General features: G+C 45.9%; 2 protein-coding genes across 2 annotated transcripts; one reads left to right on the forward strand and one right to left on the reverse strand.

The window, feature by feature from the left end:
- Positions 1–7,297: 7,297 nt before the first annotated feature.
- Positions 7,298–36,425, reverse strand: LOC119372071 (eukaryotic translation initiation factor 4E type 3). Its single transcript, XM_037642526.2, has 6 exons — positions 36,276–36,425; positions 34,278–34,353; positions 33,580–33,735; positions 30,793–30,859; positions 27,609–27,767; positions 7,298–7,637 (listed from the first exon to the last, which is right to left on the reverse strand). The coding sequence occupies exons 1-6, from the start codon at positions 36,398–36,400 to the stop codon at positions 7,585–7,587; spliced, it is 636 nt and encodes a 211-aa protein (XP_037498454.1). The 5' UTR covers positions 36,401–36,425; the 3' UTR covers positions 7,298–7,584.
- LOC119372070 (PRKR-interacting protein 1 homolog) lies at positions 12,941–14,256 on the forward strand. The gene has a single exon (XM_037642525.2). It carries the CDS (start codon positions 13,086–13,088, stop codon positions 14,067–14,069), a length of 984 nt encoding a protein of 327 aa, XP_037498453.1. The 5' UTR covers positions 12,941–13,085; the 3' UTR covers positions 14,070–14,256.
- Positions 36,426–60,948: the final 24,523 nt, after the last annotated feature.

Raw genomic sequence — 60,948 nt, forward strand, 5'->3', positions numbered from 1 at the left:
CCGCTTCGTTCGTTCCACTGCCCCCTTCTAGTACACTGTAGCCCAGGCACAGAAAAATAGAGGAGGCGCTGACCAACACCACCTTGAAAAAATAAAAAAGAGAACAATTTGCCAGCAAGAACGCTGGCAAATATGCATTTGATCGAGCACCAAATTTCATATACAATTTGTAATGTTTCTATTCTGTAACCTCCCTTATTCTAAAGTATTATAACATTTTATAAAACCACTAAATTCTTGACCAATCCCCCACAGTGGGTGTGAGCCACATTTGAAGGTGAACAAGAACAAGAACGCTTCAAGAATTATTTCAGAAGCACCATCATCATCATCATCATCACCATGCCTCGATGCTCCTCCGCGCTAAAGTCCCTAGATTTTTCTAGGGACTTTACCCCGCGCTGTCAGGCTCTGCTGCTGCTGTCGTCATCTTCACATGATGTTCTCACAGGCCACAGGCCACCCTACATGCCGTGTGGAAGGGACAAAGGCTCAAAGGGGCGCATGGACGAAAGCCGTCTCAAGGAACTTCGTGCCACCAAAATATACTGGTACGTAACTTGCTCTGTGGAGATACGTCGCGCGTGTATTTTGGTCGCCTATTCGATGGATTGTCTGTCGGCCGTCCGTGTAGACGCTCGTAGCGTTTTCTGGAAGCGAAGTAGGCTTCGCGACGACCACGAGGTTTGCCTCCCAGTGTCACCTTTGCGACGGACGCTGCACGGATTGTCGGCGCTTATAACGAGAATCGCCCGAAGCGTTTGTAATTGTTCGCAAGCACAAAGAAACTGCTTATCAATCAATAAGTAAAATTCCCCGAATGCAGTGACGTGTTCTGTATGATTATGACTGTACTGCTTTTGTAAAGATGTTTTTACTGCAGTTTCGCGCAGTCTTGCAGGCACAGGCGAGAACACTTTTTAGGAGCGAAGCTCCTTAGGCCCGCACCCCGCCGTCCCCGTCGAAGCTCCCTGCAACATATATGTGCGGCGCCGGCGCAAAAAGACAATGAAACGCCGCGCGCGGCGCAAAAAGAAAAGAGAGGCGCGCGCGGCGTTCGGCGCACGTTGCGCAAAAAACAACTCGCGCGGCGCAATAAACAATTTCAAAAACGTACATAGTCGCTTGCATCCCATTTCTAAGGAGCTTCGCTCATCGGTTGACTTAGTACACGGCAACTGCTGATTTTTCCGTGCATAGTGTGAAGCCTACCAGCTTTTTTTCGGTTAACTTATATAGGCACCGTGCAGTCGAGTTTTCCAGTGTGACTGCAGCGCCAGAACGCAAAACCTAGCGGACAAAAAACGCAATAATGAGACGGGGTTGCTCAAAATGGAACGCGATGTGCGCGTCTCCCTCTCTGAATGAGCGGACGGACTGCGGCCGGGATACACGGGGGACGCGTTCGCGCGTCTGTTTTCTGCGTGCCCCTAACGGCCAATGCCAGCGAACTTGGGACGGACCAGTGCGAGCAACGCAGCTCCCTCTGGTCAGTGGACGGTGCCTATAGCGTAGTGCTGGCGTGAATTGCAAAAGAATAGGTACGTAATTTGAGTAAACGGAGGACTGTCACGCACAACTACGTGAAAAAGGTTTCTTTGTAAGCATCACTCAGTCCTTGCAGAAAGGATCCGTAGAACTCTGGAAACCAGCTGCAAACAACTATTTTCTCCCATTTCCACCAGTCGAAATGTTGGCCGGCCCCATTTTCACGTATCATTCGTGATTTCTTCTCTTTTACTTCTCTGTGACCCCTGTGTTTCTTCTGGATATTGGCAAAATCGGTGCACTGACAAGTTTGTTGTTCCCCTGTGTTTCCTGTCGCCGTATTACAGTTGTGTCATTTTCTTTTTCAGGTTAGCGAGGAGCCGCAGGGAGTGTGATCGAGGTGTCCACTAAGTTGAAAAGAGACACCTCAATCCTAAAGCCTTCCCTGACACTCACTGCTCCCTCTACATCAGCCGCTTCGTTCTATGAAAAGCGAGAGATGACTTCCTTAGAACCACTGAGGTCCTGGTCAAAGATCTTCCTAAAGTTGTTCCTTATGCTGGCACTGCCATGCCAGATGGTTCCACTTCTGTCCCTGAGAAGCAAAGATGACTTCCTTGCAAGAGGAACCGAGGCCCTGATCAAGGGTCTCTGGGAGGCTAGCCTGCTCAGCGCATGCCCGGAGGACCACCTTTGGGCTGGCCGAAGACGCCGGCAAGACTCAAGGTCTTGCTGCCGCCTGAGGAAGTGGGGCTCCGGTAGGGCCAAGCTACCTGCCTCCGCCTCCCTTGACCCCAGCAAGGACAAAAATGAAGTTTCGTCTCGCTCTCTCCCAAGGCTACGACACGAGAGTTCGTCTACTACAACACGGCCTCATTTGCTTCCATCGATGATGTGATCATCACTAGTGACGAAGATGGAGCATATGCAGTAATAATTTCGACCAAACCGTACAGTGCGACGAAGCTGTGCCAATGTTTGCAGTCAGCATTGACCCTTGAAGGTCGCTCAAATCAACTTGAGTTTTCATCCCTGAAACCAGCCTGAAAGTGGGCGGTCACAATTGGAGACATGACGTTGAACCATGGCTACATCGTCATTGTGCAATATTTTATATTCCGTGAAAAATTTGTGTGGGAGGACCATAAAGTATGTGACTCGAACTGTGTGCTAACAGCTTTGGATTGTAGTTGAAAATCATTGATTATTTTGAAGTTTAATACGATGGCTTATTTTTAATAAAGCCTCAGCGTTTACCAATAAAGACGCCTTAACAAGGACGAGACAACGGTGCAGCAATGTCGTCTTGCCTTGACAGCAGAGAGGACACTGGCAAAGACTGACATACCAGATAACATGCAAATTTTTTAATGCAGAGAAGTACATGCAATGGCACTGATATAGTAATGTGTTAAAGCTATGTGGATGAAAATGTAAAACGGTATTGAGTTCCTAAGTGCCGAAAGTCTTTTCGGCAAGATGTTGCAATGAGAAAGCTGTCTCACTTTGTGATAAATAAATACATTTTGTGTTTGTGATCAGTATTTTGCTTCCTTTCTTTTTTATTTTTATGTAAGGTGTATATGAAGGGAGAAGGGGAAAAAAAACATTTTCATTTTCTGGATGCTTAAAAAACCATATGAGGTATTTTCCCAGACTGCCCTGCATACACTCCTCGTCGCAAGACAGTTGCACATTTCGTCTCGCCCAAGTGAAAAGTGGTCACGCCGACAAGCTGAACTCCAAAAGGCACTTGAACTGCCTATGCAAGATCACAAAGACCATGAATAAAATAACTTTACAAGCATAAAGGCCCTGTGCTGGAGAAAAAATTTTGTGCTTGATCATTCGTCAGTGTTGTATGTCTCCAACAGCGAGTATGATGACGGAAGCATGCAGCCCAAGGGCAGTGTACAAAAGTGCGTGTTTTGAATTTTCTTTCAATGTGGTTTGAAATATAAAGTTCTTTCTACACCTTGTACTTCTACATGCTCTTCATTTTCTTGGAAGTCGCAGCCAACACAATGATTAAAAACAGCATTAGCTAAATTCATACAGAAAATGGTTTGTTACATGCATAAACAAAGTGCCTCCTTAAGACATAAGGCTATAAACTGTGACCATTTTTCCCAGCCTAGCTGCGTGCATAACTGTAGATGCGACATTTTAGTTTCTACGTGTACCACGAGCGAGCAAATTTAATTTTATTTTGCGCCAAGGCGCTGCTTATATGGAGTTAACGACCATGTGTAGCCAACATCCAGGACTATCTGACCTGCGTGACGTCACTCCGCTGTCCAGAGGTCTTCTCCTTTTTTCTAGGAAGTGTTGGCTGCACACGACATTATAGAATTTGCATATATCGAATCTGAAGGGGATCCCAAAACAGTTCAATATGCTGGTAATTCGATCTACACGATGTGGGTTGTACGGAGTACGCTTCACTGCATGATAGACGGTTGTTTCGAATATTGGTACGCTTCATTGCAGTGCGCAGCTGTGCTGCAGTTGTGGGGTCTGGAAAGAGCCGTGCTCATGGAACACATGGGCACAGTTCAGGCCGTTATGCAAACGAACACGTGGACAATCATTAACAGCTTTTAGATAATGGCGAGCCCGCTCCCCGAATGTTATAAATGGCTGCAGTAACTCGCTAAATAACCCGATAAAATGCCAATACACAAACGTACCACGACGTTCCAATCATTACAAGAGTCCGAGGGCATGAGCTGCGGAATCCTTTGAATGAGATTAAGAATGTTGCACGTGTTTGATGTAGACTAGATATAGATTAGATATGGTTATAGAGATATAATAGATTCAATATCCGACCACTATTCGACGAATCCGGGCACGACTAACAGCCTCGAAATACGGAGTGCGATGGTGATAACTCAACTGCAGTTATGAGCAGTTAATATTGAGCAATTGTTGCAAAAAGCTGTTGGGTAATAATGAAGGGATGTAACTAAGCGGTTAAAAAAGAAACAATTTAAAAAGAAATGTGTATCCATCAATACTGTTTCAAATAATCCAAATTTGCTCACAGCCCATACAATTGAAAAACAATTTCACTAGGTCCCATGAAAAGAAAAAGAGAAACATTTAGCGCTGCTAGAGGCATTGTGGTTACCTAGCTGAGAAGGAATAACAAGACATTTTTTAGAACAGATTCCTTTATTTGTTTCTACCCTGAAAAAAAAAAGGACTTCAAAGGAGGCGCTGTCATTTATTGCCACCTGCGCAAAATTTCCAGCGAACCTTCCCAATGAAGTATTTAGGTCTGTACATAATTTGCAAAAATATACACGCCCACAACTGGAGGGCCAAGAAATACGAGTTACAGTACTGGAGGAACATGCTTGTCTATATATACAAACACAATGTTCAATCAAACACTACACAGAAAACTATATGAACATTGCTTGAATGTCCTGAACATTTTGTACTCTCCGATACACATGGCTAGTGAAACAATCCCTAGTGCATTTTGCACATGCTGCAGATACAAAAAAAAAAGAAAAAAGTCTTCATCTATGGCTACAAGTGGAAGGCTGTCACGCTGCTAAAAAGACTAATATAGAATAAAGGGGTTTTGCAAATGTTATGTAAAAGGCCACTTTCTAGCAGTCATAAACATGCCAATGACTATAGCACGGAGTATGCAAGTGCCATAATCAGCTTGATGCTAACTGCAATTAAGGCAAGTTAAAGATGATAATACCCGTTTATGTGATACATAATGTGGCCTATCACAGTCTTTCTCACAAAACCTAAAGTAAATTTCAGAAAACCATGTTCTAAAAGGAAAGAAACACATTAATAATCAGCTAGCAAAGGATAGTATTAAATGCGCAAGCACAGCCTTACTGCTACAGTCGGTCATACGAGAAAGCACGTAAACCACTTCAGCTCTTGCGACTAAAACCACAAAGTTTTAGTCGCAAGAGCTGAAGTAAACCTCAGCTCTTGCGACTAAAAAGTTAAGTGAACAAAACATTTTTTTTACAGCATTAAAATACGTTCTACAACTTGCAGCCATAGAAGAGATATTCCAGAGTGCGGTAGCAACACTTTAATTATAGGGCACACCCGTATATGAATTAACCTGGAGGTTTTAAAATTTCTGGCCATTGTTCAAGGCCAGTTTGTTTGCAATTTATGTCAAAAATTTAGGGCCTTAAGGACGTGCTCCTAAGGACAATGCCTTAAGGACATGCTCTGCCCTTCGCAGGTGTCTCTCTCGGCAGTGAGTGATATTTTCTTTCAGGGTTTCATTCAAGGCACTACAGGTGGCAAGACAATGCACATTTGGCCTTTTCCTTGCATAGCGTGCCGACGAACGCACATTTTATTACTGCATGCACGTAAAGGCTGGAGCTAGACGAGTGCAGTCACACACATTTTATGCCTTCACCTTTTAGCATTCAGGTCAACTAGCAGCAAGTGCTTATGGGGTGCCATCATTATGGATTAGCACCTCCTACAAGGCTCAAATGTCACTTCGACAACGTAACATCCCAAAAAGCAACAAAGCACACAGACCCATGAAACAAATCAACTGACCACAATGCTATGCATAGAGCGTAAAACACATTTGTCAATCTGCACCATAAAAGGAGAATTTGGCATGATCTCTAACCCAAATTGTCCGGCAATCAGGCGAGCTTTGTGACACGTTAGCTGCTCGACATCTAACTGAAGCTTGTTCTCTTTCCCGTCTCTTTCTATCAACTACTTCGAGGCTAACTCAAAAATAGTAAAGAGCAGAATGGAATTAAGCGTTGTAGGATAAAAACTATGATATTTGCTTTTGGAAGCACCGCAATACTATGCCTAAACTAAAAGAGACTGCCATTCTAAAAAGAATACCTTTACAGTAAGCAGCGTTCACAAGGTCACTGAAGCTGTGCTGTTCCATATGGAAGTATGTGTGGCTGCTAAACCTCCACAAATTGTTTCACCGAGATTATATTCAACAAGCAAAAAAGACAGGCGAGTTGCGAGTCAACACGCATGCGAAGAACGTGTCAGGAAAGGTTTTCAACTAAAAATACACTTTGCAAGTACACTATTGTGCAATGCCTGCATGTAATGTACTTTAAGAGAAAAGCAATGGGACTAACTTGTGTGGCACATCACTGGGTCAGTTGCCAAGGAGTAATTAGCAGTAATTTCTGCTTATTTTCATAATTACGACTCTGCACGCTGCTTCACTACAATGGTATTAAATCAGGCATGAAGAAGAAAATACTCCACTTTCACGAAGTCGTTAAAACACTAAGTTTTAGGTCACACTTAATTACTGATATGATTACCAAGGCTATGTGGGCTATCACGATGCGAATGTTCCATTTCCCAATAAAGTCTCTCAAGAGGCATGAAGGTTGCCCGACAATCACTTTCTGTTTTTCATGTACAAATTCCCTAGCTGCAACATTTAAAATATGTAAAAATTTTAAAAATTTTCAGACCTTGCTATGGTCCTCCTGTAAAACACTGACTTCACTAACAACACTGTGAGAAAGCTAGTGCTTGGGCCTCTAAACGTAGAGCAACATTCCTTGAAAATAAGCACAAAAAGGAATGCTACCGCAGCTTTAAGAAACCAATACTTTTGCGCACATGCAAAGCCACAGCTAGCAAGCCCATTGCAACCAACAGTCACGGTGCCGTGTCTTTTAATCAGGCCCCAGTTCCTTCCAGCATATCAGTGACATGAGCTTCATGTCACCTACACCTAAACCAAAAGTCATTAACCAAAAACATGTCAAGGCTGGCACTAAAGCAAAGAAAAAGAAAGGCATACTGTATAACAAACAAGATGGCACTGTCTTAGCCAATATCTTTGTTCTACGGTCATCAAGGAAGCACTGGTCTTAGTGACAACATATATGAATCATAAAAAAATAGGAAGTCCCATTATTTCACCTATCGACAACCGGTAACAACAGCTAGTAAATCTAATCGATAAAGAACATATGCAGCGGTGCAACAGGGCAAAGCTGGCTGCCATGCTTAGTGTTCCAAACTGGTGGGCCTTACAGGCACCTGGCATCAACAGTGGGCCTTTGTGGACGGTAGTTGCTGTACTGACTAGCGGGACGTCCTTTTGTGACCCCCTTCGTATGCCAACCGGGACTGGTGAGCTGCAAGGTAGACAAAAATAAACACTGCGTTGTCAATCAAAACACAAACAAGTCTAACTGGAAAGCTTTCTTCTCCTTCTGAAATAATTTCTGACTCATTTCTGCTTTCGCATTATGCCTGTGGTTTGCAAAACCTGTAATTAACTGGATAACAGTAGGAATTTTTTATCTGCGATGCGGCATCTAAGGCGACAGCCTTATATGCCTCATCAAACGCGAAAATTGACCATCGGTGTTTCTCGGCGTCGGCGTCAACGCAATTGATGCTAAAGGTCACCACGTGATGCCATCACCATATGATGTCATCATGACATTACAGATAGCCAAAATTTGTGACGTCATCATTGCTTGGTCAAAGGTGGGCTGATCACGGAGGCAGCGCCAAGTGAAGTGAAGCGCACAAAGCTTGCATTGCCTCCGATCCTGAAGGGAGCGCAAAACCACATTAGGTGCTGAAAGCTTTAGGAGGGGGGCAGGGGAGGATCATTACATTGGCTGAGAAGAAAAACAGCTTTCAGTTTACTCAATCAGTTACAGAGTACAGTGTACTGAACATTGATCACACATGTAAAGTAAGAGGGCAGGGTTGGCAAATTAGTTAACAAAGAAGCAGCCAAAGTTACACAATTTTTGATAACAATACATAAAACATTGTTAGAAGAACATTCACGCTTCGAGACCTGTCTGCAAGATTCAGTTTTATAACAACAGTGCATAATAACATTTTTTTTTTTTCAATGACACAAAGCAAGGAATATGTGCAAATACTCACACTTATTGAATACCTAATCATGCAATTACTATTCACTCAATGAAAACATGGCAGATATTCATACACATCAATTTTAATGACAACCAAAGCAATGCCATCTAGAAATAAAATGTTACTTTTGAAGCATTAGTAGATATGTATCTATTTTCCTTTTAAACACAATTACTGAGCGGCTCTATTGCATTATAGCGGTAATTGTGGGATGTGCATTCAGTAATTGAGGGATCATATACGTTAGCGTTTGTGTACCATAGTTTGCCTGTATTCTTTCACTGCAGTACTATATTATGTGTCTAAAGCTGCATGTGTGTTGTTTTCGAGAATAAGCATCGTGAAATGCGACCGCGTTATATTTCAATTTATCATAATTATCGCTATTTTTTGTATAAAGATGTTCACAAATGTTAACATGTTGTGCTTGTGACAGAGTGGACTAGAATGCGTTTTAGGCCGAACACCTTCAATTATCCGTACTATTCCCTCAAGAAGATGGCTTTTGCCTTCGAGTGGTCTTAGGTGAATGCATAAGGGACCCTGTGAGCATTTACTGATTTGTAAAGAGCTGCTGTAGCTTCCTCTTTGTAGGTAAGTCATACAATTAATTTAATGAGCTTGCCACTGCATGTCACTGAATGGAGGCAACGTACAAGCAGCATACAGTACAGGGTAGACTTGAACATATTCACAATATGGAGACACAAAACCATCGGATCGGGATCACAGCTAAATGTTTATTAAAGTTGTGGGAAAGGCATCTATTATATTATAACTAAGCTCAACTTCTCGTAAGTCCTGCTGCATTTACCTCGAAGTGACAGAAGAAACATGCTGAAATGCTGAATTTGGCCACCGAAGTGTGAGTTAAAGGTCCCTTTAAATCTTCCACTATGACATGCCTCATAATCATATCACGGCTTCTAGCATATACAGTTATCAAACTTAATTTTTGTAAACTTAATTGGCAGCCCTACACTACAGCATATCTCATAGTAGCAGTGCTGCTTTGTGGTGTTAAACCCAAAAATTCAAGTAGTTTGATTAATGCTGATATGATGCCAGTGATGCGGAGTTTAGTTGAGAAAAAAATCCAAACTGCTTAGCATAATGTAGCTGGCACTGCATCAATAACTTCCAAAAGTGATTTTCAATGGTGGCCACAGAATTATTGAGCACTAATTTGAGAAGCATATCTTTTAGAACAATCTGCAAACTTGAGGCTTTGTAGCATATTCTGCTTAGCAAGAACCTAAGTGCCACCTTTCTCATATATATGATCTTAGGAGGCAGCATGCCTCATGGAAGCATCTACAACCTCTAAGCTTGTCTTCAATCTTTTCTTTATGCATAAGCAAGGACAATTTAAGTCAATATTCCAATATACAAGTACGAAATAGCAACAAAACTTACACGTTGGGCAAGCCAAAAAGTAAATTTACTGCTAGCCTTTAAATAATCGAGAAATTACAACTGAAATTTTAATGCCGCCCATGCAGTGATGGAAGTGACATTTTGCTTTTTTTGGAGAAGATTCTGGAGCAGAAAAAATAGTACTTGGGAGCAGTTATAAGTGTTTTCGAAGCAGAAAAAATGCTAGTTTGGAGCAGCCATTGGTGTTTTTGGAGCAGGTGGCAAAATATCCCAAACGACTCCTGGGGTTTAAAGCATCATTTAAGCATCTCATAAATATTATTTATTATTAAAAATATTCCACATACAATAATCACTGCAAATTGCAAGAAACAAATAATCAAGCAGAATACTGAATACTAAGTCACTGAATACTAAGTATGAGCTACATATATTTAACATACAAGTACTTGTGGCAGAAATGATATAGAAGTGATAAGGCTGAGCACCAAATTATAAAAATAGCCACAATTACATGTAAATATCGCAATGTTATTTTCATATTTCACCGAAATAGCCAGCACTGAAAATTAAAAAAAAGCTAAATGAGCTATACACTTAAAATGCCAGTTCTTGTGGCATAAATGAGGTCAAAGCTGATAAAGTGGTAAATGCAATCAGTAACACATCAAAGTTGTCACAGCAGAACTTTGCAATCAGTATGATAACGAAGTGATCTCACATACATTTCACAAAAATAGTCTGCTGGTCAGGTACAAAAATACAGCTCAGATATATACAGGGTTTTTTTTTTAAACAATACAGATTTTTTATAAAGATTTTATGACAGTCAGGCTCCTGTCGCTTTCGCACATGAACACCATGTCGAGGCGGAAATACTTTCCCGCAGTGAAAATGACGTTGACGCGACTAATTAACAATATCTTGTTAATTAACTTTTTAATTATTGACCTGAGGGCAGATGTTTATATAACAAAGTTGTAGTGCGTGCCAATTTATGGCTTATCTATATTTTAGAAATCGCAAAAGTTCCACTAGTGCGAGATATTCATCATCAAATTTTCAGGGCGAAATGAAAATTATCGAGAAATCGAAACTGATTGCGCCAGGCGCGCACAAAGCTTGGCGGAACACCGAAATGACACGTGACGGAGAAGTGATAAAGTTTGAATGAAGGTGCGCCAAAGCAGAATCTGGTCAGAAAAACCGGCAAGCATTCTGAAATAAACTAGTAGACAGCTTAATGTTTGTGTGCAATGATGGGTGGTGCCTATCTGTTTCTTTCATTAACTATAAAGAGGCGCGAAAAACTATTTTGCCTGTCTGCAAGAAGCAGTGCCGCAGTGGCCGCCCCTGATTATATGCTTCCCAGTCAAAGAAAAGGTTGATATTGTGGTTTTCTTGTGCACAGTTTGAAAGAAACAGATAAGCACCAAACACTACGTGCAAAAGTAAGGTGATGCGTGGGCACAAGTGAGATGACTTGCAGCTTTTCATGGAAACATACAGCCGCGTCGCGCCATCATTCAAATTTCGTCACTCCCATGTGACGAGTAGTTCCGGTCTGACATAGAAGAACGGTCGCACTTTGTGCACACCGAGCGCGATCAGTTTCGACTTCGACCTTGAAATTTGAATATGAATATCTCGAACTATGTGCAACTTCTGCGATTTCAAAAAAATAGATATGCCATAAATTGGCACGCACTAAGACTTTGTAACATAAACACCTACCCTCAAGGCAATAATTAAAAAGTCAATTAACGAGTTTTTGTTAGTTAGTCGCAACAGTGTCATTTTAACTGCGGCCAAGTATTTCCACCTCGACGTGGAGTTCGTGTCGGAAAACAGCAGGAGAATTACTGCGATAGGATTTTTACAAAAAATCTGTATTGTCTAAAAAAAAGAAACACCCTGTATAGTGCCAGTACTCGTGGCATTGTCAATTTGCTAGCATGCAGCTAGTATACAGCTTGTTTTTGGTTTCGTTTAGGCTCACTGGATGATCAAACGGTTAAAGTTCATTGTTTTCAGTTCCCCAACGCCATTTCAGAGCAGTTAATAACAAATATTACACTTTGGAGCAGCACAGAGCAGCATTTTTCTTTTGGAACAGCTCGGAGCAATCGGAGCAGTACTTCCATCACTGCCAATGGGTAATGTCATTGAACAGGTGACTTTTCTATCCTAAGTAGTGAAGATAACTAAAGTCAGACTTTGTTGTTTGCACTGAGGAAAGAGCACTGCACAATATGCTTGAGCACTGAAATATTTTCACAATACGGTGCAGGAGAATCTTGGCACTTACTGCTATGTTTGCGGTTGCACAACTCTCCCCACATTGACCCTCTTCTTGAACACAGTGCTGTATAACATGTGAATTAATAGAAGAAGAAATCTGTATGCTCGATTACTGCTCACCCCATACAGCAGTTTTTCCTGCAACTTTTTCCAAACAACCATCCGTGTGCTGTGCATACATCATGAATATAAGTCGACATATTTATTTTGCTTTAAAACCGAAATATTTTTAAATAAATAAAATAGAACACAGCAAAATTTAGAAATGGCAGCAACGTGAACTCAAGTTTTGTATCAGGATAAAGCAATCAGTCGGATGGCTGAAGCAGATTCTTTTGTTGTGTACCCAAATACGCATGTCAGTTCAGCTGATTAGGCACAAGATCGCATGCTTTCAATTGTTCCATTTAAAAAAATACTTCAGGTGAAATTTTCCTGCCACTGTGCTCTTTGTGAAAGTATCATTCCCTTCTACATTGAAGCGATAGGGGCATGCTTAAAATCGAGCACAAATTGTAAAAAAACAAACAAAAAAATAGAGCTGAGACGCGAACAAGAGCTTCAACGTGCATATTGCCATTTATCGATCTGTTGGCATCCGCAAAAAAAGAAGCAAACAAGATAAAAAAGCTTAAAAAACCAAACAATGCGAAGTATGAAAGCAAACCAATTTATTCTTTAAAAAGTACAAAGCGAAATTAAACGGTGCTTTAAAAGGCGAGCAGAGCATTCAAAATTGCCGCGAAGGCGAGAAACAGAACCAAAGTGGCAACGCCGACAGAAACGAAACCGAAACCGCGAAAACCAGGACACGCGCGCAGCGCCACCTACTTCCTGTCGCATATTGTTTTTCCGGTAGAATTGTCAGAGCGTATCGAAAAGTCGCGTTGTGCGCGTGCTGACTGTTCCCAACGTTTCTCGGACTCCAGCAGTTCGTTGCGGTCTTCAACCACAGTAGTACACAAAGGAATTAGCGACACCGCCACGAAGACCGTTCGGCGCACACCATGGCCGACGCCGAGGGCGGAGAGCTCGGGGTGCCCACGACGCAGAAGCCGTCAAAGAAAACGCCGCGTCCGACAGCTCCCGTCGTGGTGCCCAAGAACGCCTACGACGTACAGCGGCTCAAGCTAGAGCGACTGATGGAGCACCCCGAGCGTCCCGTCGTCATACCGGAGCCCGCCAAGCCCCGGGCGCCGCACGAAGCTCCGGAGTTCGTGCGCAACGTGATGGGTTCGAGCGCGGGCGCCGGATCGGGCGAGTTTCACGTCTACCGACACCTGCGACGCAAGGAGTACGCTCGCCAGAAGTACATCGACCAGCGGGCACACGAGGACTTGCTCGACGTCGAGTTCCGAGAGCGCGTCGAGCGTAATCGCCGCGAGGCCGAGGAGCGAACGGCCAAGAAAAGGGCGAAGCGGCAGCGTCGGAAGCAGAAGGCGAAGGAGCGCAGGACTTCGGGCAAGACGTCACTCGGCAGGGGTGCGGACGCCGGCACGGGGGACAGTTCGTCGTCCGAAGAAGACGACGAACAGGAGAACGACGACGGCAACCGAGCGTCGGAGGACGCGACAACTTCTGAGCCGACAGAGGAGCCCACAGCTACGGAGGTAATCCCCAGCAGCTCACCAGAAGACCAGGAGGAACAAGATGTGGGGGTAAGCGAAGCGGCAACGACATCGACACTTGCAAGTGCTAAGCCTAACGAGGACTCCACGGTGGAATTCGCTGCTCCGGACAACGACGGCATGATTTCAGCTGGTCACGGTGATACCGGCCACGAACCGCGCAGGGCTCGCATGATAACGGCCGACGCGGTTGACATCTGCACCCAGGCAGCCACGGGCTCCGAACCCGGCGAGCCAGCAGAGGGCGAAAACGCGTCCCATGGCCCCCCGTTTGATCGTCGAGGGAACCGGGCCCACGCCCACGGGATGTGCGGCCATATCGGCCGGCGATCACCAAAAATTCTTATAAAGTCTTCAAAGTGATTGCGTGCGCACGAGATTGTTTTTAACTTTCAGTGCCACAAACTGTTTTGCAGTGATTTGCAGTGGTTTCGTGTGCGTGGATTCTCTCTCTTCGGTTGTGTGCCGAAATGACAGTGCAAGTTTTGTTTGCCCAAGATGTGGCTGCCTGTTACACAGAAAAATAAACGAAACGTTCTTTTGATATAAAGTTCGTGCTACTGTGGTTGTAGTTGGTGCTGCGATCAACCAACAACTCCCATAATGTCCGGCTGCACATTTGGCATGCACTAACCGAGCATCAAGAACTCGTAACAGATTACGTTAATAGTTTGCGTGTTTGGTGGGAAGCCTGTTGGTGGGAAGCCTGTTCATGCAATGGCAGAAGTGGCTCGTTTTACAGATGTTCTATTTGACATCTGCACATCCTAACATAGGTCTGTGGAAATGCATGAAGTCTGACACAGCCGTGCAACGTCTTGCATTGTACTACACATAGCAATGGCTGAGTGGGGTGCTGAGCTTTTCATTTTTGACCCATACAAATACACAGGACTGACACCTTAACAATTTAATTTCTCGTCATGTGGTGCAGTTATGAGTTCCAGCTTTTATGGGAACATTCTTCCTGCACCTTAGAAAAGCTTGCAGAACATATCTTCAGGCATTTCAAACCAAATATATTTTTCAAACACATGCATAGAGGCACATCGAAGTACACACCCAATACAGTAGGCCCATTGAACTGCCGATTGAGTGGCATCTCGCATATTTTGACAACGACTGATTATGCAGGGCATCCTGTCAATGGTTGCTTCGTATATCAGGGGCAGTCAAAAAGTTCCCAGAATGGTCGCTGAGCTTGCTAATGCTATATTCTATGATGCTTACCTAACCACCTTCAAAGTGTAACCCTTGCACACACGCACATACTTGCTCCATTGCTGCTGCAATTGTTCGAAGCAGCGATACAAGGCTAATCTGAGAATCTGTCCGAGCTTAGCTGTCACATTTACAATTGATGTCCTCCACAGTTGTAAAACGTGCCCCTTGAGGCCCACTTTCAGAGTAGGGAAGAGCCAACAGTCATTTGGAGTGAGATTTGGTTAGTACGGCGGTTGAGGGATGACCGGAATGTTATTTTCGACGAGGAATTTGCACGCAAGTAATGTGTGGCTTGGCGAGTTACTGGGATGCAGACACCACTTGCCTTGCCACTTGCCCTGTCACATCCTTCGAACCGCATCGTGCATTGTCTGCAAAACTTGCACGTAGACCAATGCACACTGAAACCTGTCCAGAGCTGCATTGCGCACGTGCAAACATGCCCAGTTCCCTACCCAATCATGAGCACACCATTTTATCGCTCATTCGGCCTCGGCAAAGTCTTTCTGGGAACATTCTGACTGCCCCTCGTATATCATAGTGATTCTTAGAAAATATCAATGTTAGGACAGCTGCTTTGGTAAAAGTAGGTGGTAATATGAAGTGCAACATACGGTGGAGTCAAATTGCACGAAACAAAAATTATGCCAATTTTCTGTTATAAAGAAATAAACATATCTCAAATGAGAACATCCAAATTATATTAAGTGGGGCTGCCTTATCAGTTGGTTCCAATTGCAGAAGCAACTAGTTTGCAAAGAAATCCAACAGCTCCCAGTAACATGCCAAAACCAGTTCCAACTGGTCGCAAAAAATCACTTCTACGGAACCCTGCAAGGTGGCTGAAGGGTTCAGAAATGGAAATTGACAACCACCCATTTGCAGCACAAAGCCACAACGAAATCCATATGGATTTCCTCCCTTAAAGGGACACTAAAGGCAAATAACAATTTATGTCATAGTGAAAGCCCAATGTATGACAACTTCTAAAATGGCAATATTATCAACAGCAGTGCCCTACTTACCGGGAAATTAAGCTAAATGTATCACATGATGAGCACCACGGGTGGGACATTTTCGAAGTGATCCCGATGACGTATGGAAGTCGGCCTACAATAAATCACTAGTAATCAAACTAGCAGCAGTAAAAAAAGAACTTTCCGAGCATCAAAAGACGTAATAAAATGCTGTTTGTTCGTTTCCGCTTGATTCATGGAAAAAAGAACCACCGTGGCATTGCCATATGGGGAACGGCGCGCGTGGTTCAAAGGTTCCGTTTTCGCCGAACTGAGCCTCGCCCGGCGCCCTGCTTCGCTCACGTGGTCGCGTCTCAGTGGTAGTTTCGGTACAGGGACCTTAAGTTTCGAGATCGCGTACTGCCGCGTGTGTTTTGCGCGCTCGTGAAACTCGCTCTGACCGAAAGTTCGACAAAATGCCGCATGCATGTGATATTGCCGGATGCCCGAATGGTGCACAACGCCAGTGCTGCAGCAAGGAAACCGGTGTGTCTTTTCACTGGGTGCCGCGGAATGAACCCTTACGCTCGATGTGGCTTAGTGTCATGCCATTGCGCCAGTGTGCTGAGCAGTAAAAACCTCTGCGTGTGTGCTCGCTGCGGGACTGCGGCAAGCTTCGATGGCTTCGATGGCCGTTGTTGCTACTGTGGGTCCCGCTACTTCCGTTCTGCTGCTACTAGTGTCGGCGGCCGCGCAGTAAAAGCGGGCAACGTTGGGCATGGCAGCAGTGACGTATGAAAGTCGCATTTTCAGGCGGGAGATTTGAAGCGCGCTAACGCGATGCGGACCACTAAAAACGTGATTTTATTTCAAAATAAGCACTTCCTTGGCATAAAAGTAGCACTACGAGGTTCCTGGACCGCTATTTCAACAATCAACGTCGACTTAATATTTGCCTTTAGTGTCCCTTTAAAGTATTTCTTTACACTTTCTCTATGTTTCTGGCATTTCATCACTTGCAAAGCTTGGCACTAGACACAGAAGAACTGTGCACTGATTGTGATACCAACGTTATTAATCTTGTTTTACGAGACATTGAAACTGGTGTTGGCTCTTCAGTGTTTCCATACTACCGATACAGATGTAGACATTCTTGCGGATGATGAACACTACACAAATCAACTAAAAGGCAAAGAGTACACGAGCAAGTCACGTGTAACAAACTAGTGAGGGGAATATAGTGCATCAGACATTTGGCATGCACAGTGAGAAGCTTCAACATGCAGAAAAAAAAGAAAAAACTGCACTGAATGCGTAGTCACCGACATCCATACGCTCTTGCTGGCTGATTCTTTATCAAAGCAGAATTCTTTATACAGCTGAGTGATGCAGCATGCTACTGAGACATGCAAAAAAGACAAAAATTCAAGGGAAACACAGCTATGAACAGAACAAGCCCAAACTAAGAACTGTTTGTTTGACATATTGTCACGACTAAAAGCCGGCAGACCGACAGAGGACAACGAAGTGAGGAGCACGAGCAGCAACCACGGTCGCTCTCTGAGGAAGACGACGTTGAAGTGGCTGCTCTTTTGATCTGTCAATACAGACCTTGTTTTCCTTGTCGCACCGTGGGTCGCACTTCAGCTGTGGCGAAACTGTTTGCGAGAGGACTATCATCATTTTGCTTGCGCAACGACGTCCTGTATAAAGTGAACTTTACGCCGAACGGAAACGACTACTTACTCGTCATTCCAACATCTCTAAGGAGCGAAGTATTACAGGCATGCCATGACGAACCAACATCCTCCGGCCACTTGGGTTACACGCGAACGCTGTGTAGAGTGAGGCAGAAGTACTACTGGCCAAGACTGACGGCGACCGTTCAACAGTACGTTCGCACATGCCTTGATTGCCAACGCAGGAAAGTACCGCCCGTCAAACCAGCAGGCCTGCTCCATCCTATTGACGTCCCTGGTACTCCATTCGCTCAAGTCGGAATGGATCTCCTAGGCCCATGGCCAACCTCGTCGGCGGGTCGTAGATGGATTATAGTAGCCACAGACTACCTTACTCGCAACGCCGAAACCAAGGCTCTGGAGAGGGGCACTGCAAGTGAAGCAGCTCGATTTTTTGTAGAGAATGTGGTTCTGAGGCATGGCGCTCCATCAGTGGTAATAACTGACAGGGGAACTGCATTCACAGCCGAGCTATTAGAGATAGTTTTAAGACAGTGGCACATCTCACCGGCGAACAACGGTGTATCATCCGCAAACGAATGGTCTGACGGAGCGCCTCAACAAGACACTTGCAGATATGCTTTGCATGTACGTCGATGTGGAGCATAAAAACTGGGACGAGATCTTGCCGTATGTCACGTTCGCATATAAACACGGCTCACCAAGAAACAACACGAATGACACCGTTCCGCCTTCTCCACGGTCGTGAGGTGACAACTATGCTAGATGCTATGCTGCCACATGAGTGCGAAGGAGCCGAAACAGATGCCGATTACATCACCCAGCTTGCTGAAGAATCCCGACAACTTGCGCGCATACGTATTTGTCGCCAGCAGGACTACGATTCAACGCGATATAATCTTCGTCACCGACCAGTCTCATACACGCCGGGAGAGAAAGTTTGGGTCTGGACTCCAATTCGACGTCGTGGCCTATCAGAAAAGCTGTTAAGACGGTACTTCGGGCCGTATAAAGTTCTCCGACGTCCCACTGACGTCAACTATGAGGATGTTCCCGATACTGCTCATGGCTCAAGGCGTAAAAGGCATGCACTAGAAGTCGTACACGTGGTTCGGATGAAGCCCTATTTGTCCGAATGAAATCATATGCTGCCAGTGCGTACAGACCCCTGTGGTTATGAAGCATCGGGACGATGCTTTCTTGGAAGGGAGGCTGATGTCACGACTAAAAGCCGGCAGACCGACAGAGGACAACGAAGTGAGGAGCACGAGCAGCAACCACGGTCGCTCTCTGAGGAAGACGACGTTGAAGTGGCTGCTCTTTTGATCTGTCAATACAGACCTTGTTTTCCTTGTCGCACCGTGGTCCTGTGTCCTGTTCTTTCCGCATTGCGACAATATTGACGAAAGGAAGTGTACGCAACAAAGACAAATATGAACAAAATAAAAATAGGAATAAACAAGTTAAAAAGAAAAGACAAGCTCGTTAATTCGACCCCCGTTTATTCGGATGTGTTCCCTGTTTCCGCCCAGCATATGTATTGTTTAATGGCATCAAACTCTCGTTGATTCGGTCACATCTGGCCACAACCAGGTTAATTCGGACGATCTGTGGAGGGCGCCGAGCGCGAAGCGCCGCAAATGTGCGACGCAGAAGAGCGAAAACTGCGTTCGCAGACAACCGAAACGAGGCGGCGCTGTCTGCATCGCTATATTCAGTTAGTGACCACAATTTTGTCCGCATGCGAATCCGGTACTCAGCAGCTTCGTCTTAACTTCATGCAATGCGTGCGCAATGTCACAAAACACAGACATGGCTGAAGCTGTTGAAGATGAAGAGCTTTCAGCCGCGGTCCTGCTGGCATAAAACTCGTTTGCTACATTGCGATGGATGAACTATCTGTTGCCGGCCATTTTACCTGTAAAAGAACTATCGTCACATGCGTGGGGTGGTGGGGATGGTGTGGCACGGAATAAATAGGGAGGGGTGCAGAGCATGTTTTGGGCTGATTAAGCACGGCAGTCTGGCGCCGTTGTCGCATTGAGAATGAAGTCGCAAGGTGAGTAAAATTACGGCTTTTATGCTGCTCTTATGCAAAATAAGTACGCTATTTACGTGTCCATCAAGAAAATGAAAGTTTATTGATGTAACAGACCTTTCTTTATTGTTTTCTCAATACCTTCGATAATTTGGCATTCGGTCAATTCGGACACTTTCTCCTGTCCCGTGAAATCCGAATTATCGAGCTTTTACTATAACACATCAGGAAGAGAAACTGGAACATGTTTTGACCCTTTGTGTATTCTATTGAAGTCTACTATCAATCTGTTTGATGGCAGACAATGCCAGTAACACATCTTCGAACCCCTTTGTGTGTTACTTGCACACATGCTATTTCTTTTATCCCATTCATCTTTTTCTTCTTTGCATATATTTCCTGTCATGAATATGTCAAATAAACAGTTGTTAGTTCACGCTTGTTCTGTTCGTACCCATGTTCTCCTTACACCTGCTTCTTTTCTCGCATGTCTCAGTAAAGCACTGCATCCCTCAGCTACAATGCACAACCAGCTAACCCCCACTATGGCGGCTAGAAGGAGAGGCGTCAGCATCGGCGCGCCAGAGAGGGAGCGAGAATTCATCCAGATGCGGCGGCGCTGCTGTCGGCTCCGAGATGCCCGCGCGCGCATAGCTGCCGCTTTTCGTTGCAACCATTTCACGCTACCAAGCGGATTATAACAAAGGCTAGCTGGCACATTTGTGGCGGCTCGCTGCAAAGCGTGTATTGGCACTGAATACTAATGTTTTCAATTTACTTCCTTGTATATCAGCTACGTTTGCCACTCGCACCCCGAAGCGCTGGAAGATAGGGAATCAAATGAATGACTTGCCTCGAGCTTCACACCAAAACAACGTCCGTGCACTTTTCACTTTGATGCCACAGTGTTCTCCGTGACGTCTCTATGCAGGTAAAGGTATCAGCAACCATACTTGAACACGTTATTTTTATTAGGGGTGTGCGAATAGTGAAATTTCATATCGAATCGAATAGTGGCAAAAATATCGAATAGTAAGTATATTTACATGAAACTTGTACCGCCAGTTACAGCAAGACAAAGGAAAAATCAGGGACGCTACGGGTTGGTGGCAGCTTTATTACGCGCTTGTTCGGAAGAGTATTTTTCTTCTGCTTTTCTGGGTGCACAGGCATGTTGATAGAAGAGCCGTCACTCTAGTTAGCTGGGGCGCTCTCAACGGCTAAAAAAAGGAGGTTCGGTAGCTAGATTTTTTCCGTATGGTCACGGAATACGGCACCTTCAATTGTGTTCCATCTGTGGTCGCGCAATACTGCTTTATCTCGATGCGTACTCGGGGCCCAACAATCTTCCGGCGCTCGTTCACAGCAGTGTTCCAACTACGTGCCGGAGCGATGGGAATTCTTGAACGAGTGGTGCGATGCGGCAGTGACGACTGCACAGCGGGAACAAATTTTCATATATGAATCCAATCACCGAGGGTTTCGCGGGCCGAAGTCGGAATGTATTACGTCGCCTGCGGCATTCGCAACCGAACTAGGAAAGGAAAGTCCATGCTTTCGTTTCAGAGGCGAAGTTGTGAAGAGCTTGACAGTTTGCTCATGTTTCTTTTTTTTTTACGTGTGCAAATTACATGATCGCCTTTGAAATAAACATGCACTTGCTTTTGTACCAGGATATCGGTGAAAGTTTTAACGAAAGTTAGCGTTAGTTTTATCCGCTCCACCCTAGCCAAGTTGCACCTTTGTCACGTTTTAGATATTCGTCCTGTTGAATTATTCGAAACTTCGAATACTAGCTATTCGAAAGTCGAATCGAATTATTCGGTTAGGTATTATTCGACTCGAATTCGAAACTCGATCTAATATTCGCACACCCCTAAATTTTCACTTGTGAACAAGGCTCCCGTGTGGGAGCCGAAACGTCTTTGCTGTGTGTTTTAACTTTCATTTTGGTCGGCGCAGTGCCTCGAGGTTTTTACCTTCACCACCCCTAACTTTTATGACTTGCGCATCGAAAACCAAGGTCTATTTGTACAAGCAAGACATCTATTTTGACACACTCTTACAATGTATCCAGCTACAAAGCAGTGTCTTTGCTGTTCACTCATCACTGTGGCATGGTCACATCGGTACGTACCGATACCGAACAACTCCAAATCGGCACACTGCAGACGTTGCGAGAACACGTGCAAGCGACGAAACGTGCGGTGCCAGCGGTCGGCGGGTGTTCTTGACAGATCTCGGTACTGACGTGCGCGCCGCCCCGCGGCGGCATGAAATACCAGCACGCCTCCTTTCGAGGCGCGGCCGAGACAATGCTGACACCTCTCCTTCTAGCCACCATACCCCCACCCTGGCTCTCTTTTATATAAATAGAATTAAAAAATTAATCAATATGTATGTGCTGCCATGAGAAACGAAACAGACACACAGAACATGGCGATGACTTTCTTCGGTACAGTTCAAAGAAGAATGGCGAGTTCTTGAGACATGTTGTACGTCCTTGTTGAGTTAGGTGGGTTACAAAGCAGGAGAAAATACTGCACACAAAGCTATAACTGTTCACCTTCTTCGTCTCCACACAGTGCCATAGTTTCAATTGCTGCATTTGCACAATCAACGGCTTACGTTGTAGGTTGACAAACTCTTTCTCCTTCACCGCTGGCTGTTTAAGTGCTTTTAGATAGTTGCAGTTGCATGCGATGTTAAAGAATATTGAAAAATTTTCTCATCGCCAATATTGGGCTCCTTACACCTCTCCTTAGCTTTAGATGACACTCTCTTTGAACTAGCTCAGTGTACCTTACTGCTGTTTCGTTCTTTTTTCAACGTAGTCTATGCTGTAACGAAGCTTGCAAATAATGAAAGTCATGCATACATTGCTGTCGCTAAGCTAAACGCTCATCTGTGATATCCCCTTCAGCGGTGGCGTGTACAATTGCGCACATCAAGTGTAAAGGCTTGTCAGGCTGCGTTACCTGAACAGGCCTGAAATGCAATGTGCACATTTGTAAATGGTTCCTGGATGGACAACTAGCACTCATTTGACGCTGCGTGTTGCTGCAGAGGGTCACATTGCTGATGACACTATGGGTTCGACAAGCTGTTCAACATGCTCCGTTTCTAGAGTCACGCCAAAATTATATATTTTGCTTGCTCACACGTTGTTTTTATTCGCTCACTTCAAGCCTGAGAGCTGATTATTTTTATAAAAGTGAAAACATGACTGACTTCAGCATAAATAGATCTTTAATTACACACTAATCGAAACTCATTGCTGAAAAACACACAAATCAACATATTAGTACAGCCTTCTCTTGCAATAAAATATTAGGTGCCTTGGAACAAAGTTGTGTAGATTTGGCACCTTTACAGACAGTCCTTCATAATTCGCAGCTGAAGGGAACACATCCCGCATAGTAGGCAGAAATAAATCGCTAAATAAGACGAGACTATCACACTGAACTGCAGCAAAAGACAGGTTTCAAGGTCTCACCAGATGTCGGGGGGATCGCTATACTACAGTAGAATCTCGATGATACGATTACGGTTGATCCGAATTTCGCGATGATACTAATTTCAAGAATGTTTTGGACGGACTATGTTATATAGAATACGTTATGATTTGGGATTACACGAACATTTTCTTAAGCCGTCGCCGATGATACGAATGCGCGACTGACGGGCGCACGCGAGCGAGGTGACGCAGTTGGTCTCGGAGGGGAAGATAAGCCACCGTGGCTAACGCGCGGCTGCTGTCCCTTTTCATACCCGCTTCCCTTCACCTCTGCCGGCCGGACGAGCGGCAGCAGCCACTGGCCCTCCTCTCCACACCCGCCTCCCGAAACCTGGCAAGCCAAGGGAAGTCACGTGTCTGACAAGTCATGTCACCCATTTTTTTTTTTTTTTCGTTGCTATGCCGCGCTTTCGCGCAGGGCGACCCCATCTGCAAGCCGAATCACCATCGCTATCACAGGCTGATGCGCAGCAGTTGTCTCAGGTCTGTTCGCCGCTGCCCTGTGCGTTACATGCTACGAGAACGCTGCATATAAACGTGACGGACGCAAGTTGAGTTCGCACAGGAAGACCGAAGCTTCGCTGTTCGACATGTCGCGGAAACTGTGGGAGTGCTATATCACCTCTGTAAAGGCAGCTGCCGTAACTGGGGCGCGGCCGCTGTGTTTGGAACGCACGTGCTTGGCGTAAGCCGAGGTGTTCGTCCAAGGTCAGTGATGCGCTGCCTGGAACCCGAGTTTAGCGCGGTGGCGCCGGCATCGCCGCCGCGAATTTAGGCCGGCGCATAGAAACAGGAGTGAGTCTTTTTCGGGTGTGGCTGCGCGCGCGGATGGGCGTCTCGTCGCGGTGGGTCCGGGGGACGGTACCGCGGCTCGCTGCCCTCGGGCCCTCGTGGTGAGTCGTGCATCTGCGGCGCCGCCACCGCATTTGTATTGTATTATGTTGCCTTATTTTATGTCTTATCTATGTCTTATGTTATATTGTATTGCATGTCTTATACTGTCTTGAGTGTGTCATATGTTTCCCAGTATTCATTGTTACGTGTTACGTGTTTACTAATTCGGCCGGGGAGCTCACCATATATGTAAAGAAGTGTTTAATAAACCTCCACGTGTTTGTTGCCCGACCGTGTGAACTGTCTCCGTGTGTTCCGAGGGCGGCGGCGTTTATTGCCTCAGACCCCACAAAACGGAAGGCCCTTTCGTTTAAGGAGAAAATTGATATCCCGAAGAAGGTCGATGAGAACCCGAAGAAGAAACGTGTTGACTTAGCAAAGGAGTTAGGCATAGCACCGCCGACACTCTGCACCATTGTTGGGCAGCGAGACGCTGTGTTGAAGAATGCCCAGCACTTCGGCGGAAACGTCAAACAGGCGAAGACGGCTGCACACGTGAAGCTGGAAGAGGTCCTGCTGACGTGGTTTCGCGAAGTGACAGCCGCCGGCGTCAACGTCGACGGCAAGGTGCTACGCGAAAAGGCCGACAGCATAACGTTTTCCCTTGGGATTGAAAACTTCCAAGCTTCCGAGGGATGGCTCCATCGTTTCAAAGAAAGACACGGACTTGTCTACAGAGTTGTTTGCGGTGAAGCGAAAAAAGTGGATCAATCAGCCGTCAGCGACTGGCTGAACACGCTGCCGGCACTGATTTCTGACTACGCATCGTGCGACGTATTTAATGCTGACGACGCGGGCCTCTTTTTTAATTTGCAACCGGAGAGGAGCTTGTGCGTGAAGGGCCAGGCTTGCCAGGGTGGCCAAAAAAGTAAGGAAAGAGTCACCGTGCTTTTTTGCGTGAATGCCAACGGCTCAGAGAAAATGCAGCTGACCGTCATAGGCAAGTTGAAACAGCCGCGGTGCTTTCGATCGGCGGGACGTTTACCTTGTTTGTACAAAGGAAACAAAAAAGCATGAATGACCGCGGATTTTTTCCGCGAGTTCCTCACGTACCTGGATAGGAAAATGGCAGCAAAAAACCGAAAGATTTTGCTTTTCGTAGACCAGTGTTCGGCCCATCCAAAAGAGACTACCTTTAACAACGTCACCGTAATATTTCTTCATGCAAACACTACGAGCCATCTCCAGCCACTGGACGCGGGAATAATTCGGAATCTGAAACACCATTTCAAAGGACTGTTAGTGAGGCGTCTCCTCGCAAAAATTGATCACAAGGATGACAATTTGCGGATCAGTCTGCTCGATGCCTTGCACTTCTTGGCCATGTCTTGGGACAATGTGACCTCAGACACAATCGCGAACTGTTTTCGCAAATGCGGATTTATCACGGGACCGGACATGGTTCCTACGGGAGTTAATCAAGAGCCCAATGAGGACTTGGTGATTGAAGGCTGGGAGAGTCTGAAAACTGAAGCTTCTGCTCAAGACTTCATCACCACGGACGACAACGTTGCGACCTGTGGGTTAAGGTCTATGAGGACCTGGTCGACAAAGTGAATGAAGTGGAGTCTGACAGTGATGGTGAAGACGTCGACGTGTGTGACCAACTACCACCGTCGACGTCGGAATCTCTTCATGCTCTCAACATTCTACTCTGCACAAGTGCCGGCAGCGTGAGTGACGAAACCGCTACACGGTTTTATTCCTTTCAAGCAGGTCTTCTCGGCGACACTGAGGGCAGGAAAGTGCAAACGAACATTACAGACTTTTTTGGCCGCAAGTAGTTGTGCCCAATAAAGTATGTGTTCATTTTCTTGTTCTGCTTAGCTTGTTATGGCTTATATGAATTCGGGATGATACGAATATTTCGTGCGCTCCCGACGAATTCGTATCATCGAGATTCTAGTGTATTCGGGTAACAATGCTTACCATGCACCTATGTTTCGATAGACAATTAAGCTTCAGATACTTTGATAGACAAGGAAAACTTTATTGTACGATAGCTTTGGTTCGAGTCGCCGACACTCGCACAGACTGCGTTCGGCATTGGTGAGTGGGTGACGACGTCCAGCGCTTCCAGGATGCAGCAGACTTGCCGTACCAGAAGTAGCCACAGAGAATGGCGCGTGTCTTCTCATGGTACATCCTAGCTCGCCTGAGTGTAAGGCGTGAGGGAGGGAATGCCAACATTCATTATTATGAATGCCGGCATTCGTGACAGCGTGAGACGAGGAGAAGGTGCAGCAATGTTGCCAGCAGGCGAGTAGCACATTAGGACGCTGCCCACCAACCTGACAAATGGGGTGGTCTGGTCTACGCTTGACATGATAAACGAATGACTGCTTTATATGGAAGAGCGAGGGTCGTGATTGTTGGACGAGAGGTCAAAGAAGAGAACTGAAACAGCCAGAACAGACAACTACAGACCCCAATGTCTGCCATGGTGAAATATTAACAAGTTCAATACTACGCCAGCTATGATCATGTTATCCAGAGTTCTTCAATCGTACGAGTTTCGAAACTCCCCATAGGCTCCATGTATCAAAATCCGGACATGCCACTTGAAGAAAATCACGGAGGTCTGCTGATTGTGGCGCCATCTGAAGGTGAGAAAACAAGCTAATAAAGGGCATTTTTGTGTGTTACGAAGCTCAAGCCCACAAGGAATGCCGCATTGATGATGCGAGCAGCATTTTTACACTTGTGGGTTACATTTTGCAGATGATACTGCATTTATAAAACTCATCAACCTTTCTTGCAAGCGCCTTCTCCTAATTCTTGCGGCAGTAAATCGCGCAATAACGGCAGACTGTAGCGAACATCGCTATGTGGTATGTTTTCTGCCATCGCCCCCAGGTGGCACATTGGTTAGTGATCCTTCGCAGATTCGTTTGTGGACATGCCCAGGTTTTGGAATGGAGTTTCGTAACTCTGGCGTTATCCCACTGGTAAGCTGGATGTTGTCAGCAAGCAGAGAGTGATTTCAGCTGTTTAAAGCGACACTGGAGAGAAAAATGACTTTCCTCGCATTAATAACTTACTCTTTCAAGACACAAAGACACCACGCTTGCTACAGGAAGGCGCTTGGTAAGCGAGAAAACGCACAATAGAAAATGCGGGAGGCGACGCCACCTTCAAATTCCCGCACCAACTCTCGTGACGTCATAGATTTTGACAGTTTCTACTAGGGCCTACGTAGTTCCTAATCAGTAAAAATGAAGTACATCATCCTCTGAGGGAGTCATATCGGCTTAACATACTAAGTTTCAGAAAATTTCATTGAGCCAATGTTGCCAAAATATGACAAGTACACCTTTAAATCCGTGACGTCATGCGCGGAGATTTCGGCACGAAATTTAAAAGTGGAATTTCGACCTTTATTTTCCCATCTATTAATAAACCTATAATGGCGAAATTAGCGTCACTAGAGTTTTCAAAGTCCAGTTCACCAACATAAACCGATTCATGTTTCACTTTAGCGTCCATTTAAATGATAAGCACCAGTGCGTCGTACCCATGTGTTGTCTGCATCCTATCCTGTCTTATGTGCTCTAACTAAGAAACTATACTCACGTTTGTAGAATTCGGCAACTGGGGTGATGCCTGGCGGCAAGAGGGCGTGAACGCGGGACAGCACTGTAGCCCCCTCGCTGAGATGCGCGTCGGCGTTCCACAGCTGCACTATGTCGTCTTTCTCCCTCACGCACACAGACACACCGCATATGTCATCTCCTGCACAGACAAACCAGAGGACAGAAGACTTATGTTGACAAGACTACCAATCTTTTTCATGGCATATATCATCATTGACAGCCCGAGTTTGCTCCTGCTTTCCGATACATCTCATTCGTTTGTTTGTTTGTTTATGTTGGGTTTTATGGCGCAAAAGCGACTAAGGCTATGCTGCGCCAGACACACGGTGATAAGAGAGGAAAAAAGCTATAGTGAAACTACACTATGATCTATGTGCTTGGAGATGACAAATGGGATATGATGAATGGTGTAGCGTGGCTGTAGAGAGGCCTAAAATTACTCGCTGCATAAGCGCGTAAAAAAAATATATACTCTAAAATTATGGGCGCGATGCGTGGGATTGTCAATGTATATGAACGGTGCACGAGGTTATCATGGTAAAACTGTAGCGGCGTTTACGTAGACTACTGCTCTGCCCGTGTCCTTATATCCAAGGGCCGGGAGGCCAGTGCCTGATTTAAAAATACCTGCCGCAGCAAGGGTCTCTCTGGCGAGGCCGTGCTGCAGGTTGCATAAGTTAGACTGCTATTATGGTGAAGGTGGCACAGTCTATCATAATTACAGTTTGTTTATTAATTCTGCTTCCTCTAAGAAGGTGATCACATTAGCCAAGGGTATTAAAGGCTCATCATCAAGGAGTAGCATCGGGTGAAATGGAATGTTTAACTTATAAAACGTATGAAAATGTTTTTGTCTGAGCGTTTCCAGATGTGGGCAAGCTATTAAAGCGTGTATTACTGTTAGTTCCTCGTGACATTTACTGCATGTTGGTGGTTCTTCGTCTCTCAGCAGATAGTTGTGTGTGACGTGTGTGTGGCCTATTCGTAGTCAGCACAGGATTACTTCAATAAAACGTTCTTGGTGAAAACACGTCTTCCATTCACCAATGACAGGTTTAATTAGATGAAGCTTGTTGTTATGTTGTGATTTCCATTGATGCTGCCAATGTGAGGTGATGGCGCGGCGAACTGCATGAATCCCATCCCTAACGGGTATGTTGATCTTTGAGTGATGCATGTGTTTTGCCGTTGCAGCTAATTGGTCCGCTCTTTCATTACCTGGAATACCAACGTGGCTCGGGACCCAACAGATGCGTATGGTGTGGTCTTCAGGCAGGTGAGAAAGGATATTTAGAATATCACCTGTAAATGGCTCATACTGAGACTGAGGATTTAGGGCTCTTAGAGCACTTAAGGAGTCTGTAAAAATGACTGCTTTTTTATGTTTTGAGCTAGTAATATTTCTTACTGCCATCAACAAGGCATAGCATTCAGCGGTGTAGACAGAGACGAACTGCGGCAGTCTGGCTACTTGCTCGTGTATTCCTCCTACAACGCTGCTTCCAACATACGCAGACGTCTTAGAACCATCCGTATAAAATTCTTTGTAAGTTTGGTACGTTTCTTGTAGCGTGCGGAATTCCTGCAGTATATGTTCACGTGGGGTGTATTGTTTTTTTATACACGAATAACACGTTTATACACGTTTATACACGTTATACACGTTTTTTATACACTACACGAATAAGCCAAACGCCATTAGACCATTAATACTGAGATTTGAGGACAAATTTCACGCCCTAAATGCCCCTAATGAAGCACTCTCCGTTGCCAGAAGACCAGCTAGACTGACTCCCTGGAATGACTTCTCCAAACACCTTGACTTTTCACTAACACATACATCTCATTCATCCCACAAGTAAAAAAAAAAATTTCACCCTCACTTGTCACACACCATAAGAGAGACTTTCCAATTAATGTGTTGTTTTCAAGAATTCTAACACAGTTTTTCAATGTGTTAGCTTCAGACGATTTACAAAATATTTCTGTATATTCTGAGAAAATTTAAGCGTAATCAGTCAGATAACTCTCTAGACAAGGTACCTCAAGATTCTAAAAATTTCAAATGAGTGATTTTGAGAAAAAACACAATGTCATGCTAAAAAAACACATGCGGAAAGTGCTGACAACAAGACCGAACTACTATGCTTCAATGCATTACAAAACATTTCTGGCTAGAAAATTTGCAATTGCAGCTCATAAAAATGGCAGAAATTGAATATATTTAACTGATCTAGCCATACTCATAATACAACATACAAACAGAAGAAATGATGGAAAACAACATGTAGAGAAACACTCGTGTCCATCATTTTTACATATCAGGAGGCACGATTGTTGGCGCCACTTATAAATGGCTTCGAGTTTTCCAGTGCCCACCAGTGCATGGTTTTGCTCTGCATAATGTGTATTAATTTTTAGTATTGCAATAAAAAAAATTGGCTTTCTGGTCGATTTACCCTACCACAAACCCTTAAAGGGACACTAAAGGCAAATAACATTTGATGTCAGAGGGAAAGGTCAATTCTTGAGAACGTTTAAATGTCAATATCATACGCAGCAGCGCTTGAGTAATCGAAAAGTTAAGGAAAATATAGGACACGATTCGTGCCACCAGTAGGGCATTTTGGAACACAAGCCTGATGACACAGTAGGGCTTCAGTACAATTAATCACAAGTACTCAAACTGCCAATGACAAAAAAAAAAACATTTTATTGCATTACAAGTGAACATTTCAATGCAATACAAGACGGAACAAAACGGAACTTGTGCATTTCCGTCCGATTCATGCAGAAAAGAACTTGACATTCCCCTGGAGAACAACGCAATTTCCGTTTTTGCCGAGGTGTGCTCCGCTAAATTCTCTGCAACGGTCGGCTGTAGGGCAGCAAAGAGCACGCATGTCGCATGCAATGTCTGAAGGCTGCTCACAGAGCTGGGCGGTTTGAATTGCGCTAACGGTATGACCACTAAAACATGATTTTCTTTCGAAATAAGCATTCCCTTGGCACAAAAACAAGCACTACGAGGTTCCTCAAATGCTATTTCAACAATTACGTCAACTTAATATTTGCCTTTAGTGTCCCTCAAAGTCTTCAACTAAATCACTGACACAAAGCGGGGGGGGGGGGGGGGTGAGAAAAGACAACAAAACGGTCCTCACCTGGCCGCACATCTTCTGCAAACTGTTCTCCGATGGCAGCCAATATAAGCTCCTTCCACACTGCTGGCTGCAACAAGAGGCGTCATTCGTGCATTTAGTCACATGACCGTTCATTTAGGCACTGATTTGCAAACGATGCAGCAGACATCTCCTTTTTTAAAAAACGGGTATACCATACATTCTTCATTCAAGTTCAATGAGCCAAACGCTCACCCTTCAAATTATGCCTATAAATCTCTTTTGTACCTTGCTACTATTACTGTTCTAGATTTTAACTAAAAAACGGTCAATTTATTTCGTGAAGGACACAGTTGCCAACACATTTCACTTTCTCTGCCAAAGTAAACTCATGCGTGCTTGCACTATACCCCTTAAAGTACGACAAACCACGGAAACCAAAACGAGCTCGTGCATTACGAAAAAATCACCACCCGAGCACTCCGTACAGATGGTGATCGAAAGAAGCTGAAATGTGCGGCCCCGGTGTTTTATCACTGGGTTAATCCCGATGGTTCATTAAAGTGTGTCTCAATTGCTAGTTACATCTGTCCAGAAATCCTAATTGCTTTTTGCCGCCCGTGCGTTGCTTTTTTCATTTTTAGCTGACCAATGGTGAATAGTGGGATTTGCCCAATTTCTGTGGCACGTACGTTTTTGCCCGCGGATTACTTTTTTCATTTTTAGTGGACCATTTGTGAGAAGTGGTGCTTGCCCAATTTCTTCAGCGCATGCGCAATTTGCATACACAGAACGAATTAATTTTGCTTTTGCCTAATCACACACAGCTTCACGGTAAAATGAACAGCACATTTGGTGAGCCAAGTTTTGTTTCTGGCCATTAATTGCAACAAACAGGTGCAAACAAACCCAGCCCATACTGCCATGCGGGTTTCATTCAGTTTCGTTCATTCACTTTTGCTGCGTAAAATTGTTACATTTTTGCTGTAGTGTCAGAATGCTCGTGCGATACCTTGTAGCTCGAGAGACACAAAAGGAAACAATGAATCAGTTCAGGCTGATAAATTACTGTTTCGAAACTCAACATTAATTAAATTCACCATCATAGGTTTATAAATCGAAGATAACACGATGGACAAAGCACCGGTCTTTTTAAACTTCACGCTGAAATTTCTGTCCATGAATGTTGGTGTGAAGTCACAGATTTCAGTGTTTTTTTGTTTTTTTCACATTTTGGCCCCCCCACATTGGGTCGACAAAATTTCCTGAAACTTGGTAGCTTAAGCCTCTAGCCCTTTAGGAGAATAATGCACCTCATTTTTTGTGGATTAAAAGCTATGTAGGCCCTAGTAGGTGCCTTCAAAATCTACACTCCCACATCTAGTCGGTGTGGGAACTTGGCGATGGGCATCGCCTCCAGAATTTCTTTACCGCATGTTTTCTTGCTTACCTAGCATCTTCTCGAGATGAGACTGGTGCTTTTGGTATTATTAAAGGGTGCTTTACTAAAACAAGAAAAATATTTTTTCCTCTAGTGTCCCTTAAATGTTGTCATTCGTTTCACAAAGAAGGCACAATCTGAAGATTTGGCAGTGCATGTAAAAAAGCATTCAAATGCTAACCAGCAATTTGTGATTCAATATTCAGCAATAGCACTTCACGTTACGCATTCTTGCATATGCTGAAAGATTTGTTATTTACGACAAAGCTTTTGGCACATGTGCAAGAATGGAATGGACGGAAAAACTTAAGCTGGAGGAAATAACATGTTACTGGGGAGCTATTCTCGATGTGCCCACCTAGTGGAATGTTCATTTCTACCGCCGCTGATTGCCTAGAGCTCAGCGAGCAGCGCACTCCGTTTCTGGTTCTTTTTCCGCAATGTCATTTTGACGTCGCGGAGCTTTTGCAACTCTCGGCACAAATGAGAGGGACGGAATGCGCTTCAACGCAACCAACACATCCTCCAGAGGTCCACTTTTGGCCGTGCAAATCTCTGAGGCCATGTATGAACTCTGATCATGTGACTGTGTTAGCCCTCGAATTATTAATGCAGCCGCCCACTTAACGCACCTGTGAAGGTCGGTACGCATTGCCTGCATTGCTCTCAAGCATCCGAGAAACGTTTATAGCAAGGAAAGACTTGTCAAGTTTGTTTAAGTGTTCTGTTACTGCACATTTCGTCCACTTTTTATAAATTCTTACGCTGAGATTGTGCTGAGTGGGTTCAGTGCGTCGACGTGTTGAATGACGTCGCGGCTCACCGCTTTCTCGAGTAACTGAATGCGCTCACCGAAATGGACATGTCCATTAGACACATCGAGAATAGCTCCCCTGGTGAAAGTATTCTATGCAAACTAATGCAAGCTCCACAAATGCTGCATTAGAAGGTTTTGTAAGATTATGCAGCCTACAACCTCACATAACCTGACACTGTACGTAAAAGTAGCACGGTCCCTTATGCATTTACCTAAGACGAGTCGATGGTGAAAGCCATCTCCTTTTACTTCTTAGCCGACTGCATTAATCCCAACCCACCTCCTGAAAGCTTTCTACACCGCACGCGGTTTTGCAGTGCCTCCGGGGTCAGCCCACCTCTGACCAAGCGACAATGTCATATGACGACGTCACAAATTTTGGCATCACATGATGATGATAATTTGCATTAGTCTTGTTGATGCCAACGCTCACTTTCTGCATTTGATGAGGCATTTAAGGCTTTCGTCTGAATAAGGCACAGAGATTTCTAAAGAATATCTTACTCCTCTCAGTAAGAGATGAATTGAGTGCGACCAAAATGCCAAGGTAGCGAGAGAAAGCACCGCTTACCGTGTGCTTCTTGTGGCACCGGATGCGCCAGGTGCCTCCACGCTGGTTTTCGGGGTCTTCCCAGAGAGGCCGTCGCTGTCCCCTCATTAGGTGGTAGGTGTGCCGCAAGCCGAGCTCACACACATCTGGTATGTGGTGCAACACTGCCCAGAAACCCTGCACGGAAGTCACACCACGCTGAAAATCGGGAACGGGTACAGCTGGTTGAAAGTTGGCCACCCACCTAACCCATTCCTGACGTCCCACTGCTTTATATAGCAAAGGTACGGCTATTAAGTCACCTGCCATGGCAACTTCCTGGCTATGAGATGTGTTGCCAAGCTCACAGACAACTCGGCATCTGTAATATTTCGTTGCTGACAATGTCATGGTTTGAAAACCTGAACTATTTGACTCATATCAATCTTAGAAGCACACTGACCTCTCAATCAAATGGCATATAATATTCAGCCTCCTCTTTGATTTAGCCATTTTATGCGCAAAAGTGGATGTGTGTGTATTCCCGGCCAATCCTCCAGAATAGGCATGCACCACTGTGGCACAAGAGGGACAGCATTCTTAGATGTAGCCTGATATTATGCATCATACTTTGCTGTGTATGCACCAGTCATTGTTCCCTTGACAAGCTTTATACTTTGCCTTCATCGCCACGCAGCTAAAGACGCAAAGCAAAATCATATGCGAGTTTTTTAGCCTACCTGCACAGTGTTGACAGTGTAGATTTTCTTAAGGCTGGCCGTGTATTCCGCAGCCGAGATGCCTCGACCTTCCGTCCTGTAAGACAAGCCAGGAATGCCCATTCAATTTCCAGTTCTATATAACAGGGAGATCATTCTGAGATGGCAAATGACAGATCCTACAGATTTTGCACGACACTTAGTTTTCCTTATGATGCTGCGTTAGTGTGCAAGCTATGTCAGACTTTGCAGGATTCATAGCGATTTCAAAAACAACAGAATCATGGTTAAAAAATATACGCGATTAAGGTACCACAGTGCAGAGCTCACGGGTTCGATCCCAGTCACTAAATTTAACAGGTAAATTCTGGGGTTTTACAAGCCACAGCCATGATAAGGTTACGAGGCACTCTTTAGTCGCTGGCTCCAGATTGACCCTTTGCGAAAAGGAGTGTACATTAGTAAACGCGACTCGCTTTTGCCATTTCTGTGCACTAGTGGCAACAAAGAGACAACGAACACTGAGCTAATGGTAAATTATCCATTCTTGTTACCTGAAGTTCTGATATATTACTTCTGGAGGAAATATTTTACTATACAAGATCACTCTGGTGAAGGCAGCACCATGTTTAAAGGGGCCCTGCAACACTTTTCTAAGTAACCATTGAATGGCTTTATTAAAAAAGTTTATCGCCTCACGAATCAACTGTCACAAAAATTTTTAGAATCCGTCAAGTACGATTGGAGTTACAGAGATTTGTCGCACGCTGGAAGCTAAGCAGGGAGGAATGGCACGGGGGAAAGAAGTTACGTTACGAGCGCGTCGTGACCTTGCGCGCTTTTCTCTTCGAATGCGCGGCTTACTTTCAGTGAGATAATTAGAACAATTTGGTAAGCTTCCATTCAAGAAAACATTGTGCAACTGATTTACAATATTGCGATCTTGAAGCCCAAGACTGTGCATGGTAATGTAATTTTATTCATGTAGGTATTGTAATTTTTTGCACTTATACATATACTTTCATTGGACATCGATATTTTTAACTAAGTTGGCAGGCTGCAATATTTGTTCTCAAAGGTTAAAAAAAGAAATCTAGATGTTGGTCCGCGAATTCGAAATATTTTTCTGTGGCAACAACGTGAGGTTTCCGTTACCATACATACAAACCCACCGTGACAATTTTACTCGAGGGATCACTATATTCGATTCGTGGGCAAACTAAATAAAAATTAAAAGAAAACCTTAAAATGCACTCCTGGGGCTAAACGAAACACTCGTCTAAAAGTCGCCCTGGAAATGTTACACCGCTCTCACACGGTCACTTTCGATCGCGAGCGGGCCCGATCCGGATTGAATTACTCGATCCCGATTGGCTCCTTTACGCAGGCTGCAGGTGGGCGCCATTCACTGTAGAGAAATTCGATACCGACCGAGCGTATCGCGATGAGCAGTGCAGCGTGTGACACAGGTATTACGAGACAACCAAGGCGAAACAAACGCCGAAACAATGCAACCGTGCAGCAATGCGCAATACAGTACAAAGCGCACACCACCACTGCTAAACGGTTGATAACTGACAAGGAAAGAAACGCGAACAATACGTTGTAAAAACCACGAGCGCGCTGACAACGCATTTTTGCGCTTGTTTAGCGCGAGCGCATGCCATCGCTTCGAAGAAGAAAAAAAAGAAAGAAAAGAGAAAACGGTTCGACAGCATTCACGCACTCTTGAGTTTAGCAGAAAAGTCAAGGTGACGCCCTCGTCAAAATAGGCTCGATAGAGGCTTGTTTTTTTTCTCATGTCCAATCCTCAGACAGCGCTAGAAATTATTGCTTCACACACCGCTCGAATCGGCCGCTGCCCTGGGCGGCGCTTAGGATCGCGTCATTGCTGCCCAAGGCATTGTTGCTGCGTTGTAAACACAAACCTCCCTTCCTAAACTGCTTGCTCACGCGCAAAGCACTCCGGCGTGCGCTAGCGCTCGTAGTTCGCCGACGAGAAAAGAAAAAATATCTCACTTGTCGAGCCAGAAGGTCCACTCGGTTTGTAGCGGGACGCCTTCTTCACCGTTGGCAGGCATTGTTGGTTTTACGTCGCAGCGGTCATCGACGGAGCGCCGAGTGTCTACCTCTGCATCTGCCATTTTGCGCAGAGCCGCCAAAGCAAACGCACGTGACGTGAAAAACAAGCAAACTAGCCCTCGCCTTCTCTCTCTCTCAAGTGGTAGTTTCGGTTTCGTTGCTATTTGACGCGAAGTGCTCCGTCACGCCTCCGCGGATGGGGACACGGTCGACTAACGACTTTAGAATTGAAATTGACTGTAATCAGCTGGAACGCATTCATGCATAAGAGGGCCGATATTTGCATTCCTTACTAATAAAAGCCCACGACGACGACGTAGGCCACAAAATGCCGTGGTCGCTTGAGATGAAGGCAACTTTCGGCTGTTCGCACCGTTTAAATTCTGTAAGACGCGTAGCGATTAGTACGGCGATCTACGACACCCTCAATCAACGCCCCTCAATATTGTTTCAAACCGCACGAAAACACCAGCAGTAACCTTATCCGCCTTACCTAAAGCACGAAAACGTTATCACATAATCAACAGCTGATCAACAGCACGTGATCAATGACGACACTTGAAAAGCCAGTAAAAAAGTCGATGTCGGTCCAATCCAGTACAGCAAACAAAGCGGCGGGCGGCGGTTGCGTCAAACGAACTGTCAAGGGTGCCAAACTGCTTGCTCGATTACGTATCTTCGGTGGAGAAATGTGCCTCGTGTGGCTAAAAAACAGATTTGCCCATCCACGGAGAACTGGCAGTCAAGAGTATCTGCCGCTGACAGCAGCTTTGTGTTTCAAATGCGTGCATACGCATGTGCATACGTGCAGGCACTTCGCACGTGCGCAGCAGCCATTAGAGTGTCTTGACTGACGAAGGTAACGAAGGTGAGGGTTACTTCTTTGTTTTTAATTTCCTCTTTCGTGACATCGCAGCGTCCATCCTTGTGCTCAAGGAGATAGACAAAGGCAGGCTAGGCATTATCGCGAAATCAGCAAACGAGGAGACTAATAGGAGTGTAGCAAGTGCCTACACGCGTGACCTCCGGGGTCGGGCAAAACTTCGCAACGAACATAAGGTTCACCTTTGCGGCGGCATCGACCCGTTCGACTTCAGCAGCGATGAAGCTGTGTGTGAAGTGTTATGCTCGCATCGAGCTCACGGACATTAAGGACTACCTTGTTAACGGCATAAGCTTTGCAACAAGGGACGAGCTTAAATAAGCCTATACATTGGTGGACGCCCACAATGACGTGACTAGCGGATGGGTCCAACTGCCACGACTTCAAGACGTCGGAGACGGCCGCTGCGTCGTCGTCGGAAACGTGAGTGGTGCTCATGCTTCACATTCCTTTGCTCAGTGCTCGGACGAACTAATTTTTGTCGCCGCGGTAGTGTCTCTTCATAAATTCTCTTTGTGCGGAAGGGCTTCACTATTTGCAATCACCTGTCGGGTTCACAAAGTTTATTGGCTTTTTAAATAAGTTTCCACTGAGTGACGGTTCCTCACCCTTTATCGACCTTGTCGTACATTGAACTGTTCATTCTTTTTAACAGTCCACTGGTGACATCAAAAGAGAAACAAGCCGACTCGTAAGTCATGCGCTTCGTATGCAGGATGCCGGCAAGGGTCGCTGCACCCAACTTGTTCCGTTGCGTGGTCTTCAGAACAGTGACGCTTGAAAAATATTCGTTCCACGGCGGCACTGGATTGTGGCAAACTAAGTAACGAAAACACAAATGTTGATAAATGTGAAAATGCTGGAGTGTCGTCTACGTGTCGCATTTTCAGGGACGCCCTCCGAAATGTTTCCACATCCACATCTGCAGACTGTTCATGTTCAAGGCTTCTCAATTCACGCCATTCAGAGTGGAGCGCTTGCAGGTCTTCTTATCTTTCACATTATAAGGGTCAAGCTCTTCAAGGAGCTTGATTGCTTCGTCCTGGAAAGAGAATCTGGAAAGGATCTGGTGGGCACTTTCGATAGAAAAGTTAAAACACCTCAAGTGGAAGCCTTCGAGATGTTGTGCTGACACGTTATTCTCTCTGAGAAGTGAGCACGTTTTCGCTCCCAGATACACTTCTAGCTTCAGGAAATAGCTGGGATTTCTGAACTCTATATCTTCAATTGGTGTGGATCTTAAAATACGAATTCTTGAGGTAGCAGTCATAAATAGTCAGGAGAGAATTACCAACCGTCTTCCTCAGGTTATGGACTTGGGGGAATTCAGACTGCATTTTCTGGTTAAGCTTGGTAAAAATAGGAAGAACAAATTCTAAGAACTCTAATTACATTTTATTCTGAGTAAAGGATCTTGAAGACGCTGCAGTATTGTCTGTGGTGACAATAGGCGAGATGTGTTGAGCTCTTCTGCAAAAAAACGCTTCAACGGCTCGTATAGTTCCAGCACTCTTTCAACAACGGAGTAGAGAGACAACCACCTTGTCTGGCTTGCCTGTAGCACCTTGTGAGGTTTACTGTCCAGGAAGGTTTGGAAAGCTTTCAGTTTTTCTTGTCACTTGGGGCTTGAGTGGAAATAGTTGTATATATCATAACTTCTCGCACGCATATGATGCGCAAAGGTGAAAGGAGTGGCAGATGCGCTTCATCACAAAGAAATTAGGAATGTCTTTTAGCAGGTGCGTCATTAGAGAGTTTCTTGATCCCATCATCACGTTGGCCCCATCAGCTGTGAATCCTATCATGTTCTCTATGTACGGCACGTTCCAGTCGCCGAAAGCCTTGACTATATGATCATACATAGCCTGTGCAGTTGCGTCGTGAATCTGAATTAGATCAGAGAATGTGTTACTACACGCTCACCTTCAAAAACTCTCGTCAGCAAGCAGAGATGCTTACAACAGCTGCTGTAAAGCTTGTGAACTCATCTCCCACACTGAACGTGGCTTTTGCTACACTGGACACACCAGGAGGCTGTTCTAGCGGAGCTGACATAGCCGGCGCGCATGCCAAAGAGTCTTTCCGGCATGGTGTGGGGTCGTCTAGGGAAGCCATCGGCGGTCGGTCGAAACCGTCTTCACTTACTGCATATGCTGCTCAGCAATACAGCACAGTGGCAATGCAAAACTTTGATCCCAGACATATTTTTTAGCACAAACAGGAAGAAAAAGAACGAACTGGCTGAGAAGAGAAGACAGTGCACAGGGCAAGCACTAAACATCAACTGGTTTTATTTAGAAAAAACCACGGAAAAGACAGATCACCTATAGCGCATGCGTGCAGTCGTAGCATAGCTAATCAAACATCGACATGAATAATCTGAACTCGTTGCCGTACAAATGTATAGACGTATCACTAATACACTCTGTGCCCTTGCTCCTAATATGGAAAGCTTCCAGCAACTCCCTTCCCAAGGTATCACCACCCCTACCCAGATTCTTGATCTCGCTTAGCCGCGGTGCACACGTGCAGGCTGCGCAATGAACCGGTAAATGCGCATTACTACCATTTTTCAAGGACAGCTCATGTTCCCGCGCACGATCGTTGATGCACCTTCCGGTCTGACCTATGTAGGTCTTCCCACATGATAGTGGTATGGCATACACCACGCCTATTGCGCACCTCACAGTACGGCCTGGCATGGTTCTTTTACAGCGAAAGCTGTTATGAGATCATTTCTCCGGCCGTTTTTGGTGCCGTAGTTGTCCGCCGCCGCCGCTGGTGTCCGTAACCAGTATCGCTCGAAATAAGAAAAAAAAACTAAATAAGAAAAAAATTCCAGGATGGAACGAGGTTCGAACCTGGGCCCTCTGCGTGGGAGCCCAGTATTTAACCTCTGAGCCATGCCGGTGCTTGAAACTGCTTTGCAAAAAGGTCCTATACAGGCTTCATGTCGGGAACGAACCACATTAGCATATGCAATATAGCGTGGTAAAAGAGTAGAATAAGCACCAAGCGTCGCACAACGCGAATTCTGTAACCAGGCGTCACACAATGCGAATTGCGCAACGAGTAGGTTGTTGAATGCTTCCAACCCATTATAAAGAGCTCTGCCATAATTCTTCATCGTCATCACGCACAGCATCAACAAAGTGCGCATAATGCCTTACATGCGTTTAGCAGGTACCACGGCTGTCTGTAGAATGACGAAAAATGGCACAGTGCCTACTGCCCTACTTCTCAAAAATTACAATGATTTATAGCGTAGTGGGTTCCTCGCAAGTGCACTTCTGTTGGTTGCCAAGGAAGCTGATAAGGCTCCCATGATTCATTTCCTCAGGGTCTCAATAAAGTCAATTCTCTCTCTCTCTCGCTCCACGTTTCTCCGGTTAACGTATGTTATAAAGCGTGGTGGGACAGTTACATAACGACCGGGCGTCACACAATATGCATTACGTAACTAGTGGGTTGTTTAAAGCTTCCAACCCATTACAAAGGGGGCAACCATAATTATTCATCGTCATCAGCCGCCGCACCAACAAACTGCACATAATCGCTTACATATGGTACCTCGTTTCTCCGCAGAACAACGAATAATGTCGTGCTGGGTGCTTCCCAACTTCCCAAAAATTACGCTTCGTGGCGTAGTGGGCACGTTGCTAATGTACCTGTATTAGTAGCCACAGGAGAGTTTATAACGGGCTCTAGAAATGCCACTCTTCCAGCTTTCGCTGTGACTGTGCTGCGCTTTCCGCGCAGGCCTGGCGTTTTTTTTTGCATCCATGCTTGTCTGATGTTTGTGATGTTTGATTAGCTATGCTACGACCGTGCGCATGCGCTTTAGGTGATCTGTCTTTTCCGTGGCTTTTTCTAAATAAAACCAGTTGATGTTTAGCGCTTGCCCTGTGCACTGTCTTCTCTTCTCAGCCAGTTCGTTCTTTTTCTTCCTGTTTGCGCTAAAAATATGATGTCTGGGATACAACACCAACTAGCCCGAGAGGAAGTTTTATTGAAGCACCACGTGCGCTATGCAATCAACAGGATACCAGCAGCATGCTAACTGCCTGCTTTCATGTCTGCTGCTGCTCTTGGTGCGACAGAATGGTCACATGACTGCAGCCAACCAATGGAGATGAAATGCTGGCAGCATCCTGTGCAGCCTACTCTGCCGGCACCATAGACAGTACCTTTTTTTTAAATATATAAAATTGAAGTGATGTACCTTGAGCAAGAAAAAAAAAAGGGTGGTAGCTCAGTTGTTAGGGCACTTGCTTTCGTATCGTGAAGTTTGTTCCCCAGTGCCGCACAAGAAATTTCTTCAGATTTTATTTATTACCATTAGTGTTATGTGACGGACAGACACTTTCTCATTCAGTACCCATAGATGCTTATGCACTTTGTTACAAGCTGCCACTCTAGCGTCGCCAGCGTTAAGTAGGCGACTGGAATGACAGCAGGTTAGGTCGTTCCGTATGAAAGCAGAGACAGTGAAGAGGTCGGAGAGGTGTGTTGGAAACAAAACGTTACTCTAGTGATATTGCAGCACAAGGAATCTAGTGCAACACTTAATACCAGCTAACAAAACGCATACGAAATCAATAAATCAGCTTACAAAAACTACACAAAACTAACAAGCAGTAGAACTACTGATGAGAAAGTTCGAAGACATAAATAGATGGAGGCATACGTGTGATGACCGGCAGCGTTGAGTCCACGACGATCGGATGCGAGAAGTCGGAGTTCTGGCACAACGTCGATGTCGGCGGTGTTGCAACGCTGGTGTTTCCGGGAGGCTAGTGTTGAATGCGGTCTCGGGCAGGTTGAGCTAACTCGAGGGGAAGTCCTGATGTCTACGTTGCAGACGTTAATTTCGCGTCACAACTAGAAGAACGGCTAAGTTTAGGTGGCCAGCCAATACAGAGCCACACTAAAAACTTCTAGAAGGGATGCTTCTTGATCTGCTTCTACACCATGTTGGTCAGTAACTAGGCTGCTTAGCAGGGCAAAATCCTGCACTTAAATCACCCTTCGTGTTCCCTCATTCACTTCCTGGGGGAAAAGAGACCTCTACATGGGCCCAATCATGCGCGTTTCATTGTTACCGACTCTGCCCTAAAATATATTGAACAATAGGCAGATCGTGTGATGCTCCACGTTATCACTTCCCGCTCCAATCCCGTCGTAAGCGTGCATCAGTTCTGCGACTGCTCGTAGCAGCACAACGAACTCGTCTGCCAAAGCCGCCATGTAGCAGACGACAAAGAGCGAATGCGAGTGCGCTAGCGTGACGATGATTGTGATACTGTGGCGGCAGCCTCGGGCTGCCCGAAGCTAGCTTGCCCGAGAGACTTGCTCCTCGTGACAGTGACACGTGATTGTCGCCATTTCCCGACCGAAAGGAGTCCTCGGGCTGCCGTCGGGCTGCCCGAACAGGGAAAATCGAAGAGGCTCAGTGGCGCCTGAAACCAGATAAATGCAAAAATTGATTTGCCGACGCAAAGCATGTGTAACCGTGCATGCATACGTACCACTCTTTCATTGCTACCCCTTAGAAGACGAGGACAGAACTGTATACAAACACAAGCGGAAACTTTCAACTGGATTTATTGGGTCGACAAATGATGCTTTTATGCATATGTGTATGTGGCACCTCTTGAGTCACTTCTTGATATACACATCTAATCACGGACACACCACCACACATACCCGTCTGGTCACTATAACATCAAAGTATTTTATACATCTACAAAAACCACTCTTTCTTCAGCATTGTTGCGTACGAATTTAGTTCTAATGCCGAGTGCGCTGATTGCTCCGCATCTGCCGCTTTCCCCCTCGGTTCATACAGGTAAGGCTGCATGCCAAGCGAGTTTTGCGCGATCTTGTCACCAGATGACAATTTGATGATCGTGTTTGCAAGCCGTTACCTGGCCTTCATTCTGCAGGAGCTGTAATGGTAAGTCTTGGGGGCAAACTGATTAATAAGGCAATGAAAATTCTCACCGCTGTACGTCTGCTTGCCTGCGGAAAGCTGCCCTACATCCTTTAGAAGTGAAGGCGCATGCACAATTTCTTGGAGCTTTCGATGGCCACCGGAACCTGTTAAAAATTTAGAAAAAAAAAAAGGCAGTTGCTTCTGATTATATTTTTTGAAAAATAAGGTCGCATATCACGACCTTCCTCCAGCCACAGCCTTTTCTCATCAGTCAAGTCATCGTGGGCACATCTAGGAAAAATAGGTGTTCGATGCTCGTGAATATTAACATGGTTTGTGAGAGACAACCATTTACGCGAAATTTGTTCCCCATGATTATCACTCGATGCTGCACCCCAGTACAAATGGTTCACAGCAGCTTGTGTCCATTTCGCAAGAATTTTGAACACACGACATTTACAAGTGGTCAGAAGCTTCTTCTTTATTCCTGAGATGCAATGCAATGAAATTTGGAGGCTTTCTAGAAATGACGAACAGATGCTGGTAAACTGTGAAGTTGTGGTGTGCTTGCCTTTTGCAACATGCCAGCAGTCAAAAAACAAAAAGGGTGTTTCTCTTTCAAATAAGCTCATATGGAGCTATGACGATTGGTCACAATGCTGCTGATGCACTTGTACATGTTGTGGGATCTGTGATCGTGTGTTCTTATTATCGCCGGCTCTCAGAGCACATGGAAGACAGCAGACGCGGTCGGTTCAACGAACACATTCAAGTTTATTACACACTGCTTTTACATTCGGCGAGCTCGTCGGCCGAATCTTATTACAATCTAGTCACTCGCTAAAACAATTACACGCGGACAATGAATACTTGGATAACATAACACACACTCAACAACGTAACACATGAAATACACCATAACATACGACAAGCAATAACCGCGAATGCGGCGTCGCGAGGACGCACGACTCGCCACTACGAGGGGCCCCGAGGGGAACGAGCCGCGGTATCGTCCCCCTGCGGGACCCACCGCGGGAGCCGCCGTCCACGCCAGCCGCCAAATCCCAAGAGAGATTCCTTTTTCCCGCCCGGCGGCCGCGGCGACCTCGCCCGCTTCTCTCCGGTGGCGCGGCTGTCGCTCACGCTGCAAACCCCAACGCTCGCTAGCCCAGCGCCACTGCCTCCGACGGCCCGTCCGCGAGGCGCGCGTGCGCCATGAGGTGCAGACAACTTTACAGGGGCTGACAGCACCCCCACAATGTCCAGCAGGAACTGTATGCCTCTCTTCAATCCTTCCAGCTCCATTCGGACACTGTTGCCAACTTCATTTATCTGCACAGCTTAAATATGTATAAGTGGAATGTACATGAAATGACGTTACTCAACTTAAAAAATGGCATTTCCTGCATATGTTTTGTGTTGGGACTGGGGTTGCACGGCCGGTCCGAACACGAGTGGGCATTGTGCCCGGAGAAGTCAGGAGGACAAGTTGATGGAGGAAAATACTTTATGTCTAAGTATTTACGTCGTTCGATCTCAATGAACAGACACCTGCGCTCTTCGGTGCGCCGGATTGAATAACATAGTTTGGGTCCACCCCCTCTTTCTCCTCTCAATGCGGTGTCCAGGATTCCACCAATCATGCAGCACTGGCAGGTGTATATTGAAAAGCGCACCTGCATCTTAAAAGTCAATGTCCAGTTGACATCGTAGGGCTTCGAGGTTGAAGACTGACACCTTGGATGACCCTTTTTGGGGAATTGGCAGCTTGTTGAGCCCACTCTGTCGCACCTGGACAGGATAAAGCCAGACTGGTGAGAAGATCTGTGCAGTGTCAGAGAGGTGACACCGCAGGTGCAGGGAGCGCTGTTGTTTGTCCCCTCCCATTCCGGGATGTTGTTCTCAGTCGCTGAAAAGCGTGGGAGAACGGCGGCTGGCATGGGTGGTTGAGGTCGGCAAGGCAACTGTTGTAAATTCTGTTCGTTACACTTTGTCGAGGGAAAACTCTTCAGAAAGTCACACGAGAAAGCTTTAGTAAAAAGGAAACAACTCACTATATTTACAGAGTCAATACAAAAACGTCTTCTTTGCTCAGTCTTTTGGTCGCATCTGTCCCCGTTTCCAGCCGCTGGCCTCCGTCAGAGTTGGGGAGAGGGTTTCCTCCTCGCATGCGGTTTTCGTCTTTCGGACCCCACTTCCCTCCAGGGCTTCTTCAGATGTTTCTGGTGAGAACGGGCCTGCTCCTTTTTTTTTTACTTTTGTATTTTCTACAGCAACAGTGTGCAAGATGACATCGCGGCTGGCATCAATCATGGTGTACGTCAAGTATTTAGCACTGAATCCTGGAGAGTCGCACCTCCCATCTCCTGCCAGGCTGTGAGTATTTCAGATGCCTCAAGCAAGTGCCCCTGTTGATTTGTCCAAAGCCATTATGAAACAAAAATTTTAAGTACATCAGCTTTACACTTCTCGGAAAAGCGTGAAAGCTGGTCCCAGCTGTGGCATACGTGTTCAAGCATCCTACAGCTGCGCATTTTGTCGACGTCGCGCCTAGACCTTTCGCAGAAGGGCTTCATGCAGAAAAGAAAGAGATTCAGCGGCAGGGAGTTGTGCTTACAAGCAGCAACAGGCTGGGATTTACCTAATTTCTGGTTGGTGTCCGATTTGCCTGGACACGCCGCTAGATCTCCATGTCGACTGATAGCTGGCAATTAGGAGCACCGGTTATAAATTAAATATGTGACTGCAAGATTTTTCACTCTCATTATTGTAACTTGCCAAATAAATACGTATTTCTGGCCGATTCAACAGGCAATGCACCAATCACATGAGATTGAGTCAGATTTCTCCATGCCACTCTGGCATGCCTTGCACTGCCCCTGGTGAGTATGCCTTTTCATGCTTATTGTGCTACACACAGCGAGCCATCCATCATCTGAGAAGTAGCTTCGGACAGTATTGATGTCTACATTCCGATGCAAAACTGCGCAGTAGAACCAGCTCTGGATTTACTTCTACTTCATGTTCCTCAAGCGTTTTACTGTTTAATGCACTAGCTGCAGCTGCCGATTCCACCAACCAAGTCAGGACGGCGCTCTTGTCTGAAATTGGGAGGGATCTGAAAGGACCGTGGCCAGAATTTCACTTTCGTTTTTTAGGTAGTTCTCTCACAGTTGAGGTGTGACCTTTTAGGTACCTACATTTCTGCATATGTTTGGCCACCTTGATGTCTCTCGCATCAACAATTCGCAACTTTCAGAGGGTGGCAACACCATGCGGCAGCAGTCATAACTGTAGTTCAGGGGATGCCCATGCAGGCTCTGCATGCCCGTGTTCAGTGGATGTCACTCGGGCAGCTCGCTGGTGCTTTGTTTTTAGTCGGAGATTTTTACGGCGAAGAAGGGGCTTCGGTGACAGCGGCGTGAGGGAAGCGAGCAACGAAAGTGCATGGCCCAGATGCAACACGCAGTCGGGATTGGTCAGGGATGGGCGGAGACGTTGTTCCCGCTCATGCCAGCCTGTTTAAGAGAGAGGAAAGGTCGAGGTACAAGCCAAGACACATTCACTCGGCGCAGCAGACCACACACCCCTGCCACCTGCTTTTATACTCTTTTGGAGCCCACGGAGTGTATCGAGAATTTCCTAGGGTAACCTTCTGGTAGGGACAAAAAAAAAATATGTGCTAACAGGTGGGACGAAGGAAGGTAACACTACACAAGCGCCGACTCTCAACTGGCGATTTATTGGAATATGCAGATTATTTAAACATACAAGGTATACATAATGAGCATGTGCAGAGGAGCTGGTGGGGGAATGTAACAATACAAACAGAAAAATTGACCCTGAGGAAACTGCACAGGTGCCACAGAAAAAGGCAAGTCAAACATGCTACTGATTAGGATTAACTCTTTTTCATGCAAAGATAGAGAGGTTTGACTGGCGCATGAAGCCAGACCCTTCTTATTGATGTTTTTTGTTGTTCACCAATGGGCACAATTTGTCTAACTTATTCTTCACTGAAAAGAGTACCTGAACACCACAGTGCGATATCATATTTTTTAGTTTAGTCCATGCGCCATTTTGTGCTTGTAAGGCGTGCCCTCTCTGTCAGGCAGATGCGCAACCATTCTTTATGTCTCGTCTTAAAACTTAGGTGGTGTTAGCTGCACCACTTTTTGTAAACATTCCTAGGTGGCACTGGCTGTGCTACAGCTGCAACAAGTGTCCAGCAAGCATTAGCATCTGTCCTCCCATCAATATCTTCTATGTTCCCATTGAAATCCTCCACAGACATCGCCTCATAGTGCTGTTTGAGTTTCTGAATGTCCTGGCGCAAGCCTGTGCATATGAAATACATATCTTGGGCTCCCGTCCACGGATAGACTAGTGCCATTGCCACGTCATATCCAGTCGCTCTTCCTGTCACCCACATGTGGGCTTGACAGTCCGATCGTACCCATGTCCACTGCTACTTTTCACCACACATCACTCCATTGCCTCACTATCTATGAAGATGTCAACTGGGGATGGCAGGGGGGGGGGGTGTTGTTGTAAGTCACGATAACACGAATATCTTTCCAAGCGCCTAGGGAAGAAATATTACTGTTTTTATTAACTTTTTTCAAGTGAAATGACAGCTAGGATGAGTTTTCTGCATGCACAAGTCTCATAACTAGTTTGGAGATGAAGCACGCGCGATGAACGACATAAAGTGGCGAAATGTCCCTTTTTGCGGCACTTTTTGCAGTACAGTTTTGACACGGGACATTCTTTTCTGGAGTGAGTTTCTTGTTTACCACACCAGTTGCACGAACGCCAAGTCTGGGATTGCCCAACTGGTTTGCGCTTGCTTTCGACGCGTTGTGGTTGGCTGGCTGTATGTAGACGATCGATGGCAGCTGTTCCTTCTGTGGAGCCGGCAGCATGACTATGCGGTTGCTGCTTGAGGACTTCTTCGAACTGCTTTGCGCGAAGTACTGCTTTCTCCAGTGTGAGGTCTTGTTCAAGCTGAAGTTTCGTCGACATCTTCTGCTCACGCATGCCGACGACAATCCTGTCATGGATTAATTCGTCCTTTAAGTCACCGTAGTCGTACCGCTCAGCTAAAGTGTGCAGATTTGTGATGAAGTCTGTCATTGGCTCACCTTCGTCTTGTATGCGGCGATTGAAGAGCGCTCTCTCATAGATAATGTTTTTCTTGACGACGAAGTGACTGTCGAAAACTTCGATGACTTTGGCATACTTCTTCGCGTTGGCGGCTGTCAGACAAAGTGCCGTGAGGACGTCTTCAGCTTTGTCACCCATGATGTAGATCAATGAGTTGATTTTAGCAGTGTCTGATTGGTGATGAATGCCACTGGTCGTTCGGAAACGCTCCCACCTTCGCTTCCAGGCACTCCATTTCTCGGCGATGAAGCTGAAGGCTTCAGGGGGTTGGAGTTGGATGCGCTCATGGCTTTGAGTTCCTGATTCAGTCATGGCTGGAGGTTTTGATGAGCACTCACTTGGCGACGTGAGGTATCGTAGCTCAAACTTCTGACACCATGTTCTATAGTCATGCACTGTAGAGTTGAATTATAAAACTGGTTTATTATAAACTCTAACGCTACATGACTGGGCGACGCCCTATATGCGTCGTACCGCGATGCGAGTCGAGCGTCCAGTGCCCCCGGGTAGATCACGCGCCTCTTGGATACTTGAAACCCGTGCCACCTGAGACCTAAGCCGCGTCGCTCTTTCCACATACCACCCGGCGCATAGCAACCGTAGGGCATCTTCGAGGCCGTTCGCTGTTTCGGTCGAGCATCAGAGATGGCGCTTGTAAGCACGGCGAAGCCATGATGACTCCCGACATTACAACCCATCCCACACTGAGTGACCCAAATCCTATTTCCCTGCATCCATGCACAGAAGACATTTCTTTTGCTTCTCCTTGTATTCCTTGTTGTAGTGCTCTCCTCCGCACTCTGTACATCTTACATCTTTAGAGAAACATTTCTCTTTATGTCCTTGTCTTGTGCAAAATGTGCATTTAGGGAGGTACACATTCTCCAGGACACGAGATCTCGACCATCCTATGTATAATACCTCTTTGAACTATCTCATTGGCTAAGCTCATGTTGGAGATTCGTGGCGTATTCGGATGGGTGATTTTGAGCGCTTTGAAAAGTGCCCGCATGTTCCATTGGTAGAATTAGAGCACTCGAACTACCTTTGGTTGGTTCTTTCGGAGCGTTCCCAACCGCTCTGACTTCGAAGTGAGAGCGTGTCGCAATCTGGCCGGGAGGGCGGGTCACATGACTCGTAGACGCCGCGTTACCAACAGGTGACAGGGTGACAAGCACGCATTTCGAAAGGGGACAGCATCGAACGTGCAGTACTTCGTGCACATGTGCTGGATTGTGTTCGTGGCGCTTCCGAGCGTTTTTGATGGCGAGTTCACATCTACCAAGCCATAACTGCACCATGTAAAAATAAAGCCGGCTACTGAAGGCAGAGGAAATGTAAATGTTGTTGTTACAGCAGCTCACAGACTAACGCATTGAAGCTAGTAGCTCGAACAACGTCAGCTCGTATGGTTGACCCCATTTGTCGATGTAACGCACGAATGTTTGCCCTGCGACTTCTCGCGTTGACTGCACGGTGGAGCTAGAGGCGTACTGCTCTGAGATCGCTGATGCATTCAGTTGGTACGCTTCCTCTTGTGCTCCGATTGCGTGTTGCCTCCGCATCTGCTGACTCTGAGCCAGAGGATTCGAGCAGCCAACTGAATACGCCATCAGAGAGTGATGTTTGAACTGTCTGATCTGCCAACCAGTTTTATCTCTTCTACTGAACCGTCTATTTCATTCTGCTCAAGAAGAATCTTGGGGATGTCAGCTGAAGTCCACGCTTTTATCAACTGAAATGAGCCTGAGCTCTGGTTCTGGCCCATTAACTAGTTTTCTTTCATAGTGCTTTGTTTCCTCGTGCTTGTGCAGTTTTTTTTATGGCAGTGGTAGAGGTTGCCGCAATTCCTCCTCTGATTTGCTTGAGCCCAATGTCTTTGAGCCCAAGGGCATCTGGATTGAAGTTCTTGCTATAGTTTTGCTTTTACAGGCGAAAATTTTTGGGGGGGCTGCAGCCCGCCTGTGCCCCTGCTTGCAGCACTCCTGCTTGGTTGCTTGTTCAGATGCATATATGGCAAGTGATACCATGACAAACACCAGTCACACAAGACAGAGTCATGTGCACCAAGAGCTATTTTACATGTGTTACATTCCCACTGTTGCAACTTTTGGTTATGCTTCAGCACACTTTTCACTGGCAACCAACCAAGCATCTTCTGAAAAATAGCTGCGCGCAGCGTTGACATCAACATTCTCATCTAAAATGCCACAATGCATATTCTTGGGCCTCTGTTCGTTGTCCTCCTCTTCAAATTTCTTCGCTTGAATGGCAGCTTTTGCAGCCCTATCACCCAGTAGGCAAACCAAAATTCTTTTTTTTTTTTGTTCAGAGAGAGATTTAATGGGACCTCGCTCCTTGGTTCCAAGTTTTCGTCATTTAGGTAGACCAATTACAATTATATCGTACTTTTGTACACAGGCTGACCACCTGTCACACTGCACAGGCTTTGGTCATACAGGCTTATGCATCTATATCTACTATACCTATCAATAATGGTCTTCAGCTTCCCGTTGATGTTCTCTGTGCGATTGTTCGTTGAGTTCACGAAACTGCCGCAGGACCACTTAATTCCCATAATCCATTCGTCATGGATGGCATCTCAGTTCGTGCTGAAATAATTCAACACAACTGGAGGTGATATGATTTCTTCAGCGTCTCGTATAAACGGTCGTACTCATCCTCACTTTGAGCGTACACCATACCCGAAGAATGTCGAGAACTGTCTCCTGAACAGGTTTTGATATGCTAATGTTTCTGTGTGCTGACCTCACACCAAAACGCTTGAAGTGTATGAAATGCACATATATGCAGAGCAGATTGCGGGAACAACTCGCTCACAACCTGGCATTCTGCAAGGTCTTTGTCAGCGTTGGCTGACACGAATTGCTCTGCGAAAGCATCTTGGAGGAAGGGAAAAACATCGTGACAGAACAGTTTGCAGCACGTGTCCCTGCACGACCCCCCGCTTCACTCGTGCATTTATGTGCAGTCAGTTGATAACGCTGGCAGCCATGGTCTGCATGACTGGGTCCTCATCAAACTGCTCAAGAAATGTTACTGCTCCACCAAGTAGCAGCTACCCACATATGCAATGCAATTTGTAGATAATATCTCTTGGCCACACGCGAGCAGTACTGGAGCTTACGAGTGGAGAATCTTCTGTGGTACCCTTTTGTATGCATTGCAACAAACGTCTTTGCAACATACTGTGATTAAATCTCAAAATTTTCGGTCTCCTGCGTGATGCTACATAATACCTGTTTGCAATTGTAAACGAACCAAACTCAGGCGTGTTGCACCGATTTTGTGCCTCCTTCACAACGTACTGTGATTAAGGCTCTTTCTGGTCCACTATGGTGTGCCTCAAAATCATATTGTGGGTTTGGCAACTAAAACCCTAAATATTATTGACAACAAATTATATAATACATCATTTTGCCTGTACATGTGCCTATAAGATAACCTGTGTTCATACTCCTTCAAGAAATTTGTCCGGAAATTGACATTGTACTTGTATGTAAGCAGTGCCTAAAATGACCCAAAGTGGTTGCACAATTTAGCCAACAACAGCTTTCCATTCAGTTCTAGGCACACACATGGACAAAGGAGTTTTGAGAGTGAATGGACCTTTTCAAAGCCAGAATCAACTGCTACCTTCGGGTGGTCAACCCCTTCAAAGCTTGTCGATATGGCACACATGAGAGATAATGAAAATTTCGAATGTACCGTCCACCTTAGAAACTTTCACTATGTTTTCTACCCTTGTGTATTCACCTCCCACCTTTACTGCACTTGAGTCTCGTTTGAGGGTGGACTTGTATTTCTCAATGTGGATTGTGCAGCCATCTGCTGAGGCACGACTATACTCCTCAGGTTTGACTACTCCAGAAATATTTTTCATTACGTAGTCTGACAGGTCCCGGCAAGGCGCCTGCGGTCTTCCAAGTAATTTCAGTCTTGGATGTTTGCTCCTCTTTGTCTGGGTGCATAGCTCTTTGCTTCTTGTGATGCCATTGACTGAAGCAAGTGAAAGTTGCTCAACAAAAGGATGTGCGAGAGGATCTGAAATGGGATGCCATTAGATGATGACACTAGGTTTACTAGGCGCCTCATGTTGGTCTCAAACTCGAAGCATGAAACTGCCCACTAAGCTACCTGAATCTAAATCGACAAGAGACGTCAGCAGTGTGTGTGTTCACGACAAGTGCCGACGTAAAATAGTTCGACTGCACCATGCCTCCATTTCCCATCCCTCCGCACCAGCAACGGCCTTCAGGCCATCCCAACGTCGCTGGAGAAGTACTCTAAGCTCTTTACGAAGTGAAGTCAGTGCCGCAGGCAATGCCAGGGCTGCAGTACTTCGGCCGAGACAGCAAGAGAATCGCGTCAGAGACAATTTTTATCTCTGTGTACTCCTCTCATGCCCGGCGTTTGCCCCACGACCTGAAACACTCCGCGACACCGGCCTTCACCTCGTCCCATTTGTTCCCATCTAATTCTGCGCTATCCTGTATCGAACGGGAAATTAGTCGAGCTACATTGAGGACGGCTTCCTGATCTTTTAAGAGGCGTGAATTTAAGTGCCATGGTCGTTTGTCCTGCACTATGAAGCTAGAGCCGGCGCACCTTAAAATAAGGAGGCGATGGTCGCTTAAAGCGGAAGAACACAAGATGAATGCATACTGGGAGCTAGTGACGGCGAGACATAGAAGCGGTCGATCCTGTTTCTTGCACTCTTCCCAGTCCAAGTCATGCCCAACTGGCCCGGGCGAAGGGTGCTCCAAGCATCGACCAGTCCGAGCTCGTCAACAAGCTCGCTGAGTATTTTCTCGCCACGCCCGTCTGCCCATTTTGGAGTCCCTCTATATGATTGGTGGTTTCTAGGATCGAGCACGCGATTGAAATCCCCCACCAAAACAACCCGAGAGGGGCCGACCAGGTGGTTATCCAATGCGGCTTACACTGATTTGGAGCGTAAATATTCACAATTTGAATGCCAGAATCAAGATTCATACGAAAAATAATAAACTCTCCAGCAACTTATCGTCCAAAGTTGCTAAAGTTAAACTTTAAAAACTATAAACTGACTCGACGTTTCGGGACCGCTTCGGTCCTTTCTCAGGGGTGACTGTCCATCGTCCTTCTTCCCCCCATTCTTGTTGCTGCGGTGTTTTTTTCCACTGGTTCCATAGACCGTGCACATACACACTCGGTAAGGTTCCAGTTGAGTGGTTAACATTTCCCGGTATTGTTTGGATATGCCAGGATTCTTGCAACTGTCTTTTTGTGGGGCGGCCTTCCGTGTCGATGACCCTGGCATCGTCAAAATTGATGCGATGGTCCATCTTTTCGCTGTGTTCTGCGAGGGCGTTTCGTGCAGCGTTGAAGTTACACACGTCGTTTCGATGTTGCCGTATCCTTTCGGGGAGGTTTTTTGCCTCACCGATGTAAGTGGCGTCACAGTCCGTGCATGGAACCTCGTAGACCAACCCGGGGCATCTTTCTTTCGGCAACCGGTCCTTTGGCCGTGGCAGGAGTCGCCCGATTGTTGACACGGGCTTGTGTGCTACCTGGATGCCCTCCCTGTCCAGGGTGCTGGGGAGGGCACTAGCCCGCTCTAGTGAACTAGATGGGGGTAGTGGGATGAAGGCGGTCTGCACGATGAGGCCGTTTGCATGGAAACCACCAGGTGGCGCTGCACTCCCATTCACCTTAAGTGCACCACAGTGGGCACTTGTTCGTCGTGCATTCAAATGAAGATTGCGGTAAGACATAAGTTGATGCTTCGAGTCCTAAGTGCCTAATTGTACACAGTGTCAACAAAAAACGCCAGGCCTGCGCGGAAAGCGCAGCACAGTCACAGCGAAAGCTGGAAGAGCGGCATTTCTAGAGCGCTGTTATAAACTCTCTTATGGCTACTAATACAAGTAAACTAGCAATGTACCCACTACGCCACAAATAAAAATTTTTGTGAAGTTTGGAAGCGCCCACCTCGACATTATTCGTCATTTTCTGGAGAAGCGAGGCACCATCTGTAAGGCGTTATGTGCACTTTGTTAAAGCGACGGTTGATGACGATGAAGAATTATGCCTGAACCCTTTGTAATGGGTTGGAAGCTTTAAACGACCCCCTAGTTACGTAATTCGCATTGTGTGACGCCCTGGTCCTTATTTAACTCTGCCACCGCGCTTTATAACACACGCTAACGCTGACAAAGAGAGAGAGAGAGGGAGAAGAATAACTTTATTGAGACCCTGAGGAAATAGACCATGGGAGCCTTATGGGCTTCCTTGGCAACCAATAGAAGTGCACTTGCGAGGAACCCACTACGCTATAAATCATAATTTTTGTGAACTAGGGAAGCAGCCACTATGCAATTTTTCGTCATTCTGCAGAGAACCGTGGTACCCGCTAAACACCTGCGAGTCATTATGTGCACTTTGCTGTTGCTGTGGCTGACGGCGACCAATTATGGCAGAGCCCTTTGTAATGGGTTGGAAGCATTCAACAGCCCACTTGTTGCGCAATTCGCATTGTATGACGTCTGGTTACAGAATTCGGTTTTGTGTGACGCCTGGCTGTTATTTTACTCTAACACACTACATTACATATGTTGATGTGGTTTCTTCCCGACATGAAGCCTGTGTAGGGCCTCTTTGCAAAGCAGTTTCAAGCACCAGCATGGCTCTGCAGTAGAACACTGGGCCTCCTACGCAGAGGATCCAGGTTCGAACCTCGTTCCGTCCTGGAAGTTTTTTCTTATTCCTTTTTTTTTTTCTTATTTCGAGCGATACTGGTTACGGACACCAGCGGCGGCGGACAACTACGGCACCAAAAACGGCCCTTGTTGTGATCTCATACCAGCTTTTGCTGTAAAAGGAGAATAAATAGTTTTGCCCTGAAAGCGTCAAGCCACGGGATTTTATGTAGAAACCCGCCTGCGAAAAAGTTTTTGGAACTGCGTTTGACTGCTCTGTTGTTCCTGCATAATGTATTACCACCAATTAGCCCAATTATTTCTTCTAGTGCACTTGGCTACTCAGAATGAATGGGTTTGCTACTACATCGAAATGCAACAGCTGAGGCCATGCATGCAAAAGAAAAAAGAAGAGAGATAAACAACTAAAAGATTGCACGAAACGATTTCATTCAGCACAAAGGCACTCTTTGAAAAAGAGATGTGAAACCAGGCACCTAGGTTGTCCTGCTGAGCTTGATATGTTTCGCTCTCTCTCGGTTTGCACTTATCGCACTGTGGACCTCGCGTTAGTGTCGGTTGCCTCCTTTTGGCTCACAGGTGAATGTGTTTTGGGTGTCGAGTTCATCTGTGTTGTTTGCGTACGGAGTGTTGTTGAGTGGGTTAGTGTGGCTGTAGTGGAGGCAGGGACGGTGGAGGGGCCTTCTGAGGATTGTTTAGTTATGTTGCGTTTTCTTTTCAAGAAATGCTGAATGTGCTGCGCGACAATTTCTACTCAAAGTGGTTTAGGTGGAGTCCGTCCCAGGCCAAGCGTTCGTGCGGCGACTTGTGTATTTCAGCGTGGTGTATGGCGTCTACATTCTTATGAAAGTGTGGCAAGTTAAGAATTAGTGTGTTGAGCTTCTTCCTTTCCTCGGTGGGCCTCATGAGCGTGGTTGTTTGATGGATGAATGGGCGGTGTTTGTTTTGCAGTCTAGGGGCTACAGTCATGACGGTTATTTGTGTGTTCGGGCGAGCTGCCTGAATTTGAAGTATAATATCGTTTGTTGACTCAACTACTTCTGGGGCATTTTGAGTGTGGCAGTCGTTGGTTCCTACATTGATGATGAAGTGTGTGGTGTTCGTTGGAGTGTCACATACTAGTGTGAGAATGTCTGTTGTCAGTGCACCCCTCAAGTATCTGATGTACCGAGCTTGTGGACCTGACGGGAAGTGTTCTTGGAGATAACTTCTATTGGCTGTCGCTTAGAATCGCTACATGTGCCAAGGATAACAAGGGGCACTTACCCTGTTTCATTGTCGGCAGGCATGGAACTCCAAAGTCAAAATGGCAGCCGTCAGATGGAAAGACAGAGTGCGGATCGGTTGAACGAACAGGACGAAGTGCCTCAGACAGGCTAGTCGACTTTTCGATAGGAGGACCTATTGTTGTCAAAGGCACTTTGTCATCCATGGCCTGTTAATTTTAATGGGGTTAGTGTTGACGTCTACTCCGGTGTAATCGCCGTCTGGAACGAAAAAAGTACTCTAAAGCAGATGAGACGCTGAAGCATTCTGTAAATATATTCTCTGGAGCTTCTATGAATGAGCACAAATCTTGTGACGAATACAAATGTCCACCCCAGTCACACTGTTCAGTGTACTCCGAGGGCAGCGGATGCGCTTTCGCTTCTGTTCGCCTGACAAGGAGGATATGCTCACATGTATGACATTTAAGTTTTAGGACACTCTTTCTTGCTACGTAATACATTAGTCGCGAGTCACTCCTCTCTATTACTAATGATGAGTGGCTAGCACGGGGAGCTTCTACACTGGCTAGAGACTCTTCGGCTTCTTCTAACCTCCCTTGGTAGAGAAGCGCATCAACACTGTTTGAAGTTTTGTCCTCCACAATGATAAGCCTGTTGATTATATCATTCGCACCGTCCACACTCCCACATTGTAGAACAACGAACAGTTCACTGTTATAAGGGACTGATCTGGTGAGGGGTGGGCATTACAGCCACTGGACTGGTGGATAATGCCAAATATGTGCTTTGCAGGGTCATTGCTAAGGCGAGATGTCATAGAGTACATGAGCCCTGCATTCTCTGCCAAGTGCTTTAGGAGAGATAATGTACTACCAATAGTTACTCTCAGCCCCGTCGCCGTGGAATCACTTAGAAATATACCTTTGTTAACAGTGCCAGCTTCCCATTTGTTTAAATAAACCATTCCTCTAAAACTGCAGAAATGGTCGAAACAGGCCTCAGAGCTTCTGCAGGAAAACGTGACGTCATTGCTTTTATCAACTTGTTAATCTCCTTGCCAATAGGAAAAACCAATTATAGGAAAAAAAAGAACCTTTGAAGTTGGACGAGTTAAATTCATTCATGATAATCTCGTCACAAGTTCAACTTTCTCGAATTTTTCTGTGATGGCTATTTTGCCGCATTTTGTTCCAGCTTGTTCCTTGTAGAAACACATGACCCTCAGGACATTCGTTCCAGGAAGTTGAAAGGTGTATACACTGTTTTCACGTAGAAGAGGAGGAGGGTAAGGTTTTTATCGCTCGCTCTCTCTCCACTGGATATCTGGCCGTCCGGCCATTGTCGCTGGTGTGTTGACGCTGATGCCGACGGTCACTTTTCACACTTCATGAAGCATCTGAGGCATTCGCCTTAATAATAAGTTCTCATATGCTCCTACCTTGTCTTGAACGCTGCTGTAGCTGCTGCAGGCGGCCACATTTTCGTTGGCGCAATGTTCAGCTGAAGAGCTGCATGGCTGGTGGCCATATGAATGGCTGAATCAGGTTTCTGGAAAACAGCAAATGTGAAAAATAAGGAAGGCAAATTTTTTAACTGTGTCCCCTTAAAAAAAGTTGCACTTCAGAACTTCGATATATCACAACTTGATTATGAGGAACACGATTACCGTAAAATCCCTAGCAAGTGCCCCCATGCCCTTTTTGGAAGATTTGAAATGTGCCCCAGTGACCGAGCCTCTTTTTTTTCCTTTTCGGTGCTGTGGATATCAGTCTTATATCTTTATTTTGCTCATGTTTTCATGCTCCGATACTTGTCGCGCTCGCGCAAGTAGCATGCTGCACATCTCCCTCGTTTCTTTCGCTGCTCCAAATGAAAAAAACGCGCCACAATCGCGCACTTCACTCATGACAGTTATTAAGCTCAAAAACCCTTCTTCACTTCGTTATCTTTTGTGGATGAGCTGACGTCTCACGTCACCGCACAAATTCGTTTGATTGGAGAAACATGAGGAACAACAAGAATTTTACTACTTATAAACTTATATGAATGAAGGAAAATTGGGCACAAAATTCTACACAAAATTAAATGGTCAGAAGAATGCCTCACGGCATGAGTGCCCTTGATCGGGAAAAGTGCGCTTCTTTTTCAGAAACAAAATAGCACCAGCCTTGTGCTCCATTTTAGACCTCCACCCCGTAATGTCAATAAGCAAGGGCACACGCGAACATCCGTGCCACACTTATGTGATCAGGTTGCTGGGGTCTTCGGTCGGTGTAGTAGTCCTCAATGCCGTTCAGGAACTGAGTGAGCAAGCTTAAGTGCAACAGATGCATTGGAATTTCCAGCGCTTCACCGGAAATAAGCTTGACACACCTCAAAATGACATGCACACACAAGTCTGACAATACAGCCACTGCCACTCTGTCTTTAGAATGAGGAAGAGTCATGGTGAAATGCGCAATTCATTCAAATCTTTTGTCTATCGTTAATACCCGGCAAGCAGACACAGCAGTTCGGTTACATGCTAACTTTGTCAAGTAGCCTGCACAGTTTGTCATTTCATTTTACAAAAAGAGTAACACACAGGTCTCGCACAACTACAGCCATCTTAAACTAATACAGAATAAATAACAAAGCCTTCAATGTTTACATTATGTGTACAAATATAATCTATGGATACTTTTCTAAAATCTCGCTTATCTGTGTTGTCTGAGCAGCATACTTGCATGTTGTTTGGATTATTGTAATGGTGAATGACCCATTTTGGATAATTTTTTAATATGGTATTCAACTTTTCTAAAATGATTTCGCCATGACCTTGCTCATTGCAAATAGGAATAGGATTTTTTTTGTAATTGTTGCTATTCTTTGCAGTTAACCCCTTGGCTGTTTTCTGTTCATATTGTAGCGGGGTTGCAGCTATGACTATGGTGAGGTGTGCGAAGAAGAGGGAGACGACGTGTCGGTGTGCTGGAAGTAACAACCGCCATCTTGACTGCTGGACCATCCAACACTGTAAATAAGTTATAAATATATTCGCAACATTTTGGTGGTGGTGCTGGCTACTACGCAAGACGGAACTCCGCAGCGGACGTATCCTGGACAGCCGCAATATGTCAACAGAAAGCAACTCTGCTGCTGCCGCTTCGACCGCGCCTCCGGTACAGCCGGTACAGCCGGTCGTATTGACTCAACCCCGCGATCCCGGTAACTTCTGCGGCACCGACCACGTTGACGTCGATGACTGGATCGCGAAGTACGAGCGGTTTGCAGCGGTCTACCGGTGGGACCCTACAATGATGCTTGCCAACGTTGACTTCTATCTCTGCGGAACAGCAGGTACGTGGTTTCAGGCTCATGAAGCTGACATAACCAGTTGGGATGCCTGTAAACAGAAGCTTCGTGACCTATTTGGTAGAGCCGTCGGACGCCAGCGGGCCGCTTCTAAAGAACTCTCCTGTCGGGCACAATCTTCGACCGAATCGTATGTCTCCTACATCCTTGACGTCCTGGCCCTTTGTCGACGTGTCGACACCAACATGTCAGAGGGTGACAAAGTAAGCCACTTGCTCAAGGGAATTGCGGATGATGCTTTCAATTTACTAGTGTCTAAAGACTGCTCCACCGTGGACGACATCATCAAAGAGTGCCGCCGGTTCGAAGAACTGAAGAGTCGCCGCATTGCCCAGCATTTCGTGCGACTTCCGAACACGGCCGCTACATCATCTTGCGAGGACCTTCAGCCGCCATGCGGTCAACCGCCTACCAACGAGAGCGTAGTTCGCATCGTGCGCCGAGAAATCGAGGCGGCGTCGCCACCATCTTTCCTGACGCGGCCATCTTATGATCCTCGACCAACGATCTCGTTGATCCAGCAGGTTGTGAGGGAAGAGCTTGCAAATGTCGGACTGCAGCCGGTGTGTTCGTTGACGGAACCTCGTGTCAGTTCCATAACGCCTCCTCGTGCACCGGAAATGTTTCGCCGCTATCGTGACCCTGCCCAGTGGAGAACGCAGGACGACAAGCCGATCTGCTTTCGTTGCCACGGTGTAGGACATATTTCTCGCTACTGTCGTTCTCGCACCTTTCCATCTCGCTCGTTTTCTGGCTATCGACGTGACGACAACCACCGGCCCCTGCAGTTTCCCGCTCGTGACGGTGGACCATACGCTGAGGCTCCTGCGACATCGGTCCGACGCTCCAGCCGTTCGCCGTCCCCAAGCGATCGTCGCTCCCGGTCACCTCAGCCCCGTCGCCATTCGTCGCCCCGCCCTACTGGACGCCCATACTCGGAAAACTGAGCAATGCAGCTCCCGGAGGTGACGCTGCATTCGACCCCCGACCTGAAAACCCTCTGCTGACCCTCACTACGGACCAGAACCTGCTTGCTGTGGAAGTGGATGGCCTACCTGTTACTGCCCTCATTGATACCGGCGCACATATTTCTATGATGAGCTCTGATCTCCGTGCACGATTAAATAAGGTCCTTACGCCGCCCGAGTCCCTATTTGTACGTGTCGCTAGTGGAGGAACTCCGGCTGTACTCGGAATGTGCACGGCACGTGTGAGGTTCTCCGACCGCCAGACGTCCGTTCTGTTTCATGTTCTCGCTCATTGTCCACATGATGTCATCCTCGGACTCGATTTCTTGTCTGACCACTCTGCTGTCATTGAC

The sequence above is a fragment of the Rhipicephalus sanguineus genome, chromosome 10 (assembly GCF_013339695.2).
Source record: "Rhipicephalus sanguineus isolate Rsan-2018 chromosome 10, BIME_Rsan_1.4, whole genome shotgun sequence".
NCBI lineage: Eukaryota > Metazoa > Arthropoda > Arachnida > Ixodida > Ixodidae > Rhipicephalus > Rhipicephalus sanguineus.

Excerpts from the sequence above, each read along its gene's own strand:
- LOC119372070 (XM_037642525.2), top strand. The coding sequence starts at position 13,086 with ATGGCCGACGCCGAGGGCGGAGAGCTCGGGGTGCCCACGACGCAGAAG.
- LOC119372071 (XM_037642526.2), bottom strand. The coding sequence starts at position 36,400 with ATGGCAGATGCAGAGGTAGACACTCGGCGCTCCGTCGATGACCGCTGC. Across the intron at positions 30,860-33,579 it reads GGTGCCACAAGAAGCACACG|CCAGCAGTGTGGAAGGAGCT; the intron begins GTAAGCGGTGCT and ends CTCTTGTTGCAG. Across the intron at positions 7,638-27,608 it reads AGTTGCCGAATTCTACAAAC|CTCACCAGTCCCGGTTGGCA; the intron begins GTGAGTATAGTT and ends TCTACCTTGCAG.